Consider the following 72089-nt stretch of genomic DNA (forward strand, 5'->3'; position numbering starts at 1 on the left):
CTACGTTGTGACTGTGACTGACTACTTCGTGACTGTGACTGACTATGGTTACAGCTTGACTATGACTGACTATGGCTACGTTGTGACTGTGACTGACTACGGCTACGTTGTGACTGTGACTGACAACTTCGTGACTGTGACTGACTACGGTTACATCTTGACTGTGACTGACTAAGCCTAAGTCTTGACTGTGACTGACTATGGCTACGTCATGACTGTAACTGACTACGTCATGAATGTGACTGACTATGGCTACGTCGTGACTGTTACTGACTACGGCTACGTCTTAACTGTGACTGACTAAGCCTAAGTCTTGACTGTGACTGACTATGGCTACGTCGTGACTGTGACTGACTATAGCTATGTCGTGACTGTGACTGACTACGGCTACGTCGTGACTGTGACTGACTACGTCGTGACTGTGACTGACTATAGCTATGTCGTGACTGTGACTGACTACGGCTACGTCGTGACTGTGACTGACTATGGCTACGTCATGACTGTAACTGACTACGTCGTGACTGTGACTGACTACAGCTACGTCGTGACTGTGACTGACTACGGATACATTGTGACTGTGACTGACTACTTCGTGACAGTGACTGACTATGGTTACATCTTGACTGTGACTATGTGACTAGCTATGTCGTGACTGTGACTGACTACGGCTACGTCGTGACTGTGACTGACTATGGCTACGTCATGACTGTAACTGACTACGTCGTGACTGTGACTGACTACGGCTACGTCGTGACTGTGACTGACTACGGATACGTCGTGAATGTGACTGACTATGTCTTGACTGTGACTGACTGTGGGGTGACTGACTAAGGCTACATCGTGACTGTGACTGACTATGGCTACATCGTGACTGTGACTGACTATGGCTATGTTGTGACTGTGACTGACTATGGCTACATTGTGACTGTGACTGACTACTTCGTGACAGTGACTGACTATGGTTACATCTTGACTGTGACTGACTATGGTTACATCTTGACTGTGACTGACTACGGTTACATCTTGACTGTGACTGACTATGCCTAAGTCTTGACTGTGACTGACTATGGCTACATTGTGACTGTGACTGACTACTTCGTGACAGTGACTGACTATGGTTACATCTTGACTGTGACTGACTATGGTTACACCTTGACTGTGACTGACTACGGTTACATCTTGACTGTGACTGACTATGCCTAAGTCTTGACTGTGACTGACTATGGCTACGTCGTGACTGTAAGTGACTACGTTGTGAGTGTGACTGACTACGGTTACATCTTGACTGTGACTGACTACGGTTACATCTTGACTGTGACTGACTATGCCTAAGTCTTGACTGTGACTGACTATGGCTACGTCGTGACTGTAACTGACTATGTTGTGAGTGTGACTGACTACGGCTACGTCTTCACTGTGACTGACTACGGCTACGTCTTCACTGTGACTGACTACGGCTACGTCTTCACTGTGACTGACTACGGCTACGTCTTCACTGTGACTGACTACGGCTACATCTTCACTGTGACTGACTACGGCTACGGCTTCACTGTGACTGACTACGGCTACATCTTCACTGTGACTGACTACGGCTACGTCTTCACTATGACTGACTACGGCTACGTCTTCACTGTGACTGACTACGGCAACGCCGTGACCGTGACTGACTATGGCTACGCCGCCACTGACTGCAGTTACTTATTGATTACCATTGCATACAATTTCTCTCAGCCTCCTTTGAACAGACAGATGTGGCGGAGAGGCCGGCAAAGCCGGCGAAGCCTGAAATTCCCATAAATGTCTGTAAATCATGAATCACCCAGAAGGGCGTGCTCCAGCTGCCATGCCGCTCATCTGGTACTCATTACAGCTAAGTTCTTAATTGGCCAAACTCATCATGTTCAATTGAAACCGTTTGACCCAGTTGTTTGGCCAAAACCTCAATCTGCTGTGGATGGATGGATTGGATCACGAGCAGGACTGGAAAGAGCCTCCAGTCAGCCGCCTCCTTTTCACCACAGCCTCCAAAGCAAACAGCACCCTGTTTAGACTGCAGTTTGTCTTATAAAGTGGAAGCATTCCAAATGGAGAGAAAGGGGCGGACATTACATTTGCCCTCAGAATGTAAGCTAGCTTTTCAGTCTTTCAGTATTATTAATCATGACGATGACTTGCAGTTATGTACTGTAACACATTTCTCAAACACTAAGGCTGTGTTGAGAGGCAGCCCAATTCTGATCTTTTGGATAATTATTGGTCTTTTGTCCAATCAGATCAGATTTTTTGCCAATAATTGGGCAAAAGATCAGAATTGGTCTGCCTGTGTATACGCAGCCTAAGTAAGGGGGTAACTCAATCCCTTCCACCAGCCTTGTGTAGCACCTACCTGTACGTACGGTTGATGCAGAGCAGTGAGGATAACCACGGTTTGGTACCACTCACACCTACACAGACTGACCCCACCAATAACCCCAAATGAACCCTATGCCCCTCCCCTCTTCACTCCTCTGCAGATTACTATGATGACTACATTGTGATTCTGGGGTTCTGGAGTGCGGTGGAGTGCTTCAACAAACGAGCAGAGGCACCTCCAACATTTCTTACGAGGGCTTCTCCGCCCTACAAGGAAGCAACGGCCTGCGGCAAGGTCAAATCGCTACCCAGGTACTAGACAGGAAATACAACCAAATTGTGCTTATCGAATATAGAAAATTATATAGTTTGGCTATAGAATGCACAAGTCATATAATAATCATATCTGTCTAGGACAAGTTTGACTCTTTTCAGCTGATTATTAGTAAAAGCAAAGTACATTGTAAGTAGTATCAGCAGTGCAGTGTTCCTATGATTCTTATAAGCATCAGTCTCTCTCACCCTTTTTACTTACCTTACCTGACTCCCCTTACACTTACCCTTGCCATTACCTGACCCCCCCTTACCCTTACCCTTACCATTACCTGACCCCCCCTTACCCTTACCCTTACCATTACCTGACCCCCCTTACCCTTTCCTGACCCCCCTTACCCTTTCCTGACCCCCCTTACCCTTACCTGACCTAACTTACCCTTACCACTACCTGACCTCCCTTTACCTTACCTGACCCCCCTTAGCATTACCTGACCTCCCTTCCCCGACCTCCCTTACCTTTACCTGAGCTCCCTTGCCATTATCTGACCTCCCTTACCCTTACCGTTACCTAACCTCCCTTACCCTTACCATTATCTGACCCCCCTTAACATTATTTGACCTCCCTTAAAAACCTCTGTTAAAACCAGTCACCTACAGTCCTCTTCATTCTCCAGTCTCTACCCGCAGTGCACCCCCACTGTTGGACGTCGGAGGGTAACCTGCCTACTTCATTCAGGCCATCCTTGATTCCAAACTCCTGAGAGGTCGCATCCACTACCTAGTGGACTTGGAAGGTTATGGGCCTGAAGATTTGTCAGGAGCCTCCCTTGGGGGGGGGGTACTGTAAGGTTCGTAGCCTTGTTTCTTTGTGTTCTGGAACGTTGCCCTGTTTCTTTGTGTTCTGGAACGTAGCCCTGTTTCTTTGTGTTCTGGAACGTAGCCCTGTTTCTTTGTGTTCTGGAATGTAGCCCTGTGTCTTTGTGTTCTGGAACGTAGCCCTGTTTCTTTGTATTCTGGAACGTAGCCCTGTTTCTTTGTGTTCTGGAACGTAGCCCTGTTTCTTTGTGTTCTGGAACGTAGCCCTGTTTCTTTGTATTCTGGAACGTAGCCCTGTTTCTTTGTGTTCTGGAACGTAGCCCCGTTTCTTTGTGTTCTGGAACGTAGCCCTGGTTCTTTGTGTTCTGGAACATAGCCCTGTTTCTTTGTGTTCTGGACCGTAGCCCTGTTTCTTTGTGTTCTGGAACGTAGCCCTGTTTCTTTGTGTTCTGGAACGTAGCCCTGTCTTTCATTTTTGTTCATTGATTTCACCTGTGTTCGTTTCTCACCTGGTCTCATCAGCTCCCTATTTAGTTTAGTTCTTTCTGTTTGTATGGTTGTGAGGTATTGTTTGTTTTTGACTGCCTGCCTGTGTTTGTCCATTGCCTGCCTGTGTTTGTCCATTGCCTGCCTGTGTTTGTCCATTGCCTGCCTGTGTTTGACCATTGCCTGCCTGTGTTTGACCATTGCCTGCCTGTGTTTGTCCATTGCCTGCCTGTGTTTGTCCATTGCCTGCCTGTGTTTGTCCATTGCCTGCCTGTGTTTGTCCATTGCCTGCCTGTGTTTGACCATTGCCTGCCTGTGTTTGACCATTGCCTACCTGTGTTTGACCATTGCCTGCCTGTGTTTGACCATTGCCTACCTGTGTTTGACCATTGCCTGCCTGTGTTTGACCATCGCCTGCCTGTGTTTGACCATCGCCTGCCTGTGTTTGACCATCGCCTGCCTGTGTTTGACCATCGCCTGCCTGTGTTTGACCATCGCCTGCCTGTGTTTGACCATCGCCTGCCTGTGTTTGACCATCGCCTGCCTGTGTTTGACCATCGCCTGCCTGTGTTTGACCATCGCCTGCCTGTGTTTGACCATTGCCTACCTGTGTTTGACCATTGCCTGCCTGTGTTTGTCCATTGCCTGCCTGTGTTTGTCCATTGCCTGCCTGTGTTTGTCCATTGCCTGCCTGTGTTTGTCCATTGCCTGCCTGTGTTTGACCATTGCCTGCCTGTGTTTGACCATTGCCTACCTGTGTTTGACCATTGCCTGCCTGTGTTTGACCATTGCCTACCTGTGTTTGACCATTGCCTGCCTGTGTTTGACCATTGCCTGCCTGTGTTTGACCATCGCCTGCCTGTGTTTGACCATCGCCTGCCTGTGTTTGACCATCGCCTGCCTGTGTTTGACCATCGCCTGCCTGTGTTTGACCATCGCCTGCCTGTGTTTGACCATCGCCTGCCTGTGTTTGACCATTGCCTGCCTGTGTTTGACCATCGCCTGCCTGTGTTTGACCATCGCCTGCCTGTGTTTGACCATCGCCTACCTGTGTTTGACCATTGCCTACCTGTGTTTGACCATTGCCTGCCTGTGTTTGACCATTGCCTGCCTGTGTTTGTCCATTGCCTTCCTGTGTTTGACCATCGCCTGCCTGTGTTTGACCATTGCCTGCCTGTGTTTGACCATTGCCTGCCTGTGTTTGACCATTGCCTACCTGTGTTTGACCATTGCCTGCCTGTGACAACGATTCCTGACTTCTGCTAAGGCCTAATAAACATCTACCGCGCTCTGTGGGTGAATCTACACCTTTTTCTCCCTGAGTACTCATAACAAAACTGAAAAGTAGAAGCAATTATATATTTGTTCATGTTATATTCAAATCACTTCCTGAATTGACTACCTTCAATTCAAATGACTGCCAATGTGTCATGTGGAAAATAAGTAGTTTTGTTGGAATTGTGTTGCATTGTTTTTTTTGTTTTTTAAGTGCTATTTTTACTGGCTTTATGAAGAAGCTGATCCATAGAATATCCTGAGCATCCCCTGGTAAAAGCATCTACTATGTTATTTAAGTGAGATGCTATTGATATTAACTATTCAAATATTTAAGGTCATAGCTTGATCAGAGCTTTCAAAATAAATGATGCAGCGATAATTAAATATGGAGAGTCGTGTAGCTGTACTGTACTGTAAGTTCGTTTATGAGGACCTTATTTGTGTGATTTTCTAAATCAAACTATTTATTTGCATTTTTTTTTAAATGTTACATCCTCTTGGAAACAGCAAAGTAAAACAGTAGTCTTTAATTCATAAGTTGAAAAGTGGCAGAAAAGTTGTGATATATACTGTAAATAAAGTAGATTCAAATTCAAATTGATACCTTTATGATATGACTTATATATTGCAAAAAGAGGGAGCCTGTTGGGAAACCATTGGTCCTTCGTTCTCTCTCTTTTAACTTCTACTTCATCACAATCCCGGATCCGGGAGCACCCCCATCCAGTAAAAAAGCTGACTAGCATAGCCTAGCATAGCGTCACAAGTAAATACTAGCATCTAAATATCATTAAATCACAAGTCCAAGACACCAGATGAAAGATACACATCTTGTGAATCCAGCCATCATTTCTGATTTTTAAAATGTTTTACAGGGAAGACACAATATGTAAATCTATTAGCTAACCACGTTAGCAAAAGACACCACTTTTTTTCCCACCATTTTTTTTCCTGCATAGGTAGCTATCACAATTTCGACCAAATAAAGATATAAATAGTCACTAACCAAGAAACAACTTCATCAGATGACAGTCTGATAACATATTTATTGTATAGCGTGTGTTTTGTTAGAAAAATTTGCATATTTCAGGTATAAATCAGTTTTACATTGCAGCCACCGTCACAACTCTCACCAAAGCAACTAGAATAACTAGAGAAACCAACGTGAATTACCTAAATACTCATCATAAAACATTTATGAAAAATACACAGCGTACAGCAAATGAAAGACAAAGATCTTGTGAATCCAGCCAATATTTCAGATTTTTTAAGTGTTTTACAGCGAAAACACAATATAGCATTATATTAGCTTACTACAATAGCCAACCACAGGAGGCAGAGTCATTAGACCATTTATTTTGGTATTGTCCGCATGTAGCTCGTTTTTGGTCACAGGTCCAGGAATGGTTGAAGAATTGCAACATTTGCGTAGAACTAACGCTACAGATAGCAATACTGGGGGATTTGAAAAGCCATAGTCAATCAATCAATAATATAATAATTATTTTAGCAAAAATGTTTATTTTTAATTTACAATCCGTGGAAGCTATGAGAATAGGAAGATTCAAATCTTTTGTGAAGCATCACAGCACAGTTGAAAAATATATGGCAAATAAAAATCCGAAATGGATGATGTTGGAAGATAGATGGGAAAGGTTGAGTGGAGCTGAAGGGTGGGACTAATAACAAGATAAACAATGTAGGGCATACGGGATCTGTGAAATGTGTATAGGTGCGGAGCTATTGTGAAATAGCACAGTTACAAGTGGAAATCAAACTGGATGGACAACAGAAATAGAGGAAGGACTAAGAACAAACAAGAGAGAACTATTATAAAGTAGACTGTGTCTGTAAAATGTGTATAAGATGTATAAATTGAAGGTAAAAACAGAAATGTTTATCAGTTTACTCCAATTGGGGGATCGGTGGTAGGGTTTGCGGGGAATAATAATAAAGGTATACTCTTTAAAAAAGTATGTATGTCTATGTAGGTATGTGTATGTATATATGTGTATATGTATGCATACGTGAATGGATATATATATTTACCCAAAAAAATATGGGGGATTGGAAATGATGCAGACAATTACATTGGAAGCAACATTCTTTCCGCAATATTAAGCTGATCCACCCCCCAAGGAAAAAAATAAATAAATAAAAAAATATATAAAAAAAAAATAGCCAACCACACAACAGCATTGATTCAAGCCAACAATAGCGATAACGAATAAACCAGCAAAAGATATAAATTTTTAACGTTACTACGACATACAGTGTGCGTTAAAGCGAGACCGCACCGAAATTAATGGCGGAATAGGAGTTTTACATTTTTCAACAGAACAACGAATTAACATCATAAATAGTTCTTACTTTTTGATGAGCTTTCATCAGAATCTTGGGCAAGTTGTCCTTTGTCCAAAAGAATCGTTGCTCGGTTGTAGATTGTCGCCTTCAACTTTGGAATTAGCAGTAAACATTAGCCATGTGGCCCAGACGTGCCCAACTCACTATAACGCAGCACAAAGAAATATCCGAAAATCGCAATATACTGATATAAACTGATATAACTCGGTTTAAAATAACAACATTATGATGTCTTTAACACCTATATCGAATAAAATCAGAGCCGGATATATCTAAGGCCTATAACGGGAGCTTTCCAGAACGCCATCCTGAGGTCTGTCTTGCGTCATGGCGAATGTTGAAAAGACTGCACCCCACGTTCCAAGACCCTTTATATGGCCTCAGATTTGCCTAGCAACTCCATTCCAATTCTCACTATTTGCTGACATCTAGGGGAAGGCGTATGCAGTGCATGTCGACCAATAGAAGACATGCAAATTAATAAACTGACCCCAGAACACCCTGCCTGATTTCAGATTTCTCACTTCCTCACAGGAAGTTTGCTCCAACTTGAGTTCTGTTTTACTCACAGATATAATTCAAACGGTTTTAGAAACTAGAGAGTGTTTTCTATCCAATAGTAATAATAATATGCATATTGTACGAGCAAGAATTGAGTACGAGGCAGTTTAATTTGGGAACGAAATTTTTACAAAGTGAAAACAGCACCCCCTATTGAGAAAAGGTTATAAACTACCTTGTCCTGTATGACTTTGTCTTGCAGAATTGAGACATTGTAAAATACATGTCTATGATGAAATCCGATTTGCTTTGGTTTGATACTTCTACTTCTACTACTGCTACTGCTACTACTACTGCTGCTTCTGCTACTGCTACTACTACTGCTACTACCTCTGCTACTGTTAGGATTTATGTTTATGCACTATAGCCTGCTAGCATGTTGTTCGAAGATGAATATTGTTTTGTTACACACACACACACACACAAACAATACAGATGTGTGTGTAAAGACTGACCAACATTGAGTGACAGGCCATAAAAGCTGTGGTCAATCTGGAGAGGGGAGGGGTGCATCTCTCTAGGCCAACCAGGAGGTTAGATTACTGGACAATACCATATTAGGAACTGTTTCAGTGTAGAATCAAATCAAATCAAGTTTATTTTATATAGCCCTTCGTACATCAGCTAATATCTCGAAGTGCTGGCTAGGAAAAACTCCCTAGAAAGGCCAAAACCTAGGAAGAAACCTAGAGAGGAACCAGGCTATGAGGGGTGGCCAGTCCTCTTCTGGCTGTGCCGGGTGGAGATTATCGACAGACACAAGACGGATCTAATCTACGCAACGACCAGATGCGGACATCTGAAAGAAGGGGACCAGTCTGAGTAACGGTGATAGGCTGGGCAAAGTCTAAACCGCGCTCAGCCTCTACTGTGATAGGCCAACAGACGCGTTGGAACTACGTCATCACGGTATAAGAACAGCTGTTTACGTACTTCCTGCCAGTTCCCTGTTTACCCTGCGTGGTGATACAGCGAACCCGTATATACGAAAATTGCATTTGCCATTCATTGCTTGCGGTAATTTAAAAAAGTTAGCAGACCTTGCTTTTTATTTATCCTGATACCGGATGTGTTACACGCAGCGTTCACACTACTGCTACTACTGCTGCTACTGCTACTGCTACTACTACTACTGCTACTACCTCTGCTACTGCTACTAGTACTGCTGCTGCTACTGCTACTGCTACTACCTCTACTACTACTGCTACTACCTCTGCTACTGCTACTGCTACTGCTACTGCTACTGCTACTGCTACTGCTACTACTGCTACTGCTACTGCTACTACTACTGCTACTGCTACTGCTGCTACTAGTACTGCTGCTACTACTGCTACTGCTACTACTGCTGCTACTGCTACTACTGCTACTGCTACTACTGCTACTAGTACTGCTGCTGCTACTACTACTACTGCTACTGCTACTACTGCTACTAGTACTGCTGCTGCTACTGCTACTACTGCTACTACTGCTACTGCTACTACCTCTGCTACTACCTCTACTACTACTGCTACTACTACTACTACTGCTACTACTGCTACTGAAACTTCTAGTGCTACTAATACTACTGCTACCACTACTACTAGTACTTAAGTTACTACTACTACCTGTACTACTACCACTACAATGTCTACTACTACTACTAAAACTACTACTGCTACTATTACTATTACCACTACTAAGACCACTACTACTACTACCACCACCACCTCTACCACTACTACTACTACTACCACCTCTACTACCACCACTACTACTACAACTACCATTACGACTACTACTACTACCACTAGCAAAACTACTACTACCACTAGTACCACTACTATCACATCTACGCCTGCTACTACTGCTACTAATACTACCACCACAACTACTACCACAACTACTACCACTACTACTACCGCTACTGCTACTGCTACTACTACTATTACTACCAGTTATACTACTACACTACTACTACTACCACCACTACCAATACTAACACTACCCCTAAAACTACTACCACTACAACTACTACAACTACTCCCACTTCTACTACTACTGCCACTACCACTACCACTACTGCTACTACCACTACTACTACTACTACCACTACACCGCTACTACCACTAGTACTAGTACTACTACCACTAACACTACCTCTACTACCACTATTACTACTGCTACTGCTACTACTACCACCACCACTACCACTACCAATACTACCACTACCACTACCACTACTGCCACTACCACCACTACCAGTACCACTACTACTACTACTACTACTACTACTGCCACTACCACTACCACTACTAATATTGTTACTACTACTACTAATACCACCACTACTACTACTTCCACTACTACCTCTACTACTGCTTCTGCTACTACTACTATTACTACTGCTACTGCTAATACTACAATACTACTACAACTATTACTACCATTACCACTACTGCTGCTGATACTACTACTATTACTACTGCTATTACTACCACTACTACCACTTCTACCAATACTACTACTTCTACAACCCCAACCACTAGTAGTAGTAGTAGCAGTACTACCACTACTATCACCACTACTACTACTACTACTACTACTACTACTACTACTATCATTGCTACTACCACTACCACCTATACTACTAACACTACTACTACTACTACTAACACTAATTCTGATACTATTACTATTACTACCACTACTACTACTACTACTACTAATACTAATACTATGAATAGTACTACTACTAGATAAACAATAAAGTATTATATTGTAATCTACTCTTCTCTCTTCTATTCTGATGACTCTCACAGGTTAATGTGTTCAGGTTTGTGCACATTGCCCAGATTTTACTATGACAAAATACTATGAAAACGGATACAGGTTAGACAAGGGGAATGTATTGACAATCGATGGATTACATCTTCCTGGGAATTCTCCCAGCTCCCAGTGACCTAATGGTTGTGCTGTGTCCGATTACCAGTTAGGATATTTAAAGCAAATTGAAGTTAATTGAATAAGACTGTTGGCACTGCAGCCACTGTAAGCAGATCTAACTGGTATGGAGCAATGATTTATATATAAACAATAGATGACTAATAGAGGGTGCTGTTTTGAAGCCACCAGGCCTCAATCTTGTTACTCCTCCTCCATTGTAAAAAATATGTTGGAAGCTATAGAAATGCATTTATTAATGTGTACATTTGTTTTTGCCACATTTATTATATTACAGACCTTAATACATATGTTTTTCTCATTTTTATTTCACCTTTATTTAACCAGGTAGGCTAGTTGAGAACAAGTTCTCATTTACAACTGCGACCTGGCCAAGATAAAGCAAAGCAGTGCAACACAAACAACAACACAGAGTTACACATGGAGTAAACAAACATGCAGTCAATAATACAATAGAAAAAGTCTATATACAGTGTGTGTAAATGAGGTAAGATAAGGGAGGCAAGGCAATAAATAGGCCATAGTGGCAAAATAATTACAACATAGCAATTAAACACTGGAGTGATAGATGTGCAGAAGATGAGTGTGCAAGTAGAGATACTGGCGTGCAAAGGAGCAAAATAAAAAAATAAAAATAACAGTATGGGGATGAGGTAGTTGGATGGGCTATTCACAGATGGGCTATGTACAGGTGCAGTGATCTGTGAGCTGTTCTGACAGCTGGTGCTTAAAGTTAGTGAGGGAGATATGAGTCTCCAGCTTCAGAGATTTTTGCAGTTCGTTCCAGTCATTGGCAGCAGAGAACTGGAAGGCGGCCAAAGCAGGAATTGGCTTTGGGGGTGACCAGTGAGATATACCTGCTGGAGCGTGTGCTACGGGTGGGTGCTGCTATGGTGATCAGTGAGCTGAGATAAGGTGGGGCTTTACCTAGCAAAGACGTATAGATAACCTGGAGCCAGTGGGTTTGGCGACGAATATGAAGTAAGGGCCAGCCAACGAGAGCATACAGGTTTCAGTGGTGGGTAGTATATGGGGCTTTGGTGACAAAACGGATGGCACTGTGATAGACTGCATCCAATTTGCTGAGTAGAATGTTGGAGGCTATTTTGTAAATGACATCGCCGAAGTCAAGGATCGGTAGGATAGTCAGTTTTACGAGGGTATGTTTGGCAGCATGAGTGAAGGATGCCTTGTTGCGAAATAGGAAGCCGATTCTAGATTTCATTTTAGATTGGAGATGCTTAATATGAGTCTGGAAGGAGAGTTTACAGTCTAGCCAGACACCTAGGTATTTGTAGTTGTCCACATACTCCAAGTCAGAACCGTCCAGAGTAGTGATGCTGGACGGGCGGGCAGGTGTGGGCAGCGATCGGTTGAAAAGCATGCATTTAGTTTTACTTGCATTTAAGAGCAGTTGGAGACCACGGAAGGAGAGTTGTATGGCATTGAAGCTCGTCTGGAGGTTAGATAACACAGTGTCCAAAGAAGGGCCAGACGAATACAGAATAGTGTCGTCTGCGTAGAGGTGGATCAGAGAATCACCAGCAGCAAGAGCAACATCATTGATGTATACAGAGAACAGTGTCAGCCGAGAATTGAACCCTGTGGCACCCCGATAGAGACTGCCAGAGGTCCGGACAACAGGCCCTCCGATTTGACACACTGAACTCTGTCTGAGAAGTAGTTGGTGAACCAGGCGAGGCAGTCATTTGAGAAACCAAGGATGTTGAGTCTGCTGATAAGAATGTGGTGATTGACAGAATCAAAAGCCTTGGCCAGGTCGATGAATACAGCCCATATTATGTGAGCTAAACATAAACATTAAAAATTAAGTACTAATGTTAACAAAAAACACTTAAATACATAAATGTTGTCCTTGAAACATTTAAATTAAATGCTGTAGAATTCCATTCATTCTTATGGAGGACTGCGTTTCTGAGGAGGGCCAATATGGCCGACAACAGTCTTCAAATCCACTCATTGGCCAATGCATAAATGACAATCCAGGGTTTATATACATTATTGATGTGGAGAGCCCTCCCCCTGCCTGTTGTGAAGAAGCATGCGCCACCCTATTTGGTCAAATTGCTTGTCAATCAAGAGTGCTACCACGGTGACAGAGACAAAGTATCTGACTGTAAATTTGAAATATATTATTTCGTCCGTTGTTCAGACAGATGAGCGAGCGAAATCAGATTATACGGCCCGGTTACAAACAGTCAGTTGAGTTTAAAATATTGATACATTGTTGCACGCTTCGACATCATTTAATTAAACATGAAAGTAACAGTTTTCTCCTCTGAAATATCCATGAGGGATGCGATCTTATTTTATCACTCCTAAAGCAGTGAAGTACTGCTACTTTTGCGGTCATATTTTAGCCAACGTCTACTACTAGTCTTCTAGCCTACTAGGGAAGTTCGGGTTGCTGTCGTTGTCTGATTTGTTTTAAAGTGACAGGAGGAGACAGCACGCTGTAAAACGTTCAGCCCTGATCGAATCGACACGATGATTCCTGAATGTCCCCGGAGCGGAGAGACAAGGAACCGAACTCAGTGCCACTATGGCCAGGTAGCCGAACCAAACCAGAACTGTTTTGGGCTACTTTCCGAGATCAAAACTCTTATCAAGAATGAACCATTCACTGACCACTACACCATCATTCCGGGCAGAGAGCTCGGCAGGTAACTAACGTTAAATACGTTCTTAGTAAATAACGTTACTGTAGATCTGGTGCTGAGCATCTATCCAGCTTGTCAGTTTGTCTCTCGGTGAATTGTCTGAAGAACTTCTGAGCTACTGTGGCTGTCTGTTTCCATACTTCTGATAATGCTGAAGATGTAGTGTAAAAAAATGTTGCCATTTCTTGGAATAGTTGATATTCAAATATCACCGTTTCTGGCTGTGGTATAGCTATCTGTAGTTAGCTGTGGTAGTCAGAGCTCCTTTCCCGCTGTCATTGTGTAGGTATTTGTCTGCACCACAAGTTATTTAACATTATGGCATGATATTCTGTCCAGCAGTTAAGGCTTGCAACATGTATTTTTGATTGTACACATCGGTGTAAATTGGGGAATCCATTGAAGGGATTTGCGTAAATGTCACCGTGCACTTGGAGACAAGCCATTAGTGCATTTAATGTTCAACCTTGCATATAGGGTGCCAGCTGAAAAATCATGCTTCTCTTGTTTGAGAAGGCTATGCATGGCAGGCTATAGCGGTGGGCTTGCAATTTGTCCACAACAAGGTCACTCGAGTCGTCATATCTTTGCTGAGTGTTTGATCTGTGAGCTGATGTGTCTGATAAATTGTAAAAAACATCAGTGAAGCACATGGGTTCTTTTCTGTGAGGAAATCCCCTCAGTTTTCAGCCAGTCTTCACCAGGCCTTGTCTTGGGACTGATTCCTTTCCTTCCTATAAAAAAATGCAGTTCACAAACACTTGATTTAAATATCTACATTTATCTAAGCAAATTATTTGGCAATGGGCTGTATGTTTCAAATTGCCTTTAGTTGCAGCAGCGACTAAGCCTAAACGCAGCTCCCTCCATGTTTATAAAGTACGATGAAACACCCGGTAAATACTGCATAGCCTGCTGTATTTACCCTCTCAATTCAATGATGCCAAGGGAAATACTTCAAGACTATCTCGTCATTGGCACTTTGAAACTCCAAACTTCACCACTGAATAATGGCTTTAGTCCACTTCATGGGAAAGTCTGTGGAAAGTCTGTGGTTCTTTCTCTGCTTCACTGACAGAGAAAGAAGGGGGATTCCAGTGTGTTTTTTTTAATGAGTGGAAATAGCTCAGCCTCCTCTTTCCACACAGCTCTCTTAACATGCTAGTCAAAGTCAGGGCATAGTATCTTTTGCCCTGTGAGCATTGTAAAGAGCGCCACTTAGACTAGGCAATGCAAACACCACACTCAACCTTGTGAATGGCACCATGGTGACCCCAAGCAAAACCTACAGCAGGTTATATATATATATATATATATATATATATATATATATATATATATATATATATATTTTTTTTTTTTTTTTACATTGTTTTACATAAAATACTGTATTAACACCAGCCAATCAGCTCCATGTGATTTACATTGTTGGAAATCTGTCCCCAAGTATTCCCATGCATAATAGAGATATATAAATATATGTGATTTTATACAAATGTAAGCAAAGTTTTAAATGATTATGTTTTAGTCATATGTTATATCTGTTTGGGTTTCTTGTGGTCAATTTGCAGTCTACAAATGATTTGTAATTATGTTCCGGCCCCCTGACCATCCACTCAAGAAGAAAAAAGATCGGCCCATGGCTAGTTGATGATTCCTGACCTACGGTATGTCTCCTCTGAGATTGGATTAAGCTGATAAGAAGTGTGTTAGCCCTGTTGGATGTCAAAGGCATTGTCCTTTATAGAAGGCATTTGAGCTATGTATGTCTGTCTGACGTTTTAAGCCATTTATTTCATAAGAGGGACATTCAGAATGTGGTTTTGCATCACATGACCTGCCGTTGCGTCTGAGATTAGCCAAAGGCACTCACTACAAAGTGTTTGACTAAACCACATCCGAATCAGATCATCGTTCCCTCTGGCCAGTGACCAGCTGCTAGGGAAGTTCCCATCTGGTGACTGGACACAAGCATCCTCTGGCCAGTGACCAGCTGTTAGGGAAGTTCCCATCGGGTGACTGGTCACAAGCATCCTCTGGCCAAAGCCCCACAATCTCTAGCTGATGTTTGTTGCTATGAACGTACTTACTCTTAATTAATTTATCATGGATCATCAAACTGTAGAAAAATATTTTTAAAATGTGAACCCCATACTATTTCTGTCTGTAGGATCATCTCTTCATGGTATCTGATTGGCTGCCTCTGCTATATGTGTTGTGGTTTTGCATCACATGACCTGCCGTTGCGTCTGAGATTAGCCAAAGGCACTCACTACAAAGTGTTTGACTAAACCACATCCGAATCAGATCATCGTTCCCTCTGGCCAGTGACCAGCTGCTAGGGAAGTTCCCATCTGGTGACTGGACACAAGCATCCTCTGGCCAGTGACCAGCTGTTAGGGAAGTTCCCATCGGGTGACTGGTCACAAGCATCCTCTGGCCAAAGCCCCACAATCTCTAGCTGATGTTTGTTGCTATGAACGTACTTACTCTTAATTAATTTATCATGGATCATCAAACTGTAGAAAAATATTTTTAAAATGTGAACCCCATACTATTTCTGTCTGTAGGATCATCTCTTCATGGTATCTGATTGGCTGCCTCTGCTATATGTGTTGTTGTTTGGCAGAATACCATGGAAACTGCTATCTAGCCTGAGACTGAAGCTTAGGTACTGGGAACAAGAGTTACATTTTGCCATAGGGGAACTTCATGGAACATTGGCTAGAGTATTTTTAGAAAAGGCCCACAAGGAATCACTGTTCCCAGGTCTCAGATGTAGCTGGAATTCACTTTAGTCCTGAAACCACCTCTGTTACTGTGACACTCAACATTTCCCATTAAGTTGAATTAGGCCGAGCACATGTCTAACGTGTTTTATATGGTGCAATAATCCGATTACAAATAGATTTTCCAGCCATAAGGCATGGATGTCATGAAGTTAGCTGGAGATGCATGATGCCTAACAATCTACAGTGGCCATACTGTACCTACTGATATTATGACCATTAGTCCTTTACCACCTCGATGAGAAACATTTAATTACGATGTCTGGATGCCTGAATTGAGGCACTAGTGCGAGCCGTGCGTAGATATCATGTGTTTTGTTTTGGTTGGCCTTGTATGCTTATTTCTGTAAATCATGTGATTAATGAAGTTATCTGGCTGTAAAGCTGAAGTAAGCACTTGACTAATAAATGACCCTACTAAGCTGTTTCATTTGGTTGGGTTGTTTGTAAGTACGCCAGCCGCCAGGAGATTATGAACCTGGTTATTTAGCCTGGAACGCAATTTGAGTTGTGTGTTCTACTGTGCACGTGTCACCTGTGTGTTCTACTGTGCACGTGTCACCTGTGTGTTCTACTGTGCACGTGTCACCTGTGTGTTCTACTGTGCTCGTGTCACCTGTGTGTTCTGTGCTCGTGTCACCTGTGTGTTCTACTGTGCTCGTGTCACCTGTGTGTTCTACTGTGCTCGTGTCACCTGTGTGTTCTACTGTGCTCGTGTCACCTGTGTGTTCTACTGTGCTCGTGTCACCTGTGTGTTCTACTGTGCTCGTGTCACCTGTGTGTTCTACTGTGCACGTGTCACCTGTGTTTAGTCTTTTCTGCGTATTTCAAATCAAATGGGGTTTTATTTGTCACATGCGCCGAATACAACGATGTAAACTTTATTGTGAAAAGCTTGCTTACGAGCCCTTCCAATGATGCAGAGTTAAATAAATAATAATAAAAATAGTAGCACGAGGAATAAAATACAAAAGAATGGAGCTATATACAGGAAGTACCAGTACCAGATCAATGTGGAGCTATATACAGGAAGTACCAGATCAATGTGGAGCTATATACAGGAAGTACCAGATCAATGTGGAGCTCTATACAGGGAGTACCAGATCAATGTGGAGCTATATACAGGAAGTACCAGTACCAGATCAATGTGGAGCTATATACAGGAAGAACCAGTACCAGATCAATGTGGAGCTCTATACAGGGAGTACCAGATCAATGTGGAGCTATATACAGGAAGTACCAGTACCAGATCAATGTGGAGCTATATACAGGGAGTACCAGATCAATGTGCAGCTATATACAGGGAGTACCAGTACCAGATCAATGTGGAGCTCTATACAGGGAGTACCAGTACCAGATCAATGTGGAGCTCTATACAGGGAGTACCAGTACCAGATCAATGTGGAGCTATATACAGGGAGTACCAGTACCAGATCAATGTGGAGCTATATACAGGGAGTACCAGTACCAGATCAATGTGGAGCTATATACAGGAAGTACCAGATCAATGTGGAGCTCTATACAGGGAGTACCAGATCAATGTGGAGCTCTATACAGGGAGTACCAGTACCAGATCAATGTGCAGCTATATACAGGGAGTACCAGTACCAGATCAATGTGGAGCTATATACAGGGAGTACCAGTGCCAGATCAATGTGGAGCTATATACAGGGAGTACCAGATCAATGTGGAGCTATATACAGGGAGTACCAGTACCAGATCAATGTGGAGCTATATACAGGGAGTACCAGATCAATGTGGAGCTCTATACAGGAAGTACCAGTACCAGATCAATGTGCAGCTATATACAGGGAGTACCAGATCAATGTGGAGGTATATACAGGGAGTACCAGCTCACTGTGCAGCTATATACAGGGAGTACCAGTACCAGATCAATGTGCAGCTATATACAGGGAGGACCAGTACCAGATCAATGTGGAGCTATATACAGGAAGTAGCAGATCAATGTGGAGGTATATACAGGGTGTACCAGCTCACTGTGCAGCTATATACAGGGAGTACCAGATCAATGTGCAGCTATATACAGGGAGGACCAGTACCAGATCAATGTGGAGTTATATACAGGGAGTACCAGTACCAGATCAATGTGGAGCGATATACAGGAAGTACCAGATCAATGTGGAGCTCTATACAGGGAGTACCAGATCAATGTGGAGCTATATACAGGGAGTACCAGTACCAGATCAATGTGGAGCTATTTACAGGGAGTACCAGTACCAGATCAATGTGGAGCTATTTACAGGGAGTACCAGATCAATGTGGAGGTATATACAGGGAGTACCAGTTCACTGTGCAGCTATATACAGGGAGTACCAGCTCACTGTGCAGCTATATACAGGGAGGACCAGTACCAGATCAATGTGCAGCTATATACAGGGAGGACCAGCTCACTGTGCAGCTATATACAGGGAGTACCAGATCAATGTGCAGCTGTATACAGGGAGTACCAGATCAATGTGCAGCTATATACAGGGAGTACCAGATCAATGTGCAGCTATATACAGGGAGTACCAGATCAATGTGCAGCTATATACAGGGAGTACCAGATCAATGTGCAGCTATATACAGGGAGTACCAGATCAATGTGCAGCTATATACAGGGAGTACCAGATCAATGTGCAGCTATATACAGGGAGTACCAGATCAATGTGCAGCTATATACAGGGAGTACCAGATCAATGTGCAGCTATATACAGGGAGGACCAGCTCACTGTGCAGCTATATACAGGGAGGACCAGTACCAGATCAATGTGCAGCTATATACAGGGAGGACCAGCTCACTGTGCAGCTATATACAGGGAGTACCAGATCAATGTGCAGCTGTATACAGGGAGTACCAGATCAATGTGCAGCTATATACAGGGAGGACCAGCTCACTGTGCAGCTATATACAGGGAGGACCAGTACCAGATCAATGTGCAGCTATATACAGGGAGGACCAGCTCACTGTGGAGCTACAGTGCATTCCGAAAGTATTCAGACCACTTGACTTTTTCCACATTTTGTTACGTTACAGCCTTATTCTAAAGTGTATTAAATTATGTTTTTTCCTCATCAATCTACACACAATAATCCATAATGATGTCGTCAGGCAGGCCAATACTCCACCTTGCAAAAGGAGCTGAAATTTCAAGATAACCCAGGATTAAATAGAGGCTAGAGCACGTTAACCCAGGATTAAATAGAGGCTAGAGCACGTTAACCCAGGATTAAATAGAGGCTAGAGCACGTTAACCCAGGATTAAATAGAGGCTAGAGCACGTTAACCCAGGATTAAATAGAGGCTAGAGCACGTTAACCCAGGATTAAATAGAGGCTAGAGCACGTTAACCCAGGATTAAATAGAGGCTAGAGCACGTTAACCCAGGATTAAATAGGGGCTAGAGCACGTTAACCCAGGATTAAATAGAGAGGGGCTAGAGTACGTTAACCCAGGATTAAATAGAGAGGGGCTAGAGCACGTTAACCCAGGATTAAATAGAGAGGGGCTAGAGCACGTTAACCCAGGATTGAATAGAGAGGGGCTAGAGCACGTTAACCCAGGATTGAATAGAGAGGGGCTAGAGCACGTTAACCCAGGGTTGAATAGAGAGGGGCTAGAGCACGTTAACCCAGGGTTGAATAGAGAGGGGCTAGAGCACGTTAACCCAGGGTTGAATAGAGAGGGGCTAGAGCACGTTAACCCAGGGTTGAATAGAGAGGGGCTAGAGCACGTTAACCCAGGGTTGAATAGAGAGGGGCTAGAGCACGTTAACCCAGGGTTGAATAGAGAGGGGCTAGAGCACGTTAACCCAGGGTTGAATAGAGAGGGGCTAGAGCACGTTAACCCAGGGTTGAATAGAGGGGCTAGAGCACGTTAACCCAGGGTTGAATAGAGAGGGGCTAGAGCACGTTAACCCAGGGTTGAATAGAGAGGGGCTAGAGCACGTTAACCCAGGGTTGAATAGAGAGGGGCTAGAGCACGTTAACCCAGGGTTGAATAGAGAGGGGCTAGAGCACGTTAACCCAGGGTTGAATAGAGAGGGGCTAGAGCACGTTAACCCAGGGTTGAATAGAGAGGGGCTAGAGCACGTTAACCCAGGATTAAATAGAGAGAATAGAGCACGTTCTACTGCTCTCTGGTGAAATCCATCACATTTATTTCCACTTTGCTTCATCTCTTTTGGATCTTGCCAGGCCTGCTCTAATAAATTTAACTAGGTTTACATCTTCAAACAATAGCCATATGGGATATTCAGTTCTTCTAGTAGTTTCGTCTCTATGCCAAAATTAAAGCCGGTTCATATTCCTAAGGGCTGTATGACTGAAAGTAGTGTTAAAACTTTTCAAATAATCCTTTCATATCACCATTGAATGTTTTGAAGAAAAGTACTGATGTTTTTCCCATAACATTCCAGTGGTCAGTAGATCCTTCAGTGTCTCATCAGGGGAGAAAAAAGCTCTGTCATCATGTATTAATAAGAGAGTGTGTTTAGAGTTGCTACTTCCCCGAAGGGTTAGACTGCAGTTACAGCAGGCTGTGGGCGGTGGTACGCCCTCCCATACTCCCCCAGCATCTAAAACATCAAGTCATCTGCACACACACTCCTTGGGATAGCTCACATCGTTGTGTGTGCCTGCCTGTCAGTGTGGTCCCGGTCCCAAACCCCCTTTACTAACCCCTATCATGTTCTGAACAAAACCTTGTCTGTTTCTCACAGGAGAACCTATGTGTCTTGACAGTCAGGCAGGATACCATGACATCATCGCCCAAGCTTTTCATGTTGTTTGAGTCTCGCGGCAGGGCCGGAGGCAACATTTGCTGAGCGCCGTGGAAACAGCCAACCGCGGAGAAATGAGGGGGGAGGACATGTGAAAGCCAAGTTTGTTATTGAACCCCATCCGCGAGATCCCTCTGTACTCTCTTGTCAAGAGATGATGGGATGGGCAGGGCAGGGAGGGGTGTATGTCACTCTATTCTTCCTCCCTTCAAAGCAATTTAATGACGTTGATTTATCTTTCTGTCCTTCTACAGCTGTTACACGCCTCAGCAAGAAATCTCTCATTTCTGTCATCAACTGGGCCTAATCAGTTTTCTATTGATTATTAACGCATGCCGTTGAGACCCTGTGGGATTAATCCGGTGCTACATGCTATGGTGTTACCTTTCTCCCTCAGCAAATTCAATTTGTCATGCCCTTTCACATGTACTGAGCCTGGGCAGAGAGAGAGAAATCCAGGCGAGGAAGTCTAACACGAGTATGGAAATTGTTCATCTCCACATAGGCGTGGCGAGTGAACCGCATGTTTTCCTGTGGCCGATTAACCACCATGTAACGGATCCTGAGCCGCACTGACAAGACACGGTGGGATTTAGAAACCGACATCCCCAAGGCAGGGCGACGAGGCAGCCCAGGGGACGGCGATGAGGTAATGCCCTTTCCCAAGGTATTCAGAAAATGTCCCTCTCTGTGCCCAAAGAACAAATTAATAGGCAACCCCTGTCTTCCTCTCTCTCTGTCCCACTCCTCTACACACAGGGGGTCACCATAATGTCAGAGTTCATTAGACACGGAGTAAACAGGCCTGGTTTCAGTCCTGGAGCTCAAAGGCCCTTTTCTTATTGAGCAAAATGAGCAGTCAGTAGGAGCTCTTTGCTCTGCCTTGCTGTTTGTTCTAAAGGTGATGAGGCCATTGCCTCATTTACTCTCCGTGTGCCCGTTGATGATTAATGGAGCTCTTTGAGAAGATGGCCGCACCTACTCAGGTACTCGAACTGACTTGGTAGAAAAAGCTGTCTGTGACCTTGATCAAGGCGCTTTACTCAAGGTCCCAGTTGTAAATGAGAACGTGTTCTCAACTGGCCTACCTGGTAAATAAAGGTGAAATAAAAATAATAAACTCTTGTCTGCTCTTGTAAGTCGGTCTGGATAAAAGCGTCTGCTGAATGACTATAATGTAGTCTGGCTTTTGGTATCCGGTCAACTCTTCTGTCAGCTGGAGACCTTGTCTGCATTCTATAGAACTTGCACTGTGATGCCAGTGTTTTTGATGCTATTGACTGGCCCCGAGATAGCCGAACAGAAGGTTTTTACCGTTTACCGTACACCTACCGGTTAGATGATCGGGCCGCTCCATCAGTCCATGACTAACATAGCAACAACTTTAATGCCATGATTATACAGGTAATAAGAGAACTAAGAGACCTAAGAGAACTCGCCTCACTTTTTTTAAGCATCGTTCTGTCAGAGCCATCAGATTTAATAGACACCTGATGACCTCTTATCACTCTACCCATACCAACTGTGTGTCACTCTTACATATTGGCCCAATCGTCTATGTAGAGGCCATTTGGAGGGGACGATCCTGCCGAGTCTAATTCAATAAAGTTAAGCTCTGTCAACAACTTTGTCTCAAGCCTCCCCCCCCCCACCCCACCATAGTTTGGTGGAGAGATGTTATATTCCTTGAATTGCCACTCTTTTAACCTGTAAGTTAACCTACATACTTACATTGAGGTGACTTTCCCCACTCAAGGGCTACCGTGTGGAATATTTTCATAATAAAAGGAGAGCAGCCGTTCAGCTCTTGGCATGCAAAACCTTATTATATTAAACCTGCTTTCTGCTTGGATGCCTGCCACTGCAAAAAATATGTATGGAAATAAAGATGTCAATTTAAATAAAATGTGTGATGAATTATAAAAAAAGGGGATCTTTAGCCCAAAAGCTCAAATGGTCCAAACGTGCAGTTTTACAGTTTTGGTCCAAAAAACGTAACCTTAGTGCCTCTTGATGAAGTCCAGTGGTTTAGGGCCAAAGCCATCTGTTCTGAATCGACCGTTCCTTTACATTGACTGTGACCCAGCAGTCACCCGCGTTCTGTGTACACATGACAGCCATCTCATTCAGGGTGTTGTCCGTGTGAGGCCACCGGCTTTGGAAATGTGCTGACATGGCTGCAGAAAAGGCTGTGGTCTGTTTTTAAAAAGTTTCTCCATGTACACAAGCCTTAAATCAAAGGCTTATGTGTGCTTGTTGAACTTGGAACATTTTGCTATAGTGCGCACTGCTTGCATTGACGGTACAGTCTGTTGTGAGTTTTCTCCTCAATAGCATGCAGATAGTGGCCCAGCTATACGCAATATAAATAGGCTAGCTGTCTCTCCCCTGGTGTGAGCCTTAGAGCATTCCAAGTCTAGGCCCCCTGTCCAGCACCCTACCTACTGTAAACATAGCACAGATTCATGGCCGACTTGATGAACTTCACACAGCATTGGAGGCATCCTAAACGTTTTGGTATCAAAGCCTCATGACCTTCCAGTGGGTGAGAGTTCAGACAGGATGAGGCTGCACTGGGGGGGCGGGGCGTTGGTTAGGCTAGGGCTGGGCCGCACCACTGGGGGGCGGGGCGTTGGTTAGGCTAGGGCTGGGCCGCACCACTGGGGGGCGGGGTGTTGGTTAGGCTAGGGCTGGGCCGCACCACTGGGGGGCGGGGCGTTGGTTAGGCTAGGGCTGGGCCGCACCACTGGGGGGCGGGGCGTTGGTTAGGCTAGGGCTGGGCCGCACCACTGGGGGGCGGGGCGTTGGTTAGGCTAGGGCTGGGCCGCACCACTGGGGGGCGGGGCGTTGGTTAGGCTAGGGCTGGGCCGCACCACTGGGGGGCGGGGCGTTGGTTAGGCTAGGGCTGGGCCGCACCACTGGGGGGCGGGGCGTTGGTAAGGCTAGGGCTGGGCCGCACCACTGGGGGGCGGGGCGTTGGTTAGGCTAGGGCTGGGCCGCACCACTGGGGGGCGGGGCGTTGGTTAGGCTAGGGCTGGGCCGCACCACTGGGGGGCGGGGCGTTGGTAAGGCTAGGGCTGGGCCGCACCACTGGGGGGCGGGGCGTTGGTTAGGCTAGGGCTGGGCCGCACCACTGGGGGGCGGGGCGTTTGTTAGGCTAGGGCTGGGCCGCACCACTGGGGGGCGGGGCGTTGGTTAGGCTAGGCCTGGGCCGCACCACTGGGGGGGCGGGGCGTTGGTAAGGCTAGGGCTGGGCCGCACCACTGGGGGGCGGGGCGTTGGTAAGGCTAGGGCTGGGCCGCACCACTGGGGGGCGGGGCGTTGGTTAGGCTAGGGCTGGGCCGCACCACTGGGGGGCGGGGCGTTGGTTAGGCTAGGGCTGGGCCGCACCACTGGGGGGCGTGGCGTTGGTTAGGCTAGGGCTGGGCCGCACCACTGGGGGGCGGGGCGTTGGTTAGGCTGGGGCTGGGCCGCACCACTGGGGGGCGGGGCGTTGGTTAGGCTAGGGCTGGGGGGCGGGGTGTTGGTTAGGCTAGGACTGGGCCGCACCACTGCCCCCACGCAAACCTCATCTAGGGCAGGGTTTATTTCTTTACATAAGATGATTGATTAGCACCCTGCCTCTATACTAGGGCTGGGAATTACCAGGGACCCTCACGACACGATATTATCACCATACTGAGGGACCTCACGACACAATATTATCACCATACTGAGGGACCTCACGACACCATATTATCACCATACTGAGGGACCTCACGACACGATATTATCACCATACTGAGGGACCTCACGGCACAATATTATCACCATACTGAGGGACCTCACGACACAATATTATCACCATACTGAGGGACCTCACGACACAATATTATCACCATACTGAGGGACCTCACGACACAATATTATCACCATACTGAGGGACCTCACGACACAATATTATCACCATACTGAGGGACCTCACGACACAATATTATCACCATACTGAGGGACCTCACGACACAATATTATCACCATACTGAGGGACCTCACGACACAATATTATCACCATACTGAGGGACCTCACGACACGATATTATCACCATACTGAGGGACCTCACGACACGATATTATCACCATACTGAGGGACCTCACGACACGATATTATCACCATACGGAGGGACCTCACGACACGATATTATCACCATACTGAGGGACCTCACGACACAGTATTATCACCATACTGAGGGACCTCACGACACAGTATTATCACCATACTGAGGGACCTCACGACACAATATTATCACCATACTGAGGGACCTCACGACACGATATTATTACCATACCATATCATCACCATACTATATCATCACCATACCATATTATCACCATACCATATTATCACCATACTGAGAGACCTCACCATACCATATTATCACCATACTGAGAGACCTCACCATACCATATTATCACCATACTGAGAGACCTCACCATACCATATTATCACCATACCATATTATCACCTTACTGAGAGACCTCACCATACCATATTATCACCATACCATACTGAGAGACCTCACCATACCATATCATCACCATACCATATTATCACCATACAATATTATCACCATACTGAGGGACCATACCATATTATCACCATACCATATAATCACCATACTGAGAGACCTCACCATACCATATTATCACCATACTGAGGGACTTTACCATACTTAGGTGCCGATAAGTATTGCGATTCTCACGATTCTATATGTATATATTCTATATGTATTGCGATTCGATACTGAGATTTTATTGCGATTTGATGTTCCAAGCATAATGCTCCCAATATGTCTGCTACAGAGGGACAAGAGAGACCCATGATAACTAGTTTTGATCATTCATAGAAAAGTGCTGAAAACAAATTGCAATATTGTCAAAACGATGCGATACGATATGTCATCCGATATGTCACTGTATTATTCAGGTTTTAAGAAGCCTTACGGCAGCAGGGGCTGGCTTAGTGTATCAGTCGTGGAGGTACGAAGGATTGGCTCAGCCATGCCGTCAGGTGAAAGCCTGTAAGACTCAGCCACGCCGTCGTCAGGTGAAAGCCTGTAAGACTCAGCCACGCCGTCGTCAGGTGAAAGCCTGTAAGACTCAGCCACGCCGTCGTCAGGTGAAAGCCTGTAAGACTCAGCCACGCCGTCGTCAGGTGAAAGCCTGTAAGACTCAGCCACGCCGTCGTCAGGTGAAAGCCTGTAAGACTCAGCCACGCCGTCGTCAGGTGAAAGCCTGTAAGACTCAGCCATGCCGTCGTCAGGTGAAAGCCTGTAAGACTCAGCCACGCCGTCGTCAGGGGAAAGCCTGTAAGACTCAGCCACACCGTCGTCAGGTGAAAGCCTGTAAGACTCAGCCACGCCGTCGTCAGGTGAAAGCCTGTAAGACTCAGCCACGCCGTCGTCAGGTGAAAGCCTGTAAGACTCAGCCACGCCGTCGTCAGGTGAAAGCCTGTAAGACTCAGCCACGCCGTCGTCAGGGGAAAGCCTGTAAGACTCAGCCACGCCGTCGTCAGGGGAAAGCCTGTAAGACTCAGCCACGCCGTCGTCAGGGGAAAGCCTGTAAGACTCAGCCACGCCGTCGTCAGGTGAAAGCCTGTAAGACTCAGCCACGCCGTCGTCAGGTGAAAGCCTGTAAGACTCAGCCACGCCGTCGTCAGGTGAAAGCCTGTAAGACTCAGCCATGCCGTCGTCAGGTGAAAGCCTGTAAGACTCAGCCACGCCGTCGTCAGGGGAAAGCCTGTAAGACTCAGCCACACCGTCGTCAGGTGAAAGCCTGTAAGACTCAGCCACGCCGTCGTCAGGTGAAAGCCTGTAAGACTCAGCCACGCCGTCGTCAGGTGAAAGCCTGTAAGACTCAGCCACGCCGTCGTCAGGTGAAAGCCTGTAAGACTCAGCCACGCCGTCGTCAGGTGAAAGCCTGTAAGACTCAGCCACGCCGTCGTCAGGGGAAAGCCTGTAAGACTCAGCCACGCCGTCGTCAGGGGAAAGCCTGTAAGACTCAGCCACGCCGTCGTCAGGGGAAAGCCTGTAAGACTCAGCCATGCTGTCGTCAGGTGAAAGCCTGTAAGACTCAGCCACGCCGTCATCAGGGGAAAGCCTGTAAGACTCAGCCATGCCGTCGTCAGGTGAAAGCCTGTAAGACTCAGCCATGCCGTCGTCAGGTGAAATCCTGTAAGACTCTCTTCAGCTAGGTTCTCTATAGCACCAAAACTATTTATTCTGAACTTGACTGATTAGACGCAGCCCGCTAAGATGTTATGAATGCAAAAGAGTACATCTGCTCTCCGCATTGCTTTTGGGCTTTCATTGGATGCTGTGACTGGGGAGGAGTGTGTAGTGTCCACGTCACTGTGTCACTGACCTTGTCACCTTGCTCACGCTGAGTCACAGCTGTGTCACACTGACTTCAGACAATAACAAACGCCTCTGTCAGCCACATCCTCAAGAGTATGATTTACACAACCATCTGAAAACCAGCTTTTTTACCGACTTCTTCCCATAGAAACCCAACCTAGAGAATTCCACCCTCAAATATCTAGCCTAACCCAAGGCATTTAGTCCTCTGTGGACAAGGCAAAGAGCTTCGTTTTTTTATTTTTTATCCTCCAGTCTTTATATTTTTCAAAGGGAAGTGTTTTCAAAAGTAAAGGTGGACCCAGCTGTATGTAGTACATCTGTGCTGGACAGAGCCCCAGCCCAGTCCTCATCATGGCCACCTAATCATCCCCAGTTTACAATTGGCTCATTCACCCCCCCCCCCCCCCCTCCTCTCCCCTGTAACTAACTATTCCCCAGGTCGTTACTGTAAATGAGAATGTGTTCTCAGTCAACTTACCTGGTAAAATAAATACAAAATAAAAAGTCTAGGGCTGTGACGGTAATGACATTTTGTCTGCCAGTGATTGTCAAGCAAATAACTGCCGGATTCACGGTAATTGACCGTTAATTAACATAAACACTAACATAAACACATTTAGCATCTCCTAGCCTCCACACATGCCACTGATTTAATTTTTGTATTTTTATTTTACCATTATTTAACTAGGCAGTAAAGAACTTTTATTTTTTCAACGATGGCCTAGGAACAGTGGGTTAACTGTCTTGTTCAGGGGCACTGAACATTTTAAAAAGTCTAATATATCCATGTCATATAGCCTTCACCATCACAATAATGCATTATTTATTTTAGAGAAGTCTAAAGAAACATGATATGAAGAAAATGTAGTCTATTTTCAGATTAGCAGAATAGCATACTTAGCATGAGTTGTCCCATTTACAAGTATTTAGCTACACCCTCAATAACATCTGCTAAATACGTGTATGTGATCAATACATTCGATTTGATGTTAAGCCCTGATCTGGTAATGCCAAAATGCTGTGGAATACACTAGTTAATTTACCAGATAATATTTGCTTAGAATTACCTGCCGTTATTTTAAAATATACTGGGGAAAAAAAGAATCAGACAATTTTAAATAAATTAGGCCCTAATCTATGGATTTCACATGATTGGGCAGGGGCTCAGCCATGGGTGGGCATGGGAGGGCATAGGCCCACCCACTTGGGAGCCAAGCCCAGCCAATTTAAAATGTGTTTTTCCCCACAAAAGGGCTTAATTATCGACAGAAATACACCTCAGTTTTATCAGCTGTCCGGGTGGCTGGTCTCAGACGATCCTGCAGGGGAAGAAGTCAGATGTGTAGGTCCTGGGTTGGCGTGGTTACACGTGGTCTGCGGTTCTGAGACCGGTTGGATGTAGTGCCAAAATATCTAAAATGACATTGGAGGCGGCTTATGGTAGAGAAAATAACATAAAATTCTCTGGCAACGGCTCTGGGTGACATTCCTGCTGTCAGCATGCCAACTGCACACTCCGCTTAACTTGAGACTGGCATTGTGTTGTGTGACAAAACTACACATTTTAGAGTGGCCTTTTAGTGTCTCCAGCACAAGGTGCACCTGTGTAATGATCATGCTGGTTAATCAGCTTCTTGATATGCCAGACCTGTCAGATGGATGGATTATCTTGGCAACGGAGAAATGCTCACTAACAGGGATGTAAACAAATTTGTGCACAACATTTGAGACGAATAAGATTTTTGTGCGTATGAAACATTTCTGGGATCTTTTATTTCAGCTCATGAAACATGGTAATAACACTTTATTTTCTATTTTTGTTCAGTATATTTTATAGTATGAAGAATAAAATTGAACATAGCTGAATAAAATAGAAATTATATTTTCTCCAAATGATTTAAGGGTTGCGTTCACACAGCTATTCTGTGTTGAGCGGTTAACAAAGAAACAGCTACTCCTAAACTCAGCAAAAAAAGAAACATCCCTTTTTCAGGACCCTGTCTTTCAAAGATAATTTAAAAAAAAATCCAAATAACTTCACAGATCTTCATTGTAAAGGGTTTAAAACTCCTTATGGCTTGGTGGCAGTATTTTGACGTCTGGTTGAGAAGCGTGTCCAAACTAAACTGCCTGTTGCTCAGGCCCAGAAGCTAGGATATGCATATAATTGGTAGATTTGGATAGAAAACACTCTAAATGTTCCACAACTGTTAACATAATGTCTGTGAGTATAACAGAACTGATAGGGCAGGCGAAAACCTGAGGAAAATCCATCCAGGAAGTTTTTTTGTTGTTGATGTGGGTAGTTTCAATTGAATGCCTATAGAGTATCTAATGGGTTAGGACCCAGATTGCAGTTCCTATGGCTTCCACTAGATGTCAACAGTCTTTAGACATTGTTTCAGGCTTGTTTTCTGAAAAATGAATGAGACCTTTCTGTCAGTGGACTGTAGAATCATGCAGTGCTGGTTTGCGCGCGTGACCGAGTGCGCGCCCTTCGTTGTTTTTCCTTTCTATTGAATACGCTATTGTCCGGTTGAAATATTATCGATTATTTAGACAATTGACAACCTGAGGATTAATTATAAACATCGGTTGACATGTTTGGACGAACTTTACCGGTACTATTAGGATGTATTCGTCTGCATGTTTTGACCGCCTTTGAGCCAGTGGATTCCTGAACAAAACGCGCCAACAAAACAGAGTTTTTGGGATATAAAGAGGGACTTTATCGAACAAAATGAACATTTATTGTGTAGCTGGGACTCTTGTGACTGCAACCATATGAAGATCTTCAAAGGTAAGTAATTCATTTTATCGCTATTTCTGACTTTTGTAATTTCTTTACTTAGTTGTAAAATGTTTGTATGCTTTTGTAAGCGGGGCGCTGTGCTCAGATAATCGCATGGTATGCTTTTGCCATAAAGCCTTTTTGAAATCTGACAAAGCAGCTGGATTAACAAGAAGTTCATCTTTAAACCGATGTATAACACTTGTATATTTTATGAATGTTTATTATGACTATTTCTGTATTTTGAATTTGGCGCTCTGCAATTTCACCGGATGTTGTTTAGGTGGGTTGCTAGCGGAACGCCTGCGCCAGAAGGGTTAACCTCTTTCAGCTAGGGGGCACTATTTTTATGTTTGGAAAAATAACGTTCCCAAGGTAAACGGACTATTTCTCAGGCCCAGATCGTAGAATATGCATATAATTGACAGATTAGGATAGAAAACACTCTAACGTTTCCAAAACGGTCAAAATATTGTCTGTATATATTATATATTTAACAAGACTAAAAACACCATTATTATATCACGAACTTGGCTGTTTTGTTGTAGTTGTTTTTCACAGAAATACACTGTCCAGTAAGTTGTGTTTTTCCCCCCTTGAGGTTCTCTAGAGTTCAAAACCAACTCCATTTCATCCAGTCCGTTTCCACTCCTGCCCCGACAACATGACGTTCAGCATGGTGGCGTCAGGCAGGCATGACTGCACTGGATGTTTCCTCTTCGCTAGTCAGATCTATCCCTCTTGGCTTCCCAGTCTCTAGCACGCCATCGCAGTATTGTACATGATGCAGGCTAGTGACACTGCTCTCAGGAGAAAGCACAGTATTTTACACAGTATTGTACATGATGCAGGCTAGTGACACTGCTCTCAGGAGAAAGCACAGTATTTTACACAGTATTGTACATGATGCAGGCTAGTGACACTGCTCTCAGGAGAAAGCACAGTATTGTACACAGTATTTTACATGATGCAGGCTAGTGACACTGCTCTCAGGAGAAAGCACAGTATTTTACACAGTATTGTACATGATGCAGGCTAGTGACACTGCTCTCAGGAGAAAGCACAGTATTTTACACAGTATTGTACATGATGCAGGCTAGTGACACTGCTCTCAGAAGAAAGCACAGTATTTTACACAGTATTGTACATGATGCAGGCTAGTGACACTGCTCTCAGGAGAAGAAAGGGAGGATGCCCCTATCCATCCATCCATATCAACATACAGTAAAGACAGCCTGAGACATATGACTGCTGTTCAGTAACTCAACCTTCAAGACCGCTGTGTTTCAGGGTTTGTGGTCAATTCCATGTAAATTCCAGTCAATTTTGGAAGTGGAGTGAAATTCTAATTTCTCTTCAATGCTTTTCAATGAGGGAAATTGGAATTGGAATTTGGTTTACTTTCTAAATTGATCCCAATCCTGCTGTTTCCTTTCCTTGAAAGACACGGGTGTTGACTGAGGACAGTCTTACACCATTTAACTTTATCTGCGTGTGCAATGAGGGGTAAAGCAGTTCGGACACAAAAAGGAGCATGTGGTTTGTGGTTGAGGTTCTGAGTTTCAAGCTCTAAGGCTTGTATGAGGGGAGCGAAGGTCAGGGAAGGATTTTAGGGTGGGTGTTTACTCAAAGTCCACCCTTGGCAGCTTGGCCCACTTCGAGGTCAGTCTCTCTCGACGGCCACTCTGTTTTGACGTGATCTGTAAAAATCCTTGTGTGTGTGTGTGTGTGTGTGTGTGTGTGTGTGTGTGTGTGTGTGTGTTTGTGTTTGTGTTTGTGGGCACTCATGGCTATCGCTCACAAAAACACTGTGTGTTAATCAGCCTCCCAAAGTCATCCCAGCCTCCCGAAGTCATCATTCTTTAGACCTGTTTACCAGAGATTTGGCTGGCTCTGGACTGTTCCACTGCAAACCTCTCAGTTCAAATAACCTTTCCTAGTCCTGGCAAATACACTCCCCTTAGTTAAGTCAATACCACTTAAATTGTATATAAATGTGAGGTATGTTGCGTTGGCCTGGAAACAATACAACAACAAAATAGTATCACTGTCTACTAGAGGTCGACCGATTATGATTTTTCAACACCGATACCGATTTTATTGGAGGACCAAAAAATAGCCAATACCGATTAATCGGCCGATTTAAAAAAAATATATAATAATAATAATAATAATAAATATATATATAATTATTAATAATAATAATATAAAAATAAAAATAAAAGATTTTTCTTTTTTGTAATAATGACAATTACAACAATACTGAATGAACACTTATTTTAACTTAATATAATACATCAATAAAATCAATTTAGCCTCAAATAAATAATGAAACATGTTCAATTTGGTTTAAATAATGCAAAAACAAAGTGTTGGAGAAGAAAGTAAAAGTGCAATATGTGCCATGTAAGAAAGCTAACGTTTAAGTTACTTGCTCAGAACATGAGAACATATGAAAGCTGGTGGTTCCTTTTTAACATGAGTCTTCAATATTCCCAGGTAAGAAGTTTTAGGTTGTAGTTATTATAGGAATTATAGGACTATTTCTCTCTATACCATTTGTATTCCATATACCTTTGACTATTGGATGTTCTTATAGGCACTTTAGTATCGCCAGTGTAACAGTATAGCTTCCGTCCCTCTCCTCGCTCCTACCTGGGCTCGAACGAGGAACACATCGACAACAGCCACCCTCGAAGCAGCGTTACCTATGCAGAGCAAGGGGAACAACTACTCCAAGTCTCAGAGCGAGTGACGTTTGAAACGCTATTAGCGCGCACCCCGCTAACTAGCTAGCCATTTCACATCGGTTACACCAGCCTAATCTCGGGAGTTGATAGGCTTGAAGTCATAAACAGCAGAGCTGCTGGCAAAACGCACGAAAGTGCTGTTTGAATGAATGCTTACGAGCCTGCTGGTGCCTACCATCGCTCAGACTGCTCTATCAAATCAATAACTTAGTTATAACATAACACACAGAAATACGAGCCTTAGGTCATTTAATATGGTCGAATCCGGAAACTATCATCTCGAAAACAAAAAGTTTATTCTTTCAGTGAAATACGGAACCGTTCCGTATTTTTTCTAACGGGTGGCATCCATCAGTCTAAATATTCCTGTTACATTGCACAACCTTCAATGTTATGTCATAATTACTCAAAATTCTGGCAAATTAGTTCGCAACGAGCCAGGCGACCCAAACTGTTGCATATATACCCTGACTCTGCGTTGAATGAACGCAAGAGAAGTGACACAATTTCACCTGGTTAATATTGCCTGCTAACCTGGATTTATTTTAGCTAAATATGCAGGTTTAAAAAGATTATACTTCCGTGTATTGATTTTAAGAAAGCAATTGATGTTTATGGTTAGGTACAGTCGTGCAACGATTGTGCTTTTTTCGCAAATGCGCTTTTGTTAAATCATCCCCCGTTTGGCGAAGTTGGCTGTCTTTGTTAGGAAGAAATAGTCTTCACACAGTTCGTAACGAGCCAGGCGGCCCAAACTGCTGAAAATACCCTGACTCTGTTGCAAGAGAAGTGACAAATAAATTCATGTTAGCAGGCAAATAAATTCATGTTAGCAGGAAATATTAACTAAATATGCAGGTTTAAAAACATATACTTGTTTATTGATTTTAAGAAAGGCATTGATGTTTATGGTTAGGAACCTTTTTCGCGACTGCGCACTGCATCGATAATATGCAACGCAGGACACGCTAGATAAACTAGTAATATCATCAACCATGTGTAGTTAACTAGTGATTATGATTGTTTTTTTATAAGATAAGTTTAATGCTAGCTAGCAACTTACCTTGGCTTCTTACTGCATTCGCGTAACAGGCAGGCTCCTCGTGGAGTGCAATGAGAGGCAGGTGGTTAGAGCGTTGGACTAGTTAGCCGTAAGGTTGCAAGATTGAATCCCCGAGCTGACAAGGTAAAAAATCTGTCATTCTGCCCCTGAACAAGGCAGTTAACCCACCGTTCCTAGGCTGTTATTGTAAATAAGAATGTGTTCTTTAACTGACCTGCCTAGTTAAATAAAGGTGTAAAAAAAAAAAAAAGATTTCCGATTGTTATGAAAACTTGAAATCGGCCCTAATTAATCGGCCATGTGGAGGGGTTACTGGTTACTCGAGGTAATTGAGGTAATATGTACATGTAGTTAGAGTTAAAGTGACTATGCATCAATCATAAACAGAGAGTAGCAGCAGTGTAGAAGAGGGGTCTGGGTAGCCCTTTGATTAGCTGTTCAGGAGTCTTATGGCTTGGGGTTAGAAGCTGTTAAGAAGCCCTTTGGACCTTGACTTGCCGCTCTGGTACCGCTTGCTGTGCGGTAGCAGAGAGAACAGTCTATGACTAGGGTGGCTGGAGTCTGACAGTTGACAGCAGCCAAGAGGGGGGGCTGATGTGGGTGTGTCATCTTGATGTGGGTGTGTCATCTTCATGCACTCCTTTCTCTCAGAGAGGACCCTCTATTCCCTATGGGTCCTGGTCAAAAGTAGTGCACTACATAGGGAATAGGGTACCATTTGGGACACAACACTCGCTGTGTGTTCTTCACACCAGACCAGGCCCCTGCTCCTGCATCATCACAGTCCACATTCAAAGTGGGTCAGAGCCACAAAGCAGACGGTTGTAACGGTGAGAAAATGGGCCCACTTGGGTTCTGGGGACGGGGGATGACTTCATCCTGTAGAAATGCCAAGGAAACAAAGGGATGTTAAGCTCCAACGATAACAAGTGTGCCGGTTTCAGAATCACTAGAACACCCCTCTCTTTCGCCATCACACACACACGCCATCACACACACACAGCTCAAGTCTCTTCTCTCACTGAGATGAAAGGGTTCCACGGGGGGGAAATAAGTTTGTGTAAATACGCTGCTTGTACATTGGTTCCTTTGATTTGTAATGGCATTCAGCTCTAATGAGATGCACTGGGATTAGTTCATTTAGTTTCACAAGACTTGAAATTCAAACGTTCATTGCGGCTTTGTGTCATTCTTGTGAGTTGGTAGAAAGACAGTATTGGGTCAGTGGAACTAGGTCATGTAGTCAACTTGGGATTAACAAATGAAAGACTGCCTTCGGTTACCATAGTCACAGTTACCATGGTTACAGTTACCGTAGTTAAAAGGCTTTATAATAACTTTGATGGTGAATAAATTAACCTACTGTAGATGGCATGAGGCTTTTCCAGCCGCTTTCTAGTCTACCTTATTCTGTGAACTAGAATACAACCTCTCAGTGAAACATAACTGTTAACGCAACACCCTCTTCTCCTCAGGGGGAAGTTTGCCGTGGTGAGGAAGTGTGTGGAGAAGTGCACGGGGCAGGAGTACGCCGCCAAGTTCATGAGGAAGAGGAGGAAGGGCCAGGACTGCAGGCTGGAGATCATCCACGAGGTGGCCGTTCTGGAGCTCGCCACGGCCAGCCAGCGGGTGGTCAACCTGCACCAGGTCTACGAGATGGCCTCCGAGATGGTGCTCGTCCTCCAGTTGTGAGTATAGCACTATGCCAATATGTTGTGGGAACCACGTTCTCGGCGTTACGGTGCAGAGAGGATGCAGAGGTCTGCCCCTCTTTCAGTTGTTTTAATCCTCTTCAGACATGGACAACATCTGGTTATGTACGTACTGTACACTCACACAGCCTGAGTGTCTCAGTAGTCTCAATATGGCTCCATCTCCTTCTTCTACACTGATCTGAAGAAACAGGATAGGTGATGGGATCTCATACAAAGTGTTATTCAGGTCATGGAAAAGGAAGCTCAACTCCTACGTATCACTTTTGACCCACAGAATGTACGAGACGGGCACAGCAGACTGATCTCCTAGCTTCCTGCCGCCTCACCTGGCTGATGAATAATAAAAAGCTCATGACCCAGATGGTTCATTGAAAGGCAGCAGGTCCACGGCAAGCCATTAAATATTGAGACTGCAGTGAAACCCTGTCCTCCATGACTATCCCTCTTTCCTGTACACAGAGACACAAGCGAGAGAGAGGACTGAGCGAGAGAGAGCGAGAGAGAGGACTGAGAAAAAGAGAAGGAGAATGACAGTACAGGAGAAGGGGGTTACTGTACATAGGCAAGGAGAAATAATTGCAGGACTAGGATAAATACAAATAAAAAGAGGCCTCCCTGGATAGAGGGAGGGAGGGAGACAGAGGCCTCCCTGGATAGAGGGAGGGAGGGAGACAGAGGCCTCCCTGGATAGAGGGAAGGAGGGAGACAGAGGCCTCCCTGGATAGAGGGAGGGAGGGAGGGACAGAGGCCTCCCTGGATAAAGGGAGGGAGGGAGGGACAGAGAGGCCTCCCTGGATAAAGGGAGGGAGGGAGGGACAGAGAGGCCCCCCTGGATAAAGGGAGGGAGGGAGGGACAGAGAGGCCTCCCTGGATAAAGGGAGGGAGGGAGGGACAGAGAGGCCTCCCTGGATAAAGGGAGGGAGGGAGGGACAGAGAGGCCTCCCTGGATAAAGGGAGGGAGGGACAGAGAGGCCTCCCTGGATAAAGGGAGGGAGGGAGGGACAGAGAGGCCTCCCTGGATAAAGGGAGGGAGGGAGGGACAGAGAGGCCTCCCTGGATAAAGGGAGGGAGGGACAGAGAGGCCTCCCTGGATAGAGGGAGGGCGGGAGACAGAGAGAAGTCTCGCTGGATGGACAGGGGTAGGGAGAGAGAGGGGGAGGGAGAGGGAGGCCTCCCTGGATTGAGGGAGGGAGAGCAGGAGAGACAGAGCGAGTAAAAAATCGTAGGCCATAGAGAGCAGTAATCCAGTCCCAAAAACCAGGGCAATACTCCCCATGCCTCAGTGAGCACTGGCTATTTCAACAACGTGCCATCCCCCTCCTCTCTTCCCCTCTGCTCGTCTCTGCTGCACTGGATGGGGCACACAGACACACAGAGGCATTGTGTTGGGGATTGGGTTTCTCCTGTGTCACATGCTGACATTGAACTTTGGGTTTGTTATGGCGAGAGATTTGTCAGGGATCCATCACACTGATTGGCTGATTGGTTTCCCAGACAGGATCCATACTGGTCACCAGGCTCTTTGGGTTCAAACTCACTGTAGAAGAAAAACTATTAGCCTACTGTACCTAACCAATAATAACATCTGAGTCAAGTCAAACTACTTGGCTTTTTTCTATTACAATATTGGAATATTAAAATATGAACACACTTTAATTAAGAACTTCTAAACAGTCCTTTCAACGTATCAAAAATATGTTTATGAGTGGTAGAGAGATACCAGTGTTGTTGACCAATGAGACCTGCCATGGTTCTCATGTGCCCCCTGTGTGTGTGAAAGACTGTCCTGTGGTGTGGAGAGGGAGAGGGACTAGATGCTGTGACAACAGAACTTCCCTCTCTTCTCCTCCCCGCCTGCCCGTGGAAACTACCCCGCCTGCCCGTGGAAACTACCCCGCCAGCCCGTGGAAACTACCCCGCCAGCCCGTGGAAACTACCCCGCCTGGCCGTGGAAACTACCCCGCCAGCCCGTGGAAACTACCCCGCCTGCCCGTGGAAACTACCCCGCCTGCCCGTGGAAACTACCCCGCCTGCCCGTGGAAACTACCCCGCCTGGCCGTGGAAACTACCCCGCCTGCCCGTGGAAACTACCCCGCCTGCCCGTGGAAACTACCCCGCCTGGCCGTGGAAACTACCCCGCCTGGCCGTGGAAACTACCCCGCCTGGCCGTGGAAACTTCCCCGCCACAGCTGTTTCTCTGGACTCGTGTGCCTACATGTGCATGCACTCTTGAGTGTGTCCCTTCTTCCCTCCTTCCCTTCTTCCCTACATGGCACCTTGAGTCTATTCTCTCCTCCCACAGGGCAGTTTGACTGACTGCAGCAGCTCTCTCTCTCTCTCTCTCTCTCTCTCTCTCTCATTGGATGGTGTATCAATACACCCAGTCACTACAAAGATACAGGCGTCCTTCCTAACTCAGTTGCCGGAGAGGAAAGAACCCACTCAGGGATTTCACCATGAGGCCAATGGTGACTTTTTAACCGATAGTTGAATGGCTGACAGGATAACTGAGGCTGGATCCAATCTACACTGGAGTTGCTTACCAAGAAGACAGTGAATGTTCCTGAGTGGCCGAGATACAGTTTTGACAAAAATGTGCTTAAAAATCTATGGCAAGACCTTAAAATGGTTGTCTAGCAATGATCAACAACCAATTTGACAGAGCTTTAAGAATTTTGAAAATGAAAATCGGCAAATGTTGCACAATCCAGGTGTGGAAAACTCTTAGAGAATTACCCAGAAAGACTTACAGCTGAAATAGCTGCCAAAAGGTGATTCTAACATGTTTTGACTCAAGGTTGAATACTTGAAAACTTAAGATATATTAGTGTTTTATTTTTCAAAAATTCTAACATTTGTAAAAAATAAAAAAATAAAAAAAAAATGTTTCTCCCACTTTGACATAAAAAAGACATATATACATTTTTCTCTCACTTTGTAACACAACAGAATGTAGAAACTGTCATGGGGTGTGAATACTTTCTGAAGGCACGGTATGCTTTAGAATGACACTAGGTTACCTGGGAGAAAAGTGATTTATTCTCAGGATGGAACATTTGTAAAAATACGAGGAAAATATTCAACCCAAGTGTGGTGTGTGTCTGTTTCAGAAGAGCAGAAACAAATGTCATTCTACTTAATGAAACGCTAAAGGGGTGACCATTACTGAAGAGCAGACTCCGTCTCCACTCCATCTCCCGCCCTCTCACTCTCTGCCTTTCTTATGTTAAACTACTAAACTACTTCATTGGGCCGCGACACAGTGTTTGAGCTGTAAAATTTCAGATTTTTCCCCCCCCAGCAGAATCTCGTGCCTAGCACAAGTGGCCCTCGTTGCCCTCACGTTTCAATGCCCCCACCTACATGCGCAAACACAAACACACACACACACACACACACAGAGCTACTGGGCTTTAAAACAGTTTGCCGTCCATCATAAGGGCGTTTCAGTGTGAGGGCGGGTGTTCTGTTGACTGACGGGTGACTGTTCTGTGGTCAACCAGTCAAATAGTCCTATATCCAGTCACAGAGGGGAGGGAGGGCCTATCTGATGGAAAACCCCAGGCCATACAAATACCATGGGAATGCCCTAACTCTGCCCTAAAGAACGCCCTAACTCTGCCCTAAAGAATGCCCTAACTCTGCCCTAAAGAATGCCCTAACTCTGCCCTAAAGAATGCCCTAACTCTGCCCTAAAGAATGCCCTAACTCTGCCCTAAAGAATGCCCTAACTCTGCCCTAAAGAATGCCCTAACTCTGCCCTAAAGAATGCCCTAACTCTGCCCTAAAGAATGCCCTAACTCTGCCCTAAAGAATGCCCTAACTCTGCCCTAAAGAATGCCCTAACTCTGCCCTGAAGGATGCCCTAACTCTGCCCTGAAGGATGCCCTAACTCTGCCCTGAAGGATGCCCTAACTCTGCCCTGAAGGATGCCCAAGCTCTGCCCTGAAGAATGCCCAAGCTCTGCCCTGAAGAATGCCCTAACTCTGCCCTGAAGGATGCCCTAACTCTGCCCTGAAGGATGCCCTAACTCTGCCCTGAAGGATGCCCTAACTCTGCCCTGAAGAATGCCCAAGCTCTGCCCTGAAGAATGCCCTAACTCTGCCCTAAAGAATGCCCTAACTCTGCCCTGAAGGATGCCCTAACTCTGCCCTGAAGGATGCCCTAACTCTGCCCTGAAGGATGCCCTAACTCTGCCCTGAAGAATGCCCAAGCTCTGCCCTGAAGAATGCCCTAACTCTGCCCTGAAGAATGCCCAAGCTCTGCCCTGAAGGATGCCCTAACTCTGCCCTGAAGAATGCCCAAGCTCTGCCCTGAAGAATGCCCTAATTCTGCCCTGAAGAATGCCCTAACTCTGCCCTGAAGAATGCCCTAACTCTGCCCTGAAGAATGCCCTAACTCTGCCCTGAAGAACGCCCTAACTCTGCCCTGAAGAACGCCCTAACTCTGCCCTAACTCTGCCCTAACTCTGCCCTAAAGAATGCCCTAACTCTGCCCTAACTCTGCCCTAACTCTGCCCTAACTCTGCCCTAAAGAACGCCCTAAAGAACGCCCTAACTCTGCCCTAAAGAACGCCCTAACTCTGCCCTAAAGAACGCCCTAACTCTGCCCTAACTCTGCCCTAAAGAACGCCCTAACTCTGCCCTAAAGAACGCCCTAACTCTGCCCTAAAGAACGCCCTAACTCTGCCCTAAAGAACGCCCTAACTCTGCCCTAAAGAACGCCCTAACTCTGCCCTAAAGAACGCCCTAACTCTGCCCTAACTCTACCCTAAAGAACGCCCTAACTCTGCCCTAAAGAACGCCCTAACTCTGCCCTAAAGAACGCCCTAACTCTGCCCTAACTCTGCCCTAACTCTGCCCTAACTCTGCCCTAACTCTGCCCTAACTCTGCCCTAACTATGCCCTAACTCTGCCCTAAAGAACGCCCTAACTCTGCCCTAACTCTGCCCTAACTCTGCCCTAACTCTGCCCTAAAGAATGCCCTAACTCTGCCCTAACTCTGCCCTAACTCTGCCCTAACTCTGCCCTAAAGAATGCCCTAACTCTGCCCTAACTCTGCCCTAAAGAATGCCCCAACTCTGCCCTAAAGAACGCCCCAACTCTGCCCTAAAGAACGCCCCAACTCTGCCCTAAAGAACGCCCCAACTCTGCCCTAAAGAACGCCCCAACTCTGCCCTAAAGAACGCCCCAACTCTGCCCTAAAGAACGCCCCAACTCTGCCCTAAAGAACGCTCCAACTCTGCCCTAAAGAACGCCCCAACTCTGCCCTAAAGAACGCCCTAACTCTGCCCTAAAGAACGCCCCAACTCTGCCCTAAAGAACGCCCCAACTCTGCCCTAAAGAACGCCCCAACTCTGCCCTAAAGAACGCCCCAACTCTGCCCTAAAGAACGCCCCAACTCTGCCCTAAAGAACGCCCTAACTCTGCCCTAAAGAACTCCCTAACTCTGCCCTAAAGAACTCCCTAACTCTGCCCTAACTCTGCCCTAAAGAATGCCCTAACTCTGCCCTAAAGAATGCCCTAACAATTCAATTCAATGTGCTTTATTGGCATGGGAAACATATGTTTGTAGCATTGCCAATGTAGCATTGCCAAAGCAAAACTAAGAATGCCCTAACTCTGCCCTAGACTAAAACAGACTGAAACAGCTTTAAGTGGACTCCTGTGGTGTCCTAGCCTGTCCTGAACTAGCCTATGGGGCTGGAGAGGGGTTAGTGTTAGCATTAGCAAACGCAGAGAGATAATTGGTTGGCCTGCTAGATTAGCATCCTAAACTAATGCCAAGGACACCACACTGCATGACCTCTGCTAACAGTCACTCCAGTCCAGTGACTTAACCGCTCACCTGAACAAGGCTAAAACATTCCGTGTGTGGGGGATGCTACTCACTCAATGGGTCGCTACTGGAATGACCATTCTTTAGGACGTTAGATTGCTCTAGTTAACATTTGTTCATATTTCTCCAAGTTCTTTTTCTTTTTTCTTTTACCTTTATTTAACTAGGCAAGTCCGTTAAGAACAAATTCTTATTTTCAATGAGGGCCTAGGAGACTCATAGTTCAGCCTTAGTGTTGTCACGATACCAGAATTTTGACTTCGATCCTGATACCAGGTTCAGTATTACGATAGTCGATACTCGATACCAAAATGATACCATGGTAAAATAAAAGGTGTATTAGCTCAAGTCCCAGAATGCCACTTGATCCAGACAAATCAACTCAGCTACTGCTCTGTTCAATAGTTGGGCGTCTTTTGAGTTCAATATTATTTATTTTAAAGTTGATGAGACAGTCATGCAAATTTAATGATATAATTATACAATCATACAATTCATTTGACTTTGGTAAATAAACAATCTAACTACATAACATAATGGTAATAATGTATTTGAATGGTAATTATCTATTGATAAACTGGGTAAATCAAGATATAGCCTAAGCCTATCCACAATACAGCTGAATGCATATTCAATAGCAGTGTGTGCATGCATTGAGTTATTGAGGTTGTTTTGGCTGATTACATGGGGCTACAGATGACACTGTTATTTTATTGTACTGATCAAAAACATTTGGATAGAAGTAGCAATCTCTTCTTTTTATAAAAGCCTTGTCTCCTTAAACCCAGTAAGTAGGTAGTTCATGACAAGGCACACGCCCAGCCCCACAGTCAGTTAGGTGAGGAAGAGACGGGACTGACGGAAGTATCTTTGGACATGACGGAGAGACAATTAGGTGAATTAATCAAGTTTGTGGTAACAATAAGCTTTGAAATCAACATATGTTGTTTTATGGTTTGCATATTATCACAAAGAAAGACTAGTGAATTGATGATAGCTTTAGCTGAAATGTTAGCCGTCAAAGCTGGAAGCTACCAGTATCTTCTTCCATTGTTACAACACTTTACCTGTATGGACATTGTTTTGCGAACAGTAATGAACAGTTTCAACATTTCTACATACCGTGTTGCATTATTCAAGTGTTTTAACTTCTGTGCATCATGAGTAGAGAGGTAACATGATACAGCCCAGACTCCCAGTTCATCATGAGTAGAGAGGTAACATGTTACAGCCCAGACTCCCAGTTCATCATGAGTAGAGAGGTAACATGTTACAGCCCAGACTCCCAGTTCATCATGAGTAGAGAGCTAACATGATACAGCCCAGACTCCCAGTTCATCATGAGTAGAGAGCTAACATGATACAGCCCAGACTCCCAGTTCATCATGAGTAGAGAGCTAACATGATACAGCCCAGACTCCCAGTTCACCATGAGTAGAGATCTAACATGTTACAGCCCAGACTCCCAGTTCATCATGAGTAGAGAGGTAACATGTTACAGTCCAGGAGGGAGGGAGGGAGATAGAGACTGGGGGAGAGAGAGACTGGGGGAGAGAGAGACTGGGGGAGAGAGAGACTGGGGGAGAGAGAGACTGGGGGAGAGAGAGACTGGGGGAGAGAGAGACTGGGGGAGAGAGAGACTGGGGGAGAGAGAGACTGGGGGATAGAGAGACTGGGGGAGAGAGAGACTGAGGGAGAGAGAGAGAGAGAGACGGAGGGCGAGAGATGGAGGGAGACGGAGAGAGATGAGACGGAGAGAGATGAGACGGAGAGAGATGAGACGGAGATAGATTAGACAGAGAGATGGGAGGGAGAAAAAGCATTTTTTCCCCCTTCTTTTTTTGACAGTTGCTCGATATTTTGAGGCACTAGAGCAAACCCGGAGACATGAGGAGGAGGAGAGGGACCGGGAGCGGCGTGGGCTTCAGATGAGGGACAGCCTGAAATTATAGAGCGCTAATCAAGCAATTACAGTATGAGGCAGAAGGAGGGAGGGAAGTCGAATGGGGGGGGGGATTAGCGAGCCAGGGTCCAAAGTGCTCTTTTCCAGGCAGGATGGCGAGGGCAGGGGCTGGATGAGGGAGTGTGGCCTCATTGGGCTCTCCTCTCTGGGCCCCCAGCTGGGAGTTCATTATCGCCGTAGTGCTCCATGGTGGCACGCGAGGTCCCGGGCCGTGGCTTCCAGCCCAGAGAGAGAGAGGGAGGGAGGGGAGGATATGAGCAATGAGGGAGGGTTAATCTCATCTCCGGACTGGAGCAAGGGGGATAGCCCGTCCAGTGAAGCTACACTGAGCTCTTTCTCTCCATCCTCCATTGATAAAGTGGCTAGTCTTTGTGTTGCTTGTTCGAGTGGAAACAAAACAGGTTACCAGAAATAGACCAGACGGATCCTGTGTTCCGATTGGCTGAAATGGGTTGGTGATAAAAGTTGGATCGATCTTTCCCGGCAGTGCATCATTGATTTAATTAATCCATGGCACAGGGAAGGGGGGCCAATACAAATATACAGTAGTGGATTCAAAAACACAATGTGCACGAGAGCACATACCCTTTGACATAAAGTTTTCCAGGCCTTGTCTAACAAGTGGGGTTCCTTTCAGCAGGCAACATAATGAACATGAACGCTTGTAGAAACACAACTCATACCACTGACTGGGAGAAATGTTTCCATCCAGGAGGATGAGAAGGATGGAGGGATGACTTGTTCTCTAGATTTCTCTCTCACTCAGCCTCTCAGAGGAGCTTAAAGCTGTGACTTACCCACAGGTCACCTACTGACTGTCACCTGGTCACCTACTGACTGTCACCAGGTCACCTACTGACTGTCACCAGGTCACCTACTGACTGTCACCTGGTCACCTACTGACTGTCACCAGGTCACCTACTGACTGTCACCAGGTCACCTACTGACTGTCACCAGGTCACCTACTGACTGTCACCTACTGACTGTCACCAGGTCACCTACTGACTGTCACCTACTGACTGTCACCAGGTCACTTACTGACTGTCACCTACTGACTGTCACCTGGTCACCTACTGACTGTCACCTACTGACTGTCACCAGGTCACCTACTGACTGTCACCTACTGAATGTCACCAGGTCACCTACTGACTGTCACCTGGTCACCTACTGACTGTCACCTACTGACTGTCGCCAGGTCACCCACTGACTGTCGCCCGGTCACCCACTGACTGTCGCCCACTGACTGTCGCCCACTGACTGTCGCCCACTGACTGTCGCCCGGTCGCCCACTGACTGTCGCCCACTGACTGTCGCCCGGTCGCCCAATGACTGTCACCCACTGACTGTCGCCCACTGACTGTCGCCCACTGACTGTCGCCCGGTCACCCACTGACTGTCGCCCGGTCACCCACTGACTGTCACCAGGTCATAAAAGATAGGACAGATAAAAGTGGATCCCTGATACACTGTTGGCTGTCTAATTCCAACACTTCTAGACAAGGCAGAGCATCTTGTTCTCTGGCCCCTTATGCAGTTATTGAGTCCAACCTGCTGCACTAAGAGCTATTTCTAAATCGTAGAAATTCAAAGAACTTGTTTTGCTCATGTGATGTTTGTGTGTGTGTGACATCTTGGCATTAACAGTTCATGAGTGTGGTGCGTGTACGTGCCCTCAGATTAGAAGGGCGTTGAACACTCGGCCCTACAGTACCACACCACAGTAGTGTAACGACTGGCCAGACGTGCTCTCATCATCCAAAACAGCAATGACCTAGTTATGAATCTGCCAGATTTCTATTCCCTCTCGACCCTGGTGCACTCAGTGGTTAGAGGCCCAACTGGCTATAATTACTGGCCCTGATAACAGAGGAACCATTTTGAGCCCTCAGTGTCTGTGGATAATACAGAGAGACAGCGACGCTCTGAGAAACTGTCCCCAAAAGCCCCGGCCACCGGGAAGCGTTTTGGTTCTGTGCCGTATTGTCTAATGACTTTTCTCTGCCAGTTGGACGTGTCTGCTGTCCCGCCTTATACTGGTCTTCAGTTTAAACAGAATTAGCTCTGTTGTTTTGGTACCAAGCGGCTAACATTTAAAACATTCAGAGTTGTATATATTTTTTTGCTTTAAAGTAGTTGGGGCAGTTTCTTTGCCCAAATGGTGGGTCAGGATTTTCAGGTCTCTCCAGAGATGTTTGATCGGGTTCAAGTCCGGGCTCTGGCTAGGCCACTCAAGGACATTCAGAGACTTGTCCCGAAGCCACTCCTGCATTGTCTTGGCTGTGTGCTTAGGGTCGTTGTCCTGTTGGAAGGTGAATCTTCGCCCCAATCTGAGGTCCTGAGCGCTCTGGAGCAGGTTTTCATCAAGGATCTCTCTGTACTTTGCTCCATTCAACTTTGCCTTGATCCTGACTAGTCTCCCAGACCCTGCTGCTGAAAAACAACCCTGTACATGATAATTCTGCCACCTCCAGGCTTCACCGTAGGGATGGTGCCAGGTTTCCTCCAGACTTGACGCTTGGCATTCAGGCCAAAGAGTTCAATCTTGGTTTCATCAGACCAGAGAATCTTGTTTCTCATGGTCTGAGACTCTTTAGGTGCATTTTGGCAAACTCCAAGCGGGCTATCATGTGCCTTTTACTGAGGAGTGGCTTCCGCCTGGCCACTCTACCATGAAGGCCTGATTTTGGTGGAGTGCTGCAGAGATGGTTGTACTTCTGAACGGTTCTCCCATCTCCACAGAGGAACTCTGGAGCTCTGTCAGAGTGACCATTGGGTTCTTGGTCACCTCCCTGACCAAGGCCCTTCTCCCCCGATTGCTCAGTTTTGCCGGCCGGTCAGCTGTAGGAAGAGTCTTGGCGGTTCCAACCTTCTTCCATTTAAGAAGGATGGAGGCAACTGTGTTCTTGGGGACCTTAAATGCTGCAGACATTTTTTTGTACCCTTCCCCAGATCTGTGCCTCGACACAATACTGTCTCTGAGCTCTACGGACAATTCCTTCGACCTCATGGCTTGGTTTTTGCTCTGAAATACACTGTCAACTGTGGGACCTTATATAGACTTGTGTGTGTGCCTTTCCAAATCATGTCCAATCATTTGAATTTAGCACAGGTGGACTCCAAGTTGTAGAAACATCTCAAGGATGATCAATGGAAACGGGATGCTCCTGAATTTAATTTAGAGTCTCATAGCAAAGGGTCTGAATACTTATATAAATAAGGTATTTTTGTTTCTATATTTTTTTTTTAAATTAAATTTCTAAAAACCTGTTTTTGCCTTGTCATAATGGGGTATTGTGTGTAGACTGATGAGGAAAACATTTATTTAATCCATTTTAGAACAAGGCTGTAAAGTAACAAAAAGTGAAGGGGTCTGAATACTTTCTGAATGCACTATTTATCATACATCATTGTATACCTAAAGCTACAGTCCAGACCTAGTATAACAGTAATGCTTCCATCCCTCTCCTCGCCCCATCCTGGGCTCCAACCTGGGAACTTCTGAACACATCAGCAACGGCCTCCCACCAAGCATCGTTACCTATCGCTCCAGAGCAAGGGAAACAAGGTCTCAGAGCGAGTGACGACACCGATTGAAACGCTACTAGCGCACACCGGTTACGCTAGCTGTAAGGCAGCATTAACCCTGACCACCAATCAGGAGAAACACAGCACTCACACAGTCATCAATCAGGACAGGTTATCCAAGACTCCCACACAACACAGCAAACCACTGGTCTAGGTCAAGACACTATGGACCGAGACAGAGTAGTGAAATGCAAAATGAAAGGTTTGACTGTTTGTACATGTAAGATGTGTTTTGTACTTGACGTGACTTCATTGCAGAGATGTGTTTTGTACTCGAGGTCTATGTGACTTCAATGCAGAGATGTGTTTTGTACTCGAGGTCTATGTGACTTCAATGCAGAGATGTGTTTTGTACTCGAGGTCTATGTGACTTCAATGCAGAGATGTGTTTTGTACTCGAGGTCTATGTGACTTCAATGCAGAGATGTGTTTTGTACTCGGTCTATGTGACTTCAATGCAGAGATGTGTTTTGTACTCGAGGTCTATGTGACTTCAATGCAGAGATGTGTTTTGTACTCGAGGTCTATGTGACTTCAATGCAGAGATGTGTTTTGTACTCGAGGTCTATGTGACTTCAATGCAGAGATGTGTTTTGTACTCGAGGTCTATGTGACTTCAATGCAGAGATGTGTTTTGTACTCGAGGTCTATGTGACTTCAATGCAGAGATGTGTTTTGTACTCGAGGTCTATGTGACTTCAATGCAGAGATGTGTTTTGTACTTGAGGTCTATGTGACTTCAATGCAGAGATGTGTTTTGTACTTGAGGTCTTCCAATGCACACCAGCAGATAGCAAGCCTGACAAATCAGACAAGATGAGATCTTTAACCAGTCAATGTGTGTCCACAGTGCGGCCGGAGGGGAGATCTTTAACCAGTCTGAATGTGTCCACAGTGCGGCCGGAGGGGAGATCTTTAACCAGTCTGAATGTGTCCACAGTGCGGCCGGAGGGGAGATCTTTAACCAGTCTGAATGTGTCCACAGTGCGGCCGGAGGGGAGATCTTTAACCAGTGTGTAGCGGAGAGGGACGAGGCCTTCATAGAGGAGGACGTTAAGAGGCTGTTGAGACAGATCCTAGAGGGAGTCTCCTTCCTCCACAGGAACAACGTGGTGCACCTGGACATCAAGGTCAGTCCCCGACCCCTGTTAGACGCTGTACCTTATTTTATTAGGATCCCCATCAGCTGCTCTTCCTGGGGTCCAACCTTTTATCAACGTTCACTTCTTATGTATGTTAGAACGGGTGGGGAAACATGTTGGCTTGAAGGGCCACGTCGCGATTAAAACATTCAGAAGAAGGCCGCACAGATTTTTTTTTTCGGGGGGTGGGGGTCGATTCCTTTGTCAAAAGACATTTGTGTGCCAGAAAAAGCCAGTTATCTGAAAAGATATACTCTCCAGTTTTAGATGTTCAAGAGGTCCACATTTGAGCAATTAAGTCAGATAAACTCATGGATACCATTGTGTTGTCTCTGCCTGCAGTTTGTAAGGAGATGAAGGTAGTTTCTGGAGCCATTGCTAAGTAGGCCAAAATATCTCTTTAAAGATGGAGGCAAGCTTTAATACCATGGTTTAGATCCTCTACCAAACATACAAGCAAGTTAGTCCCCACTAGACCTCCTCTCTAATGCTGCTGTCCAGTTAGCCCCACTAGACCTCCTCTCTAATGCTGCTGTCCAGTTAGCCCCACTAGACCTCCTCTCTAATGCTGCTGTCCAGTTATCCCCACTAGACCTCCTCTCTAATGCTGCTGTCCAGTTAGCCCCACTAGACCTCCTCTCTAATGCTGCTGTCCAGTTAGTCCCACTAGACCTCCTCTCTAATGCTGCTGTCCAGTTAGCCCCACTAGACATCCACTCTAATGCTGCTGTCCAGTTAGCCCCACTAGACATCCACTCTAATGCTGCTGTCCAGTTAGCCCCACTAGACCTCCTCTCTAATGCTGCTGTCCAGTTAGTCCCACTAGACATCCACTCTAATGCTGCTGTCCAGTTAGCCCCACTAGACCTCCCCTCTAATGCTGCTGTCCAGTTAGCCCCACTAGACCTCCCCTCTAATGCTGCTGTCCAGTTAGCCCCACTAGACCTCCCCTCTAATGCTGCTGTCCAGTTAGCCCCACTAGACCTCCCCTCTAATGCTGCTGTCCAGTTAGCCCCACTAGACCTCCTCTCTAATGCTGCTGTCCAGTTAGCCCCACTAGATTCTGTCCAGTTAGCCCCACTAGACCTCCACTCTAATGCTGCTGTCCAGTTAGCCCCACTAGACCTCCCCTCTAATGCTGCTGTCCAGTTAGCCCCACTAGACATCCACTCTAATGCTGCTGTCCAGTTAGCCCCACTAGACATCCACTCTAATGCTGCTGTCCAGTTAGCCCCACTAGACCTCCACTCTAATGCTGCTGTCCAGTTAGCCCCACTAGACCTCCCCTCTAATGCTGCTGTCCAGTTAGCCCCACTAGACCTCCCCTCTAATGCTGCTGTCCAGTTAGCCCCACTAGACCTCCCCTCTAATGCTGCTGTCCAGTTAGCCCCACTAGACCTCCTCTCTAATGCTGCTGTCCAGTTAGCCCCACTAGATTCTGTCCAGTTAGCCCCACTAGACCTCCCCTCTAATGCTGCTGTCCAGTTAGCCCCACTAGACCTCCACTCTAATGCTGCTGTCCAGTTAGCCCCACTAGACCTCCTCTCTAATGCTGCTGTCCAGTTAGCCCCACTAGATTCTGTCCAGTTAGCCCCACTAGACCTCCACTCTAATGCTGCTGTCCAGTTAGCCCCACTAGACCTCCACTCTAATGCTGCTATCCAGTTAGCCCCACTAGACCTCCTCTCTAATGCTGCTGTCCAGTTAGCCCCACTAGACCTCCTCTCTAATGCTGCTCTCACGCTGCTCTTCTCTCCAGCCCCAGAACATTCTGTTGACCTGCAATGCTCCTCTGGGGGACATTAAGATCGTGGACTTTGGTCTGTCCAGGATGGTGAGCAGCAGTCAGGAGCTCAGAGAGATCATGGGGACCCCGGAGTATGTGGGTGAGTAGAGCAGCGGACACACAACCTCTGACCTGACCAGCGGCCATGTTGTTATGACCATCATGGTGACTCCAAGTCTTCAGTTAATAAGTCATTTTTTCTTTTGCAGCTCCAGAAATCCTTGATTACGAACCAATTAGCACAGCAACAGACATGTGGTAAGTGACCTTTCACAGTATCTTAGTGCAGTGGTTCTCAAACCTCTCCTCAGGGACCCTCAGCCATTCCATGTGTTTGAGAGCTAGCACACAGTAACTTGGTGCAGTGGTTCTCAAACCTCTCCTCGGGAACCCTCAGCCATTCCGGGTACTTCATCTATTCCAGAGCTAGCACACCTGATTCAACTGGTCAACTCATCATCAAGCCCTTGACTAGATCAATCAGGTGAGCTAGTTCAGAGCTACAACAACATTGTGAAACGTTGAAGAGAGGATTGAGAACCACTGTCTTAGTACAACAGTATGTGGTATGGCTTGTGATTTGTTTTATCCAATAGCTTCTTTGAGACAGAGAGAGATACAATGGAGAACTTCACACGTGTAAGAAAACAGAACCATTCCCTGAAATGATAATGAGTTTATCTTAGAGAGAAATTATTCAGCTCATTTCCAGTGGCTGTATATACACTATATATACAAAACTATGTGGACACCACTACAAATTTGTGGATTTGGCTATTATAGCCACACCCGTTGGTGACAGGTGTATAAAATCAAGCACACATCCATGCAATCTCCATAGACAAACATTGGCAGTAGAATGGCCCGTACTGAAGAGATCAGTGAATGTCAACGTGGCACCGGGATAGGATGCCACCTTTCCAACAAGTCAGTTTGTCACATTTCTGCCCCTATAGAGCTGCCCCGGTCAACTGTAAGTGCTGTTATAGTGAAGTGGAAATGTCTAGGAGCAACAACGGCTCAGCCGCGAAGTGGTAGGCCACACAAGCTCACAGATCGGGACCACCTAGTGCTGAAGTGCGTAGCGTGTTAAAAGTCGTCTGTCCTCGGTTGCAACACTCACTACTGAGTTCCAAACTGTCTCTGGAAGCAACGTCAGCACAAGAACTGTTCGTCGGGAGCTTCATGAAAGGGGTTTCCATGGCCGAGCAGTCGCACACAAGACTAAGATCACCATGCTCAATGCCAAGCGTCGGCTGGAGTGGTGTGAAGCTTTGTGGCCATTGGACTCTGGAGCAGGGGAAACGCTTTCTCTGGAGTGATGAATCACACTTCACCATCTGGCAGTCCGACAGACGAATCTGGGTTTGGCGGATGCCAGGAGAACGCTACCTGCCCAAATTCCTAGTGCCAACTGTAAAGTTTGGTGGAGGAGGAATAATGGTCTGGGGCTGTTTTTCATGGTTCGGGCTAGGCCCCTTAGTTCCAGTGAAGGGAAATCTTAACCCTACAGATTACAATGACATTCTAGACGATTCTGTGCTTCCAACTTTGTGGCAACAGTTTAGGGAAGGCCCTTTCTTGTTTCAGCATGACAATGGTTTGTCGAGATTGGTGTGGAATAACTTGACTGGCCTGCACAGAGCCCTGACCTCAACCCCATCGAAAACCTTTTGGATGAATTGGAACACCGACTGTGAGCCTGGCCTAGTCGCCCAACATCAGTGCCTGACCTCACGAATGCTCTCCGCAGCAATGTTCCAACATCTAGTGGAAAGCCTTCCCGGAAGAGTGGAGGCTGTTATAGCAGCAAAGGGGAGAACCAACTTTATATTAATGCCCATGATTCTGGAATGAGATTTTCGATGAGCAGGTGTCCACCTACTTTTTGTCATGTAGTGTGTGTATATATATCTGTCTAATTGTTTGTCACTGTATGTATCTGCCAGGAGTATTGGGGTGCTGACCTATGTGATGCTGACCGGTACCTCTCCCTTCCTGGGGGAGGACAAGCAGGAGACCTTCCTCAACATCTCCCAGATCAACGTCAGTTACCAGGAGGACGAGCTGGAGCATGTAGACCAGGCCGCCATCGCCTTCATCAAGCTCCTGCTCGTCAAAGAACCCCAGTGAGTAATGTGGTCATTGGAGGGTGCAGGGGAGGGGGTTCTAAGCTGACATATGGAATTGTTTTAAGAAGGTCATACAATGGATCATTTAGCTATTTGATTTAGAATTCAGAATTTTAGGTATAAAAAAATATATATATTTGGTAAAATATTGAATTTGGCATTTACTACTATAGCCCAAAGAAATGCATTGAATAACACATTCATAAATGCAAAAAAGGCAGTCAAAAAATGTCATAAGGAATAAGGTTTTGAAGTGTCTGTCCTATATCTAAGAGATACACATTTAACCCCTTATTTTTGTTGGCACAAAACGACCTCCGTACTGCCATTCATGTGTACCTTTAGACGAGTCCTGTTGGGCTAGTGGGGGTTGTAGAGCAAAATGAAGAACAGTCTTTTTTTAAATTATGATTATTATTTTTTTTATCCCCTTTTCTCCCCAATTTTCGTGGTATCCAATCGCTAGTAATTACTATCTTGTCTCATCGCTACAACTCCCGTACGGGCTCGGGAGAGACGAAGGTCGAAAGCCATGCGTCCTCCGAAGCACAACCCAACCAAGCCGCACTGCTTCTTAACACAGCGCGCCTCCAACCCGGAAGCCAGCCGCACCAATGTGTCGGAGGAAACACCGTGCACCCGGCCCCCTCGGTTAGCGCGCACTGCGCCCGGCCCGCCACAGGAGTCGCTGGAGCGCGATGAGACAAGGATATCCCTATCGGCCAAACCCTCCCTAACCCGGACGACGCTAGGCCAATTGTGCGTCGCCCCACGGACCTCCCGGTCGCGGCCGGCTGCGACAGAGCCTGGGCGCGAACCCAGAGACTCACTGCGATGCAGTGCCCTAGACCACTGCGCCACCCGGGAGGCCCTAGAAGAACAGTCTTGAAGGAGTTCCCACATATGCTTGTTGGCTGCTATTCCTTCACTCTGCGGTCCAACTCATCCCAAACCATCTCAATTGGGTTGAGGCGGGTGATTGTGGAGGCCAGGTCATCTGATGCAGCACGTCTCCATCACTCTCCTTCTTGATCAAATAGCTCTTACACAGCCTGGAGGTGAGTTCGGTCATTGTCCTGTTGAAAAACAAATGATAGTCCCACTAAGCGCAAACCAGATGGGATGGAATATCGCTGTGGTAGCTATGCTGGTTAAGTGTGCCTTGAATTCTAAATAAATCACTGACAGTGTCACCAGCAAAGCACCATCACACCTCCTCCTCCATGCTTCACGGTGAGAACCACACATGCAGAGAGCATCTGTTCACCTAATATGCGTTTCACAAAGACATGGCGGTTGGAACCAAAAATCTCAAATTTGGACTCATCAGACCAAAGGACAGATTTACACCGATCTTCTTCTTATTGGTGTCCTTTAGTAGTGGTTTATTTGCAGCAATTCGACCATGAAGGCCTGATTTCACGCAGTCGCCTCTGAACAGTCGATGTTGAGATGTGTCGGAAATTGAACTCCATGAAGCATTTATTTGGGCTGCAATCTGAGGTGCAGTTAATTGCCGATATCTGAGGCTGGTCACTCGAATGAACTTATCCTCTGCAGCAGAGGTAACTCTGGGTCGTCCTTTCCTGTGGCGGTCCTCATGAGAGCCAGTTTCATCATAGCGCTTGATGGTTTTTGTGACTGCACTTGAAGAAACGTTCAAAGTTCTTGAAATGTTCCGGATTGACTGACCTTCATGTCTTAAAGTAATGACGGACTGTAATTTCTCTTTGCGAGCTGTTCTTGACATAATATGGACTAGGTATTTTATTCTGTATACCATTCCTACCTTGTAACAACACAACTGATTGGCCCAAATGCATTAAGGAAAGAAATTCCACAAATTAACTTTTAACAAGGCGCACCTGTTTATTGAAATGCATTCCAGGTGACTACCTAATGAAGGTGGTCGAGAGAATGCCAAGAGTGTGCAAAGCTGTAATCAAGGCGAGGGGTGGCTACTTTGAATAATCTCTAATCTAAAATGTATTTTAATTTGTTTAACACTTTTTTTGGTTACTACATGATTCCATATTTGTTATTTCATAGTTTTGATGTCTTCACTATTATTATACAATGTAGACTGCCAGACCACAAATATCTAGTCTATATACAGTAGGATAGGCCCCTTGGGGAATCAAATCCACATCCTTTGTGTTGAAAGTGCTATGCTTGGTCAAACCAAACCAAACCATTAGAGAAGGTGAATATGGAGGTAAAAGTTTCCAATGATTCCCTGGCCTCACACAGTCCTTTCTCCCAACAGGAACCGTGCCACAGCTGAGGAGTGCCTGCAGCACCAGTGGCTCCAGCCAAAAGAGAAAAGGGAAGCCGAGGCGACAGTAGAGGTGAAAGAGACTATAAGCCCCACCAAGTGCACCTCTGAGCCAGCCAACCCCGAGAGCCACATCAGGGGTGAGGAGGAGGAAGGCCCCGAAACGGAGGAGCTGATCGTGATGGCGGCCTACACACTGGGCCAGTGCCGCCAGTCAACAGACAAGGAGGTCATGACCCCCGACCAGAAGGCCATCTCCAAACGCTTCAAGTTTGAGGAGCCCTTCAGCGCCCTCCAAGAGGTTCCTGGAGAGTTCATCTACTGAAGGACTCACACACACATCTCATCCTCTACACTAGGTGGTCCTGGAGAGCTAGTGGTGGTGTTGGGTCTCCCTTCTGCCCTTCACTGACACACCAGATAATTCAGATCGTCACGGCCCTGATTAGTTGCTTAGTAGAATCAGGTGCATTAGTGATGGGTTGGAGCCAAAGCCTGCACCAACCAGTAGCTCGCAAAGAACCTGGGTGGAAAAACTCCTGCTCTTACATCTAGGGAAAAGCAGTTAAACACATTGCACTTACAAACCAGAAGAAACATCTCACACTTTTCTAACCCACCTCACGGTCTGAATTCGTAACCCAAACTGTTTTTTTGTCCCTTTCTTTTCATATACACCCTGTCGTTACTCCAGACTGAGCCTTGTTGTGACGTTACTCCAGACTGAGCCTTGTTGTGACGTTACTCCAGACTGAGCCTTGTTGTGACGTTACTCCAGACTGAGCCTTGTTGTGACATTTCTCCAGACTGAGCCTTGTTGTGACGTTACTCCAGACTGAGCCTTGTTGTGACGTTACTCCAGACTGAGCCTTGTTGTGACGTTACTCCAGACTGAGCCTTGTTGTGACGTTACTCCAGACTGAGCCTTGTTGTGACGTTACTCCAGACTGAGCCTTGTTGTGACGTTACTCCAGACTGAGCCTTGTTGTGACGTTACTCCAGACTGAGCCTTGTTGTGACGTTACTCCAGACTGAGCCTTGTTGTGACGTTACTCCAGACTGAGCCTTGTTGTGACGTTACTCCAGACTGAGCCTTGTTGTGACGTTTCACCAGACTAAGCCTTGTTGTGACGTTTCACCAGACTAAGCCTTGTTGTGACGTTTCACCAGACTAAGCCTTGTTGTGACGTTACTCCAGACTGAGCCTTGTTGTGACGTTTCACCAGACTAAGCCTTGTTGTGACGTTTCACCAGACTAAGCCTTGTTGTGACGTTTCTCCAGACTAAGCCTTGTTGTGATGTTTCTCCAGACTGAGCCTTGTTGTGACGTTTCTCCAGACTGAGCCTTGTTGTGATGTTTCTCCAGACTAAGCCTTGTTGTGACGTTTCTCCAGACTGAGCCTTGTTGTGACGTTTCTCCAGACTGAGCCTTGTTGTGACGTTTCTCCAGACTGAGCCTTGTTGTGACGTTTCACCAGACTGAGCCTTGTTGTGACGTTACTCCAGACTAAGCCTTGTTGTGACGTTTCTCCAGACTAAGCCTTGTTGTGACGTTTCTCCAGACTAAGCCTTGTTGTGACGTTACTCCAGACTAAGCCTTGTTGTGACGTTACTCCAGACTAAGCCTTGTTGTGACGTTACTCCAGACTAAGCCTTGTTGTGACGTTACTCCAGACTGAGCCTTGTTGTGACATTACTCCAGACTAAGCCTTGTTGTGACGTTACTCCAGACTGAGCCTTGTTGTGACATTACTCCAGACTAAGCCTTGTTGTGACGTTACTCCAGACTGAGCCTTGTTGTGACGTTACTCCAGACTAAGCCTTGTTGTGATATTTCTCCAGACTGAGCCTTGTTGTGACGTTTCTCCAGACTAAGCCTTGTTGTGATATTTCTCCAGACTAAGCCTTGTTGTGACGTTTCTCCAGACTAAGCCTTGTTGTGATATTTCTCCAGACTAAGCCTTGTTGTGACATTTCTCCAGACTAAGCCTTGTTGTGACGTTTCTCCAGACTAAGCCTTGTTGTGACGTTTCACCAGACTAAGCCTTGTTGTGACGTTACTCCAGACTAAGCCTTGTTGTGATATTTCTCCAGACTAAGCCTTGTTGTGACGTTTCACCAGACTAAGCCTTGTTGTGACGTTACTCCAGACTAAGCCTTGTTGTGATATTTCTCCAGACTAAGCCTTGTTGTGACATTTCTCCAGACTAAGCCTTGTTGTGGTGCTTTGTTTTCTTTTTCTTTGGTGCCTTGCTGGGAGAATTAGAGAAGGAATTGCATATTTTTTGTCCATGTTTTGTCTGCCATGTATTTTCTTTATGTTTAAGGTTATAGGGGAAAGGGGGGGGGGGGATTAATTATATATATATATATAAAACGTTATGTTGATATAAGCGTACGTCTCTAAATAACTCTGAATAAGCCATTGCACACGTTTGACCCAGAGCTGGGAACATCCCATGCGTTTCTATCTCTTTACCAATAATTGCCACTTGCATATGCAGAGAGCCCTTGGTTTTCTTTCCTAACTCTCAAATAATAGTCATAGTCTCCATCAAACAAGAAGCTTCTTATTATGGGATGTTCTACTGTAAATAAAGATATATCTCTTAAACCTTTTTCTGAGTACCATTTTATTTTTTATACTGAATTATGGCCTAGAATGAAGATGTATTTATTTCAGAGGAGATGATGCGTGGACACACTGGCAGCTGTGCCCGCTGGGTGCCCGCTCCCCTGGGTCCCTGCTCCCCTGGGTCCCTGCTCCCCTGGGTGCCCGCTCCCCTGGGTTCCCGCTTCCCTCTCCTCTGGGTTCCCGCTTCCCTCTCCCCTGTGTGCCCCGCTCTCCTGGGTTCCCCGCTCCCCTGGGTTTTTCCTGCTCCCCTGGGTTTTTCCTGCTCCCCTGTGTTCCCGCTCCCCTGTGTGCCCGCTCCCCTGGGTTTTTACCCGCTCCCCTGTGTGCCCACTCCCCTGGGTTCCCCGCTCCCCTGGGTTCCCCGCTCCCCTGGGTTCCCTCTCCCCTGGGTGCCCACTCCCCTGGGTTCTCCGCTCCCCTGGGTGCCCTCTCCCCTGGGTGCCCACTCCCCTGGGTGAGGTGAAGCAAAGCATCAGTGCTGCCCCATTAGCCATTCATATACAGCTGTTAGTTAAGAAGACTACTCTAGCCGTGCAGGTCCTCTCCTCCTCTGTCTCCTTGTCCATCTCTCACCCTCCACTTCTGATGTTTGGCTTTCCAGTGTGTTCTTTTAATAACCACCCTCCAACACAATTATCTTTAGGAAGAAGTTATTGAGCCAGCAATATCGATTTAAAACATTTTCCAGTAGTCCATTGAGTAAGTCATGTCTTTGGTGCACCTAAAAGAACATACAGAATTGTGACTTAATCCTTTACAACGTATAGGTCTGGGTAGAGAATTGTAAATTATATTTGTCAGGAACACAATAAGGACGTGGTCTATACATTGTTTTCTCCCAAATGACCACTAGATGGCAATGTTGGCTCTATTCTGGGACCTACACATGAGTCATTCACGTTCCATAAAAGTGCCTCCGTTCTTCCTCCCGTCCTTGACGTGATCACTGATTAGACGTGATCGAACAGGTGAGTGCAAGGCCTCCATCACATGGCTTTCACCTCAAGGGAAGGGTGGAAATAAATCGTGCTTGTTTGACACTATTATAAACCTTGATTCAAACAGACCTGGTTCTATATTCACTCCAACCTGATGTAGCCAGTTTGGGAGAGGTGAGGAACAGCTATGGAACAGGGCTTTGTGGTAATGGAAGAATATATCAATATTTTATGTGAGTCATCTTATTTGGTCTGGCAGTAGTGTGGTATGTCATCTTAAAAGATAGCTTACCAAGTATATATACATTTTTTCATGACATTGTTGAACTATTGTAGCCTACTGTTCCAACATGTAGGCCTGCTATGAAATGGCAAACATTAATTTTTTCTCATCCTCCAGGATTTATGCTGCAATAGTTTGTGTCGGGGGACTAGGGTCAGTCTGTTATATCTGGAGTATTTCTCCTGTCTTATCCGGTGTCCTGTGTGAATTTAAAGTATGCTCTCTCTAATTCTTTTCTCTCTTCTCTCGGAGGACCTGAACACTAGGACCATGCATCAGGACTACCTGGCCTGATGAATCCTTGCTGTCCCCAGTCCACCCGCTGCTGCTCCAGTTTCAACTGTTCTGCCTGCGGCTATGGAACCCTGACCTGTTCACCGGACGTGCTACCTGTCCCAGACCTGCTGTTTTCAACTCTCTAGAGACAGCAGGAGCGGTAGAGATACTCTTAATGATCGGCTATGAAAAGCCAACTGACATTTACTCCTGAGGTGCTGACTTGCTGCACCCTTGACAACCACTGTGATTATTATTATTTGACCATGCTGGTCATTTATGAACATTTGAACATCTTGGCCATGTTCTGTTATAATCTCCACCCGGCACAGCCAGAAGAGGACTGGCCACCCCTCAGAGCCTGGTTCCTCTCTAGGTTTCTACCTAGGTTCTGGCCTTTCTAGGGAGTTTTTCCTAGCCACTGTGCTTCTACATATGCATTGCTTGCTGTTTGGGGTTTTAGGTTGTGTTTCTGTATAGCACTTTGTGACATCAGCTGATGTATTTATAAAGCCCTTTTTTTTTTTACATTTGATTTGATTGACATATCCGAAGGGGCCCATTGAGACAAACCTTAACATATCAGATACATATTGCAATTGATTTCCTGCTCTGGCGTTTTAATTTAAGATCTAAACGTCTAAATATTTCAGATTGTATCTAAATTCATCCATTTGTTGAGCATTTTTTGATTTTTTTTCCTAGAAGTTTATACGTCCTGACTAATTGAAAAGCTTTGAATTACACAAATAGGTAACGTGAGTTGACTCATGTTAATCAAAGTTAGTTTTTTTTTAAACATGAGCTGGCGCACACCCAGAATAATGGTTTGCGTGGAGGTGCTGACTAACGGCCAATAAACTATCAATATAAAGTCGCACACTCCATGTATAAACTCCCAGCAATTTAATGGGTATTTACCAACATTTTTGGCATCACTGTGCCTTCCTTCGACCCTGTGGAAGGCACAGTGATGCCAAAACGTTGGTAAATACCCATTAAATTGCTGGGAGTTTATACATGGAGTGTGCAACTTTATTTTTGATATTTTATAGTTAATCACAGTTTTAACATTTCAGTATGGCGGTGCTGACTTAATTTAACCCAATCATTTTTAACAATGCATGGTTGGCGGTACTTACTTAAGCCTAACAAGCCAATTTGTATCAAAGATACCTCACAACTGTGAAGACAAGGAAAGATGCCATTAGCCTGCAGTGTAGGGTTACTGTGTATTGTTGCTAAATGCATACCATCTTTAATGTTAATTCAAGGATCAGTGAAGTAAGTCTTTGTTGGAATTCAGTCTGGATATTCCTCATCATTACAGAGGAGCCTTTGTTATTGATGAAGTGAATAAGCATCTCCGCAGTCCAATTAAAACTAACATACCGAGAGGACTGGCGAGGGGAAATACATATAGATACACCTCTCAGAACGCTGTCATAAATGAAGCATAGCACCAATTACAGGCTGAACATGGAACTCCAGAATAATGAATTGTTGTGACAGACCGCTTGACAAGGGGACATTTGTCATCTGCTCCCCCCCGACAGCTATAGTTTATATTAGAATACCCGCACACTCATATTAACTCCCCCGACAGCTATAGTCTACATTAAAAGACACGCACCTTCATATTTACTGTGTCTCTGGCAAACCATTCCAGGTTATTTTGAGTAACTGATGTATGCGTGTTGATAGGAGGTATTGCAGGGTTGTCAAGTCTTTCATGTTCAGAGAAAGGGGTTGGCTGCTATATTCTGTCACTGATGTGGAAACCTATGGAAGAGAGACTATTTGTAGCAGAGGTAGTTCCCTACCTTTACTTTAGCTCCCCATAACCAATCCCTTGCTTTAGCTCAGTTGGCTAACACTATCTTGTGTTGCAGACAGCCTCGAGTTCGAACCCAGTTGGTCATAGTTCCACAGCTCTTTCGCACTAGCGTGGATGAAGGGAAGGAAACAAGGAGAGGAATCCTAGTCAGGCTACTGACGTTTCACTGTTCCTGAATGTGAATGACACTGATGATAGGGTCCTGCAGAGGGCAGCATGGTCTATCACAATGTTCAGACTGTCCTTTGTCTGCAATGTCTGTGGATGTTTGGCAGAGGCCAATAGCACGGACTTACAGAAGGATATTGGCAGTCAAATACAGTAACTTTCCTTGGAAACTGATGGGAAAGGGTTTCATCACAAGGGTAAAGTCTGATGTGATTGCTGTGGAAAGAACTGACGAAGACACAGGTTCTACTAAATTGAATCCCGTCTGTCCTTGTCATTGGGCCTGAAAATGACTAGAAAATCCTATAGGCCTACTATAGTAAATCCTATAGGCCTACTATAGTAAATCCTATAGGCCTACTATAGTAAATCCTATAGGCCTACTATAGTAAATCCTATAGGCCTACTATAGTAAATCCTATAGGCCTACTATATCAAATCCTATAGGCCTACTATAGTAAATCCTATAGGCCTACTATATCAAATCCTATAGGCCTACTATAGAAAGAAACCCTATAGGATTTACTATAGAAAGAAACCCTATAGGATTTACTATAGAAAGAAACCCTATAGGATTTACTTCTAGGTTAAAATAATCCAGTTTCATCCACCACTTCTTCTGGTGTTGATGCGTCATAACTTGACTATCATCAATTAGTGCCTGGTATGTTTTTCCCTGCTTTTCATTTGAATCTGTCATTTGTCTGTGTGTCTGTGTGCCAGCTCTTTGTAGATTGTAGTACAGTGTCTCCATGATACGGCAGAACTCTCTAGTAACAACGTATTGAGATGTTGGTGGAATGAGGGGTAACCCATAATCAGTCAGGATAACAACTTAAATGGGAGGCTGTTACGTTCCCCAGTTTCTGTGTTGTAGTTTGTGTATTTAAGTGTGTGTTTCAGGAGATGGCTTCCTGAGTTCTCCCCAAGCAGCTGATTGGTCGACTCCATGGCTAATTGGAGCTGACCCCGCCCCCTCGTCAGGACGCAGCTGTCTTCAATTACCCATTCCTTCTAAAGCTATATAAAAGCCAGCGTTCTGTTCAGAAAGGAGATCATTGCTGGGAGGAGAATGCAGAGAGGAGATTGATTGATTGTGATAGAGAGAATTCAATTGCTGAGAGCGGTGTTGGTCGTTTTTCAGGGAGCAGAGGGTTATATAGTGTTGGTTGTTTCTCAGAAAGCGATTTGGTATGTACTGTGTTAGTTTGTTGCATTATCAGATAGAGCTTATTTGATGTCCTTGGTTTCTTAATTTGTTTGAGTATTGTTTGATATTCTGTTTCATTTGTTCCCGAAGGGAAAGGCACCTAGGGAGTGCTTAGGCAAGAGGCCCGCGGGCATACATATACCCGTAGTATATTCACTGTCTAGGCACACTAGGTAAGACCTGGGCGGACCACCCCCTGTATTTTGGTTAGGGCACCAGGTGGTACTAGTTAGGTAAGTAGTGGGTAGGCAGGTTAGATAGGAGAGGGGGCTTTGACATTTACTTTCTTTGCGTTGGTTCCGTCCAGCCCCTTTTCCCCATATTACCGTGTGATGGAATAAATTCCTTGTAAACAGTACCACTCTCTCTGCCTTAGACATAATTACTCGCACCTACGGTCCCATACCTCTTTCACTTGACGGGGAGTTGAGTTGTAGCAGGGTGTTGCGTTCCCTCTTCATAGAGGCAATGAAAGATCTCTCTCGTTATAGTTTACAAATGCAGCATAATTCTCCCATCACCAATACAACACCTTGACAGAGCCCTCTTAGTTCATTTTAATGAATTCCTTAGCAATTACACAATTAAATGTGTCCCTATGGCTGGTCCCTATGGCTGGTCCCTATGGCTGGTCTCTATGGCTGGTCCCTCTGGCTGGTCCCTCTGGCTGGTCCCTATGGCTGGTCTCTATGGCTGGTCCCTCTGGCTGGTCCCTCTGGCTGGTCCCTCTGGCTGGTCCCTCTGGCTGGTCCCTCTAGCTGGTCCCTCTAGCTGGTCCCTCTGGCTGGTCCCTCTAGCTGGTTCCTATGGCTGGTCCCTCTGGCTGGTCTGCATGGCTGGCCCGCATGGCTGGTCCCTCTGGCTGGTCCCTATGGCTGGTCCGCATTGCTGGTCCCTCTGCCGGTCCCTCTGGCTGGTCCCTCTGGCTGGTCCCTCTGGCTGGTCCCTCTGGCTGGTCTCTATGGCTGGTCTCTATGGCTGGTCAGCATGGCTGGTCCCTCTAGCTGGTCCCTCTAGCTGGTTCCTATGGCTGGTCCCTCTGGCTGGTCCCTCTGGCTGGTCTGCATGGCTGGCCCGCATGGCTGGTCCCTCTGGCTGGTCCCTATGGCTGGTCCGCATTGCTGGTCCCTCTGCCGGTCCCTCTGGCCGGTCCCTCTGGCTGGTCCCTCTGGCTGGTCCCTCTGGCTGGTCTCTATGGCTGGTCTCTATGGCTGGTCCCTCTAGCTGGTCAGCATGGCTGGTCCCTCTAGCTGGTCCCTCTGGCTGGTCCGCATGGCTGGTCCCTCTAGCTGGTCCCTCTAGCTGGTCCCTCTGGCTGGTCCCTCTGGCTGGTCCCTCTGGCTGGTCCCTCTGGCTGGTCCCTCTGGCTGGTCCCTCTGGCTGGTCCTCCTGGCTGGTCCCTATGGCTGGTCTCTATGGCTGGTCCCTCTAGCTGGTCAGCATGGCTGGTCCCTCTGGCTGGTCCCTCTAGCTGGTCCCCTCTGGCTGGTCCCTCTGGCTGGTCCCTCTAGCTGGTCCCTCTAGCTGGTCCCTCTGGCTGGTCCATCTGGCTGGTCCATCTGGCTGGTCCCTATAGCTGCTCCCTCTGGCTGGTCCCTATGGCTGGTCCCTCTGGCTGGTCCCTATAGCTGCTCCCTCTGGCTGCTCCCTCTGGCTGGTCCCTATGGCTGGTCCCTATGGCTGGTCCCTATGGCTGGTCCCTCTGGCTGGTCCCTCTGGCTGGTCCCTCTGGCTGGTCCCGTCTAGCTGGTCCCGTCTAGCTGGTCCCGTCTAGCTGGTCCCGTCTAGCTGGTCCCTCTGGCTGGTCTGTCTAGCTGGTCCCGTCTAGCTGGTCCGTCTAGCTGGTCCCTCTGGCTGGTCTGTCTAGCTGGTCCCTATGGCTGGTTCCCTATGGCTGGTTCCCTATGGCTGGGCTCCAATTCCACTTTCATCTCCTCTTGATTGCAACAACAAATTACATGCATACAGCTTTCCTCTCACTTTCTCACTTCTTACCCATTGCCATGACAACTAGAGTTATTACTCTGAATCTTATTTCACCGGCTAGTCTACTCGCTTCCTCCCCTAAGGAGTGCATGTTTGCCGCGTGCTCAAGTGCTAATTTCTCCAGACTGTTTAGTGTTGCGGTGGCTAACTTCACATGCTGGAGAGTAACTCGTGTTGTACAATGGCGTGACTGCGGGAGGTCCCTGGTTGTACCCCACAGAGTTGACTACACAACTCAGCATGTCGCTTTTGATCAAATCAGGGAGGCCTCGACACCGGCTCTATGGGAGGCTTATTGTAGCCTTTGACGCTGACTGACAAGAAGGCCACTGTGGCACAGGCTATCCCATACCCTAACTCACAATTTGCAACTCGGGTCACTAGCTGAGGCCAATGTGCACCGTACCGTACCACTGGCCAGAAGACACACTAGAGATGTAATATGATAAAGGAACATCACCTACGGTATGATTTGGTGTGACACAGAGAATGTAGCGAACTGTACAAAGAGATGAGTGAGGTAAAGGACTTCTCCCCCAATTCTAGTGTGGAACACGAGGTTCCCCGCTGCTCCCTGTCTGAATGGATATCACTTGGAGGAAATGTGGACTGTAATTGAATTAGTAGATTGTCGCTGCTGACTCCTTGGAGAGCTTGACCTATTGTTGCAGGCTCAGTTCAAAGGTCACCTGGAGCTGTTCCATGATACTCACGCCCACAACCTCCCCACATCAAATATGACCACACTGCTAAAAGTATCTTATCTCTCACTAAGGAAGAGACAGAGCCACTCCTAGCCGGGCTAATCAACTGACCAGGCAAGGCCTTTACCCAGGATGCATTTCTGGAACAGCATCAACAAGGATCAACTGCTCCAGTGAACTGAATTTTTGGGCCGTCTTTTGTATATCATTCCAGGAGAAGAAATTGATCTTTCTGCATGTAGAAAATGTTTACTTGGTACATTTGACCAATGTAGTGGAACAGCACGTGACGATAAACTGTACAGGGATAGTGTCTCCAGGTGGATCCAGGGCTAGGAGTGAGGAGATGGGGTACTGCTTGGATTTCTATCCTAACTAATAGGTTTAGGGTCAATGCACACAAGCAAGGCCCACCTCCAAGTAATGTCCAGGATCCCTGGTGTTAATCTGAGCTGAGTTTGGTTGCTGTTGTGTCCTGTCAAGCTTACCCTAATTAGCAAAGACTGTACCTATGAGTGTCTGACACTCAACTAACTTGTCATACCTGCGTTAATCTCTTGTGAAAGACATTAAATATTCGGTTATGGATTCTGAGATTATACCTGTGCAAACCCTCAAACCTTTTACATAAACCATGCATGCGTTGATGTCAGTAGGAGGAGATCTGGGAAGGTTAAAGCTATGCACGTCATGTTAGGACGCGTTCCTTTTGTGATCATTCTGAGGTTTTCTAGGGCGAGTTGGAGGTCTTGATGTCTATAATTGATTGTATGACCGCAGGAGAACATCGTAGGAAGGCTGCTATCGCTCATTTACATCCCAATTGCAACCCCTGCAGGTAGTCCCCTGTTGCCTGGCAATATTGGAGAGAACAGCACACGCCTGACTTCCTGCTGTGGCTGGATACACTGATACTAATCTAATGTGATGGGGCCACGTACATGGAATTATGCGTCAAACAGGATGATGAGAGGGTAACATGGTGAGAGTGGATATCTAATCACTCCGCTACGCATTCCTCCCAGCAAAGCACATCTTCTATACGCCCTGTATATTCCATTCTAATCCTATGCCATGTTCGTCCACGCTAACATAATGATGGTGGTAGCCTTGGCGTGGTTGTTTCATGTTGAGAGCAGGACAGCGACACTATAACCCAGCCCCATTTATATATCTCCATGGATCTGTAGGATTGTTTTAGCTAGTTTTCTGCTTGCTCATGTCCTCATACTTTTCTGACCCTGCACCTCCACTGACCGTTCCTGGTCAGTAACCCAACTCCGTCAACAAATCTGATTTCACCACGTTGTACAGAGCAGGTTTTGCTTTGTGTATCTCATGGGATGTATTAAGAGCGGTATGTCCAACCGTGTTTTTTTTAATAGATTTTGATGGATAATCCTTATTAGTGAGGTTAAAACACTTCTGTTCAACAAGCCTTTAAGGAAAGGCTTTCATCAAAGGGAAACGTGTACAGCAGATCTCTCTCTCTCTCTACCCATTGTCCTCCCTGGCAACACAGCCCCCCCCCCCCCCCCCCCCCAACCTCGTATAAAGACCAACTCTTTCATTATGGAACGAGACTTGAGGCCAAAACACTCTCTCGTTTAAACCATCTCTCCATGGCAATGGTTGATAGGTAAATACACTTTCCTCCTTCGCTGTGATTTCCTCCTGCTGTAGGGAGGAGGCTCAGATCACAGGGATGCAGCAGGAGAGCTGGATTTGAGCCCGGGTTAGGAGGAGAAAGGACTTTTCTCCTCCTGTAGATCAGCTCCGATGCAGGGAGAGAGAGGACTGTCTCCTCCTGTAGATCAGCTCCGATGCAGGGAGAGAGAGGACTGTCTCCTCCTGTAGATCAGCTCAGATGCAGGGAGAGAGAGGACTGTCTCCTGTAGATCAGCAAGAGACTGTCACTGATGTATGGCTGCATCTCAATCTCTACCAATCAATATTACAGCCTCTAAACAAGTGCTGTTTTAACTGCAACTTCAATGGTGCATCTTATTATAAAACCCACTGATTGCAGATGTAATTATACTGAGCAAAAATATAAATTCAACGATTTTACTGAGTCACAGTTCATATACTGTAAATGGAAATCGGCCAATTGCAATAAATTCATTAGGCCCTAATCTATGGGTTTCAAATCAAATCAAAGTTTATTTGTCACGTGTGCTGAATACAACAGGTGTAGTAGACCTTACAGTGAAATGCTTACTTAACCAATAGTGTGAAAAAAAGGTGTGTGTGTGTTGGGGGGGGTAAGTAAAGAAATAAAACAGTAAAAAGACATTTGAAAATAACAGTAGCAAGGCTATATACAGACACCGGTTAGTCAGGCTTATTGAGGTAGTATGTACATGTAGGTATGGTTAAAGTGACTATGCATATATGATGAACAGAGAGTAGCAGAAGCATAAAAAGAGGGGTTGGCGGGTGGTGGGACACAATGCAGATAGCCCGGTTAGCCAAGGTGCAGGAGCACTGGTTGGTTGGGCCAATTGAGGTAGTATGTACATGAATGTATAGTTAAAGTGACTATGCATATATGATAAACGTGACATGTCTGGGCAGGGGAGCAGCCATGGGTGGGCCTGGGAGGGCATAGGCCCACCCACTTGCCAGCCATCATCACTTGCCACCCATCAGATTGAGTTTTTCCCCACAAAAAGGCTTAATCACAGACAGAAATACTCCTCAGTTTCATCAGCTGTCTGGGAGGCTGATCTCAGATGATTCCGCAGGTGAAGAAGCCGGATGTGGAGGTTCTGGGCTGGCGTGTTTACACGTGGTCTGCAGTTGCGAGGCCGGTTGGACGTACTGCCAAATTCTCTAAAATTACGTTGGAGGTGGCTTATGGTAGAGAATTTAACATTCAATTATATGGCAAAAGCTCTGGTGGACATTCCTGCATTCAGCATGCCAATTGTACACTTCCTCAACTTGAGACATCTGTGGCATTGTGTTGTCACAAAACTGCACATTTTAGTGGCTTTTTGTTGCCCCCAGCACAAGGTGCACCTGTGTAATGATCATGCTTCTTGATATGCCACACCTGTCAGGTGGATGGACCATGTTGGCAAAGGAGAAATGATCACTAACAGGGATGTAATAAATTTGTGCACAACATTGGAGAGAAATAAGCTTTGTGCATATAGATAATGTCTATCTTTTATTTCAGCTCATGAAACATGGGACTAACACTTTACATGTTGCGTTTTATATATTTGTTCAGTATAGTTAGATTACATTTACATTTACATTTAAGTCATTTAGCAGACGCTCTTATCCAGAGCGACTTACAAGTTGGATTCACGTCATTTCATAATTCAAAGGTTATAGAATTTTCAAGAGCTGGATTTAAGTACATTTTATTCTGACTTTAGTCTGGCTTTGAACTGGTATAGTGAGAATTGGATGTGGTGATGCCGACAGTAGGTGTAGCATGTATAATTCAGTGAGAATTGGATGCACTGACGGCCACAGGAGAAAGCTTGGAAAACATTGCACGAAAGCAGCATCTGTAAGAACTGACAGTGGGTGTAGCATCGATAACTCAGTAAGACCAGACCGACGCCAGTGTTCTCAAAATAGCTCAACTGAAAAAAAAAAGAAGCTCATTATGAGGCTTAAATCGCTCTCTTGTATTGGAGGTCACCACCGCTTTCCACTTAAGATCACAACTAAGTTGATGCCGGTGTGTTCGGCTAGTTTAGGTAATACGCCTTACCTTGTTACTTAGGTTAAATTGATGGACGATTCTTTCTGAATTGCTTCTTGAATAGATCCCAAGAGCATGGGAGTCACTCACTACCTAACGTAGATGGGTCATTCAATTTGTAGAACAACTTAACCCATTTTTTTAAGAAGGCCTTAAATGTATTCATTGTAAAATGCAGATATTATTATCTACATATTATGTGAAAACAAATCTGCTAATGTAACGGATTATCCTGTATTTTGCCAAATCTCTCCATAATCCTGGCAGCAAATATGATACAAGACCTCATTCATGATATCCACTCAGACTGTTTGGGAAGACATGAACACAATTTCTAATATTGTCTATATGGGGTGGAGAAACACTCCATAATGTGTCTATGCTGAGGAAAGCTCCTTACTCCCCCTCGGGTATATAGCAGCATATATGCTGCAGATGGCTGCAGAGAGATGCCACCTACTCAAATCATTTTATTTATGACATGATTTGTTAAACAGGTGTAAAATAATAATACAATGAGTAAGGATAACTTTTCTATATACACAGGGTACCAGTACCCAAATCGCTGTGCAGGGTTACGAGGTAATTGAGGTAGATATGTACATATAACTAGGACTAAAGTGACAGCAAATGAATAGTAGCTTCAGCGTATGTGATGAGTCAGTTAGTGCAGAAATGGGCAATGCAGATAGTCCGGATAGCTATTTGGTTTAACTACAGTATTTTACTAAATACACTGAACAAATATAAACGCAACATGTAAAGTGTTGGTTTCATGAGCTGAAATAAAACATCCCAGACTTGATTTATCTCATTCTGTGTACAAATTTTTTACATCCCTGTTAGTGAGCATTTCTCCTTTGCCAAGATAATCTATCCACCTGACAAGTGTGGCATATCAAGAAGCTGATTAAACAGCAAGATCATTACACAGGTGCCCCGTTTCCTGGGGACATAAAAAGGAGGGACATAAAAAGGAAACTTTTTATGAGGGAGTGTGCAATTGGCATGCTGACTGAATTGGAGCGGGTCGAGAGTCTCAAGTTTCCCAGTGTCCACATCACCAACAAACTATCATTGTCCAAACACACCAAGAAAGTCATGAGGGCACGACAATGCTTTTCCCCCCTCAGAAGATTTGGCATGGGTCCCCAAATCCTCAAAGTTCTACAGCTGCACCATCCTGACCAGTTGCATCACCACCTGTTATGGCAACAGCTCGGCATCCGACCATAAGGCACTACAGAGGGTAGTGCGTATAGCTCATTACAACACTGGAGCCAAGCTTCCTGCCATCCAGGACCTATATACTAGGTGGTGTCATTGGAAGGCCAAAAAAAGTGTCGACGTCTCCAGTCACCCAATTCATAGGCTGTTCTCTGCTACCCCACGGCAAGCGGTACCGGAGAGCCAAGTCTAGGTCCAAAAGGCTCCTTAACAGCTTCTACACCCAAGCCATAAGACTGCTGAACAATTATTCAAATGGCCACCTAGACTATTTACATTCCCCCCCCCCCCCCCTTTGTTTTTACACTGCTGCTACTCGCTGTTTATCTATGCACTGTCACTTTACCCCTACCTACGTGTACAAATTACCTCGACTAATCTGTACCCCCAGAACATTGAGTCTGTACCAGTACCCCCCGTATATAGCCTCGTTACTTTTTTTTAAATTTTATTTCTTACTTTAGTTTATCTAGTAAATATTTGCTTAACTCTATTTCTTGAAATGCACTGTTGGATAAGCGCTTGTCAGTAAGCATTTCATTGTTGGTTAGGGGCATGTAAGTAAGCATTTCACGTGTAAGGTCTACACCTGTTGTATTCGGTGCATGTGACAATTTTTTTTATATGTTTTTCACACTGCTGATGAGCAATAGCCTTGTCCTAAAAAGGTTATCACACCACACTAATTCATTGCACTGAATGGGCTACCTCAGTCATCTTGACAATGCCTTGTAATTGGGATGACTTAAGTGGTTGAAGGTAAGTTGGAATTCATTTCACAGCCAATCATCCTCCGTCATTACAAAGGCAGGCCAATTAAACACAAGAGGTGTGTGTTGAGCAAAGGCATTGTCGCCACACCTCTTCTCTTTTGTTAAGATAAAAACACTGTTACCATGACAACAGACACTGGTGAATACACCTGTGTGACAGAAACCTCTGCTTTCACCGGTTTGTTTTTGTACTTTTAGGTTGCTAGATTTTTTTGCCTGCCTATGTTAAAGGACAATAAAATACTTATGTTCTGTGGTTGTGGTTCTAATGTTGTAGAATATAAGGATCCCTTGTATAAAGTGGCACTAAAACCAAAAGCAGGTAGTCTACTTACAATGTTTAGGCTAAGTTACAACTGTTCAATTATTTGAAAAAGAAACAATGGACATAACAATGCACATAGAGCAAGGGGAGTTTTAAACAACTTGTTTTTCTAACTTTACACTTAATGTGTAGAAATGGCAATCAGTCTGTACACAAACAGAGATATAACAGCTGTAAGTACCATGTAAAAATGTTGTTAGTTCCTTTAGGGATGTATTTCAGGGGCAGGGACTGGGAGACTTGTCAGGATTCAGGGAAAGATGAACGGAGCAAAGTACAGAGAGATCCTTGATGAAAACTTGCTCCAGGGCGCTTAGGACGTCAGACTGGGTCGATGGCGTGATCTGACGTGATCTTCCTGTCTGGGTTGGCGCCCCCCCTTGGTTTGTGCCGTAGCGGAGATCTTTGTGGGCTATACTCGGCCTTGTCTCAGGATTGTAAGTTGGTGGTTGAAGATATCCCTCTAGTGGTGCGGGGGCTGTGCTTTGGCAAAGTGGGTGGGGTTATATCCTTCCTGTTTGGCCCTGTCCGGGGATATCATCGGATGGGGCCACAGTGTCTCCTGACCCCTCCTGTCTCAGCCTCCAGTATTTATGCTGCAGTAGTTTATGTGTCGGGGGGCTAGGGTCAGTTTGTTATATCTGAAGTACTTCTCCTGTCTTATCCGGTGTCCTATGTGAATTTAAGTATGCTCTCTCTAATTCTCTCCTTCTCTCTTTCTTTCTCTCTCTCGGAAGACCTGAGCCCTAGGACCATGCGTCAGGACTACCGGGCATGATGACTCCTTGCTGTCCCCAGTCCACCTGGCCTTGCTGCTGTTCCAGTTTCAACTGTTCTGCCTGCAGCTATAGAACTCTGACCTGTCCACCGGACGTGCTACCTGTCCCAGACCTGCTGTTTTCAACTCTCTAGAGACCACAGGAGCGGTAGAGATACTCTTAATGATCGGCTATGAAAAGCCAACTGACATTTACTCCTGAGGTGCTGACTTGCTACACCCTCGATAACTTCTGTGATTATTATTATTTGACCATGCTGGTCATTTATGAACATTTGAACATCTTGGCCATGTTCTGTTATAATCTCCACCCGGCACAGCCAGAAGAGGACTGGCCACCCCTCATAGCCTGGTTCCTCTCTAGGTTTCTTCCTAGGTTTTGGCCTTTCTAGGGAGTTTTTCCTAGCCATCGTGCTTCTACACCTGCATTGCTTGCTGTTTGGGGTTTTAGGCTGGGTTTCTGTAC

General features: G+C 45.7%; 1 protein-coding gene across 1 annotated transcript; it reads left to right on the forward strand.

Annotated features, from left to right (window-relative positions):
• The first annotated feature begins 13581 nt into the window (after window positions 1-13581).
• On the forward strand, window positions 13582-57080 carry LOC120027975 (serine/threonine-protein kinase 17A-like). Its single transcript, XM_038973072.1, has 7 exons — window positions 13582-13757; window positions 35799-36011; window positions 48410-48554; window positions 50326-50452; window positions 50562-50610; window positions 52302-52481; window positions 54751-57080. Exons 1-7 carry the CDS (start codon window positions 13582-13584, stop codon window positions 55082-55084), a joined length of 1224 nt encoding a protein of 407 aa, XP_038829000.1. The 3' UTR covers window positions 55085-57080.
• The last annotated feature ends 15009 nt before the right edge of the window (window positions 57081-72089 follow it).

Source organism: Salvelinus namaycush, chromosome 33, assembly GCF_016432855.1.
Source record: "Salvelinus namaycush isolate Seneca chromosome 33, SaNama_1.0, whole genome shotgun sequence".
In the NCBI taxonomy this organism is placed as follows: Eukaryota; Metazoa; Chordata; class Actinopteri; order Salmoniformes; family Salmonidae; genus Salvelinus; species Salvelinus namaycush.

What these genes read in the sequence shown, in the direction of transcription:
- LOC120027975 (XM_038973072.1), top strand. Translation starts at nt 13,582, where the DNA reads ATGATTCCTGAATGTCCCCGGAGCGGAGAGACAAGGAACCGAACTCAG. An exon ending in CCGGGCAGAGAGCTCGGCAG is followed by an intron (nt 13,758 to 35,798) that starts GTAACTAACGTT and finishes TCTTCTCCTCAG; the next exon opens with GGGGAAGTTTGCCGTGGTGA. An exon ending in AGCACAGCAACAGACATGTG is followed by an intron (nt 50,611 to 52,301) that starts GTAAGTGACCTT and finishes TGTATCTGCCAG; the next exon opens with GAGTATTGGGGTGCTGACCT.